Consider the following 72,089-nt stretch of genomic DNA (forward strand, 5'->3'; position numbering starts at 1 on the left):
TCAGCTGGAGCTATGTCAGCTGAAGTCCCTTGTCTTGGGTCAGACAGCTCAGAGAGGCTGATCTGTTGGACTCCGTAGCTCCCGTTCTCCAGCACTGTATTACTCATGTGAAATGAATTATCTTTTTAATTCCCAGGAAAGTAACATAAAAACTGGCTCTTAAACATCTATTGTTCTGGAACCAGGAATGGAATTAGTAGATGGTGTAGAAGACTAAAACTGCTGGTAGAAGAGAAGGGGAAGTATAAATGAATTTTCTAAAAATGAATTTTGAAAGTAACATACTGGTATATCACAGCATGGTGGCTGTATCTGAGGGCATAACTACATATTCTATACACATGTACATAACTGACATTTTGGTTAAAAACAAGAAAAGCTGCTCTGCAAGAAGTGAATTTAGATCAAAAAAAGAACTCCCTGGCTGATCTTCCGAGAAAGTTTTCCGGTCATTTTTAAAAACTTATATTTTATAATTGCAGTGATTTAATCTGTATTTAGTTTTTTCGGTGTGGCATTCAACCCAATGCCAAACCTAAAACACATTTTTTGGTCTACAACAGCAAGACCTGAGACTTACTCTCAGCTTCAAACGATGCTCACCGAATGCATGGTGGATTGGAAGGGGCAATTACAGCTGGAAGGGCCGTGACTCAGTGGCAGAGCTTCTGCTTTGCATGCAGAAGAACCCCGGTCCAATCTCTGGCATCTCCAGGTAGGGCTGGGAATGCTCCCTGTCTGAAACCCTGGGGAGCTGCTGCCAGTCAGAGTTGGCAATACTGAGCCAATGGCTTGACACAGTATAAGGCAGCTTCTTACGTTCCTATATTTCCTGGCCTCAGTCCCAGACATTTAACCTAAAATGTGAATTGAGTTCTATATGCACACAACTGTACACACCATTTGCTTTTAAGTGCAGTTGGGAACCTTGATGGTGCAAGTGGAAGAAGCTCCATGGAGTTGTAGGTGTGTAACATTCTGTTCACGCTTTCCACGAAATACACGGAGATCAAGGCAGGGCCACAGAACATTATGTCACTCCCCTTTCATACATTCACTGAATGTAGTTTGAGGGTTAGGATCAACAGGGCTCTTGTAACTACTAAATCTGAAGTACATTTATGTGAAAAGAAGCCCCTTGGGGTTTAATGGACCTTACTTCAAATGAGCATGCTTAGGACTGGGGTGTGTTTGAAAATTGTACAGGGGGGGAAAATCCTCCTCCGAACTCATTTTTGAGGTCTCATGGCTACAGATGCATGAATGACAGTGTAACCAACAGATTCTGTTTTCACCATGTTTGAAGGATTTGGTTACCAGCATGTCTCTGAAGAGCTCTCCCCAGAGATGTTTATGCAGCAAGTAAAATGTAATTAAGCTATGTCATACTGTCTTGCATATAAATAAGCTATCTGCAGTCATCCACGTGGCTAGAGTTTTGATTTTTCTATAAGCACAATGATGGTGGGACCTCTTCTACAACCACAAGTGTTCCCTAGCAGGCTATCAGTAATATCCTGTCATCCTCCAGGTGCAGTGTTCCTCTGCCCAATAGGGTTTTGTTTGTTTTTAGGAAAGGAGAGAGGGAAAGAAAGTGTTTTGTTTTACTTCCAGCCAACCTTTAATCTTATGAACCTCTAGCCTTGGAAACAACCCCCTGGTGCCAATATTCTACTGCAGGGGTGGAGAACCTATGGCTCTCCAGATGTGGTTGGACTACAACTCCTCTTGTCCCTGACCATTGGGCAAGCTGGCTAGGGTTGATGGGAGCTGTAGTCCAGAAACATCCGGAAGACCACAGGTTCCCCACATCTACCCTACTGTAACTAAGTACGTGGAACTGAAAAAATAGGTTTTCCTTCTCCACTTCCTCTGTTGGTTCCCTTGTGTCTTTTTAAAATGTTAGCTTCCTTGGGGCAGAGCTTGGAAAAGTTACTTTTTTGAACTACAACTCCCATCAGCCCCAGCCAGTATGGCCACTGGATTGGGCTGATGGGAGTTGTAGTTCAAAAAAGTAACTTTTCCAAGCTCTGCCTTGGGGTAGGGGCCTGCCAAACCTGTTCTTTGTAAAGCACAATATATGTAGAACAGCATAGCCAACGTGGTGCCCTCCAGACATTTTGGCCAATGGTTAGGGATGATGGGAGTTGTAGACCAAAACATCCGAAAGGCACCATGTTGATTGCCCTGGACATAGTAGAAGCTGCATATAATAATAATAATAATAATAATAATAATAATAATAATAATAATAATAATAATAATAATAATAATAATAATAATAATAATGGCAAAGTTTGCAGCAGGGAGAGTTATGTCTACAGGAGCTGCTCAATTATCATTTAACTCTGCTGAAAGAGATATGCAATCAAATCTGGACAAATTAGAAAGCATGGGCACAAGAATAGTTTTTTAATTAACTTAAGAAAGAAAGAATCAAGAGTGGACTTGTTAGCAAACAAGGAGGAATGAAAACTTGAGTGAAAAACAAGGAGTGAAAAAATATTTTGCTGGATAATTCTGAAGGAAAGAAAGACAGCCAGCATTTTAAAAATGCAACCATCAAGCTGATGACATTATTTACATTATGATGCTAGTAGTATTTATTCATGCCTGGCAAACAGTCCCTGACACACTAATAAGCGTTTTTTTCCTTGGGCCGGGATGGTTCCGACAACTCCCTTCCCTCCTCTTCTTCCTCTTCCACCTTCTTCGGGTTGATTAGGCTTGCCTCCTTCATAGCTCTATTTCCAGAAAGGCAGAAGAAAATCACTGTCACCTGCCACCCTCTTTTGAGAAGTGGCCCAGAGTGACAATCAGCTTGAGATGCTCCTCTCCCACCTACGGTGTGATCCTGTGCATGTTTCCTCTGAAGCAAAGTGCCACAGAAGGGAGTGTGGCTTACTACTCCCAGGGAAGTGCAGCACTGCCTTTTTTCGCCCTTCTGTTGAAAGTAGGCCCTTCTCTTTCAACGTGGAACTCAGCAGTTGCTGATGTTCTGCATCCTCTTTGGGGTTGTGCCCACACATGTTAAAGGTGCAGCCAGAGGCGAAATAGAGGGAAAGCCAGCCACAGTCCTAGCTTGCCCTGTGCGAAGAGAAAAACAGGATCTTTTGTACTCCTAAGAGCAGCTTAAAGTTTAGCAGTGCTGATACATAGCTTTACCTAGAATAGTTCAAAATGATGAGGTTTGGGTAGGGTTCCTCCCTACCATGTATGTATGGTGAGAGAGGGAGAGAGGGGGGGGAAGGGGGTTCATCCTGTTCTGCAGTACATCCAGCCCTATTCTATTCCATACCTCCCCCGCACCAATGCTAAGCATTGCAATTGCCTGGCATACAACTGCCCACCACTGTCTATGTAGCCTGAGTTGAATGTTGCAAAATAACTCAATTACTGCAATATTCTCTGACTTGCTGCCCCTTCTTGTCCTTCTCTCACCACTGTCGGAGGCAGTATGCCTCTGAATACCAGTTGCAGTGAATCACAGTCGGAGAGACTGCTGTGGCGCTCAGGTCCTGTTTGTGGGCTTTCCGTGGACATCTGGCTGTCCACTGTAAGAACCGGATACTGGGCTAGATGGACCTTAGTCCTGATCCATCAGAGCTTTTCTTATGTACATAAGAAAAACCCTGCTGGATCAGACCAAAGGTTTATCTAATTCAGTATCCTGTTTCTCATAGTGACCAGCCTCCAGGAGCCCCCCAAGCACAACATTGCCGCCCTGGGGTCCTAATGGGAGGAAGGATGGGATATAAATCTAATAAATAAATAAATATTACATAATAATAACATGAGGGTAATAGCTCTCTCCCACTGTTGGTTCCCAGCAACAGGTATGCAGCAACATCTGCCTCTGTACACAGAGGTTTTATAGAGCCATCATGACTAACAGTGACTAATAGATTTCCCCTCCATTAACTTGTCCAAACCTCTTTTGAAACCACCTAAACTGGACTGGGGGGCCATCACCTCATCCTGTGGCAGCAAATTCCATTGATCAATTGCCCAAAGAAGTTTGCTTGCTTGCTTGCTTCCTTCTTATATACTGCTTCTCATCCAAAAACAGATTGCAGAGCGGTTTACAAAGGAAATCCAACAACAAAATTAAATAATGCAGTATATGAAATGATAAAACAGACAGGAACATGGCAGATCATCAGTCCATCTAGGGGTCTTCTGGAGATGCTAGGGATTGAACCGGGACCTTCTTCATGCAAATCAGGTGCTCTGCCACTAAGCGACAGCCGTTTCTCTGGTAAAAGATCAAACTCCATAAAATAGATTCCCCTCACTCAACACATTTCCGCTCACTCAGTGCCCACACAAATTCCACACCCATTAACACACCCATGCCTCAACCAACCTATACCTGCTTTCTTGTCTTACTTTTGTTAGTTTTCCTGATCCTCATGTTGAGTGCTGTGGAAAACCCTGTGGCAGAGCATTCTGCCTTCAGAGTTGCAATTCTCTGAATGAAGATCATTCATATGCAAGGCATCCAAATGAGTATGGTGATTCACTGAAATGACATTTGGGATGCATCGCACAATACACTGTGATTCCTCAAAAGTCTGAGAAGGTGACTTTGGGACTTTTCCCTTGTGACATGTAAATTTGCCCCGTAACCACAACTGGCATTTCAGCTCAAACCAAGGAACAAGTGGGATGAAATGCCTGGCTGTGAACTTCCTGCCTTCTTCACTCACTTGAAGCAGTCTCTGGGTAGAGACACACTTACTGTTGTGCCAATTCCAGCGCATATCTACCTCTGTTTTTTGAAAACTGGCACACACTGCGCTAATCAAACTCTGTCCTTTTTTACTCTTAAAACCTCATCTGATTAACTCTGGGTTTTTTTTTTTTTTTTTTTAATTCAGCTTCAGGGAGTATTCACAATTGATTGGTAGATCGCCCCTTTGCCTTCCAGGTGTGGCTTTGCTGCAGGCTCAGGCAGAGACAGTGATTGGTCCAATGCTTTGCTGTGGGTGGTCCTGAAAAATCTGAAAGCAGCAGTGGGGAAGGGAGGTGTGGCCAGGAGAGGGCAGTGTCGCCTCAAAATGCAGCCAGAAAAACCATTCTGGCTGCTTTTGAAGGAACTAGTATACCCACAGCCTCTACCTGGGAAGGAGGATTTCCAGTGGCAGTAAGGATGTCAGTCTGAAAATGCATCAATGTTTCCCTCTTCATGTGCTGTTATAACCCTTAGATTGCAGGAGAAATTTTCAGTTGCAGCAACTAGGAATGCAGCTATACTTGCAGAATGCAAGCTATGTATTTACTGGTATGCATATGCTCGCAGAGAATATTTCTCTGTAATTGTTCTAATGAGCGAAGAATAAAATGGGGAGGGGGAGAAATATGTACATTAACTTGAGCTCCTTGGAAGGAAGGTGGGATATAAGTGCAATCAATCAATCAATCAATCAATCAATCAATCAATCAATCAATCAAAATAAACTAAAAAGATTAAGGGCTCATAATCCTCTGTCATAAGGCTATCTCATACAGGGCTCTATGCCTTTCCTTCTGGAGCATATCCTCTCTCTCTCTCTCCCTCTCCCTCTCTCTCCCCTGAGTATTTTTATTGAATTATTTGTATATAATACCTAAGCAACCAGGTATGCTTTCCACCCAGCCCAGAGGTCCAGCAGGCTATCTTTGGTCAAATGATCTGTTTGGATGTTGTTGTTTTTAAAATTGTAAAATATTCAGCATTAATAATTTGAGCTTCTTCTCCATTATCCATTGTTAAGTAATTGAGAGGCAATTGTGCCTAGCATGGCTCGGTTTCTTAGTTTTTTTCCCCAAAGAAGTGTATGGCGTGACATGGGGCTATGATGCTTTTGCCTATGCCTTCATAGATTTGGAAAATAAGTGCAGAGGGACATTTAAAGAAACTAGGACAGGGCAGAATGACCGCCTGCACTGCGCCAGATATATCCACCGACACTGCAATGTCCACTTGTGTGGAAGGGTATTACACAATGATCGCTGTAATGTGGAACTACAATCTCATTCTGTGTTCAGCTCATTGAGGAACAACACTGGCCCAGGTAGTGATCAAAGGCCAGAGTGTGGAGGCACATTTGAAGGTCTTACCTGCCTTTATAGCAGGGGTCTCCAACCCATTGCCTGCGGATGCCCCCGGCAGGTAGCCCAGAATCTGCGCTTTCATATTTTTAAAAAAGTAAACCTCTAGCCTTCCTAGAAAGAATGTTATGGAGCAAAATGTGCATGTATCCTACTCAGTGATTTATGTGAAACGAGCTAGCCTGGCTGATCCTGACTGTCAGTGTTATTAGCCAATGAGTCAGAGCTGTCATTGATAAGAGAGTTGTTTGGATATCAGGCAAAAGGAATTCCTGGGGTCCTAAAGAGCTGTTGTTTCCACCTCCCTTTTAGTACACTTTTCCTGCTTCTGTCTTTTTCCCCCTAGTCCTTGGAATCTCCATAGTTTGCCCTTTATCCCTAGCAATGAGGATGCATCTTTCCTGTGCTGGGTCACCTGAGATCAGGTAGTGCCTACAAAGTATTGTAAATACAACTACACAATGAGTGTGGGTGAATGTTAAAGAATCCCTCTCCAGCCCCGTAGCCAAGTTGGAGTAAATGGATGCACCGCCACCCTCAGAGCTGTGCTTCGCCCTTCCTATGATTTTTCTTTTTGAAAATTGCCTTTTAATTTGTTTCATGACAGACGGGAGAAGCTGAATTTCAAAAATGGCAGCTTGTTTTAAGGGCAGGAACAATTTAAGAATAGGACCCTCTGAAAAATTCAGTGAATAAGTCAGGGCGAGTACACAACAAAAGCCTCATCTGGAACAACCCCCCAAAGGTCTGGTCACTCAAGACTTTCCTTGACTGAGGGTGAATTTTTCGTGATAGCAATCACCCTATAATTACTTAAGTGATCCTGGAAAAACACCCTGCATAGTAATATGACCCTTAAAGATTTAATATTAGAACTTTGTATTATGGGCTACAATTGGACTTCACCCTTAGACTTTCCATTCCTCTGTGTTTCAGTGTCAGTTTCAGTTGCGTTCTCTATCCAGCCAGCAATAAAAGAAGCATGTTTGTTTGCCTGCAGTAAGAAGTACGTTTATTTATTTTGCAGTTATTATGATGAGTAGAGCAGGACTGGGTGCTTATTGCTAAAGGGTGAAATAAAGAGCTAACTTAAAGTGATCTGGAAAAAAAATTACCCGAAGTTATCCTTTGCTCTTTTAAAGTACTCACTATACTCACAATCATAGTGGCTATTTTTTTCTTCCTTTTCTTGAGTACTTGATGGCAAAGGATTAAAACAGACCTAAAGGCATGCAGACACTGCTATGCACACTAGTTAGCTGGTACAAGTGCTTTCCACAGTTAATTTCCAATCATAGCAACCAGTTAAAATATTTCCTTGATTGTCCAACAGGAAAGAAAATCTAAAGATCAGGAACAAGACTATAAGAAGAAGGGACCCTCAAGGAGAAGATAACAAACACACCCTAAAGTATTTATTTTCTTTCTGCCCTTCCCTAAACTTGTAGTATGGAGAAGTTTGTTTTTTGGATGGAATATAAAACTGAGATACCTAATCCAGCGTGAAAGCCAAACTCAGGATCGCACTGTCATTACCAAAGTAGTTCAGTTCATGAAGAATCAGAACACCGGGACAGACTACAGGTGAAAGAGGACTGTAGTTATAGGCAAAGTCAAGCTTCTGAGTATGGTATTCCTGGGAATCTCTCAAAAAAGGGTGAGACAATTCAACAGATTAAAATTCATTCATACCCAAAGAACAGTAAGGACCATAATTTCCGATAAGAATGGTTCCAGAAATATAAATGTATAGAGTATTCTAAGATCCACACTATTTTTTAACTTCTTAGTCATAGCATAAACTGTTTGTTTTACACCTTTTGGTATCTCTTTTTTCACTGCATCCTTAACATCATTTTTTCTTATGAAACAAAAAAATATGCCAGTCATTTAATTCTTAGTGTTCATATATGATAGAAAATATTATTATCATGTAGAATTCATTTGCTCTTCAGATGTTGGCTACCCACTTGAGTTTCTTTTGATCCGGTGAGACATATAATAGAAGCAATTTTCAAATTGTATCCTTGAACACCGATGTATGCAATGTGGTCTCAGATTACATAGAAACTTTCAGAATCCATTTCTCAGAGCAAGTGCATCAGTTACTAATGTAAAACCAACTAAAAAACTTCAGTGGCCCCTTTATTATGGCATCAGCTATCATGGACTGAAGCCCAAGTTGTTAGATGTATTCTATTCTTAGCTTTTACTGACATCTTGTGGCCATCTTGGGCAAAAAAAGGCAACACTAGTGTACATCCAGGGCTGTGGAGTTGGAGTCGGAGTCGTGGAATTGGAATCGGAGTCAGAAGCAATTTTGGGTGGAGTTGGAGTCGGTAGAAATGTACTGACTCCAACTCCGGCTTCAAAATAAAAACTTTCATAGGAATTTAGGAAAGTTTTCTTGTTCAGAAATTTTAATCAAATAAATATATTTTATGTTCTATCAATCTAGCCTGATGATTCACATGGTGGTGATGAAATGCCTTGTGCTACCATTTTACTACAGTAAATTTGTTATTACTAGTTTATATACATTTGCCATTTATGAAGGAGTCGGAGTCGGACAGTAGAAAAATAGAGGAGTCGGAGTCGGAGTTGAAGGTTTGGCGTAGTGACTCCACAGCCCTGGTATTGTCCCCCTGCAGATTGGGGAGGGGCCATGGCTCAATGGTAGGGTACATGCTTTGCATGCAGAAGGTCCCAGACTGAATTGCTCGCATCACCAGCTGAAAGGATAGCAAATCATAGGAAAGGCCTGAGACCTAGAAAGCCAATATCAATCACAGTAGACAAGATGGACCAGCATAAAGCAGCTTCGTAAGGCTGGTCAGAGTTGTGCACAGCAGCTCAGGGGACTATGGGTTGCAAAGTACCTACTCTGAATTCCCATAGATCCAATGTGAGAAGAGGAGGGAAGAAATGCTGTGGTGCCTCTTTAAAGAATGCACAGCATTGGGACAGATGTTTTTAAGCAGACGTTGGATGTCCAGCTATCAGGGATGCTGTACTAGTGGGATTCCTTCATCAGCAGGGGGTAGACTGGATGGCCTTTGAGGTCCCTTCCAACTCTAGGATTCTATTATTCTAACTCAATATGTATACTATTTCTGATCCTGTACAGACACTGAGTATAACACCAATGACACTCCTTTGTAGTGCCTCAGTGGCACATCAGCAAGCACCCATTATAAATCATTATGTTTTGTTTTTTGTTTGAAGCTAAATTATTTTCAAATGAGCAACTATTGTTGCTAATCAACTGTCCAAATGCTGAAGTTGAAAACAGTCAGAACTAAAAACGTCTGTAACTGGTATTTTCAGAGAAGTAGTTTGGTTTTGACATTTGTCCAAATTATTAGTACATAGTCATCACGTTGAAGTTGTCTCTATCTAGCCTAGTAAAGGCCTGCTTCTCTCTCATTCAGAACCTTTCCTCCTTTTGGACCCTCTTGGATTGCCAAATGTAGTTGTCATCACTGATTTCATTGCTGTGATTCTGGAATTATAATCCCTGAAATTGCTCTCCTTGGCTATTTCATTATCATAAAGGTAGGGTGAAAACAGACATATCTTGTCACTTCCAGATGGCCTTTTATTAAGCATTCTTCTTGATTTGCTTGATTTGCTCAGTGACGGAGGATCTGCCTGGCATGCCAAAAATTCCAGCTTCAATCTCCGGCATCTCCAGGTGGGGCTGGGAGAGACCCCTGCCTGAAAACCTGGAGAGCCACTCCAGTGGGTGCAGATAATACTGGGCTAGATGCATCAATGGTCTGATTTCATTCTAATTTCTTCATGAGGAGGTTCTGCGACGTTGTGTCAAGCAACTGTTACCCCATGCTTTCAAGAGCATTTCCCCATCACCTTCTTCATCACAAAAAGTTCCAGTTTGGGGGGGGGGAAGTAGGTTTGCTGTGCCAATCAGCTTTAATTGCACAACTTGGATTTGCCGGTATGTGATTGAATCGCACCCGAAAATAGCACCAGTTTGGAAGTGCCCCAACTCTGGTGAAAGTAATCTGAACACATAGGGTGATATTCACTGTTAGATCTACTTAGAGTAAACCCATTGAAGTTAATAGGCATGACTAACTTAGGTTCATTGATTTCAGTTGGCCTGCTCTGAGAGGACTTAGTTTCATTCAACCCTTATTCTCTGCCTTGAAAACAAATGCCGGAGAGTGCAGTAACCACTTGTTCCTTAAAACCATTTCCACCAGACTTGTTTTGCTTATGCCCAAATGTGGCTATTTGGTCAAAGTGTGGAGGGAAAAGTAAGGCAGTGTGTGCTGGCTCATCTCCCTCTTGATCTTCAGGTGTTGGCTGGATCTTCTGCAGAGTGCCTACTCCCTCATGATAAGCTACACTTAACGAGGCTGTGTACATGTTATATATTAAAAATGCAGGATACACAAATCATACAAACCTTCTATGTCTGTCGGCTTTGTCAGAGGACTCAGTCAATGAATGAAGGTTAGGAACATAGGAAGCTGCCTTATACTGAATCAGGCCATTGGTCCATCCAGCTGAGTATTGTCTGCAATGACTGGCAGTGGCTCTCCGGGGTTTCAGGCAGGAGTATCTTCCAACCTTACCTGTACATGCAAGAGATTGAACTCAGGATCTTCTGCATGCAAGGCAGATGCTCTGCCACTCAGCTACAGCCCTTCCTCAAAGGTTGAGGGGATGGAGCCAACCCAACAAGCATGATCCCTGTTGAATAACTCCATACTTGACCATTAACACAGAGTTTCTGTCTTATTGAAAGGCGAGAAGGACAGTATTGTTATGCACTGCAGAGCATCCTCCAATCCCCTGTAATGCTCAACCAGCCTCTGGAGGTGGTGGGTGTTATTAGTGCATCTGGAGGGTGTGCCTAAGTTTTTGGGCCTAGACTGCACAGCAACCTAGTCTAGTCCAGGGCAGGACCTGAAATGAAGCAGAGAGGTGAGTGAGCTGGCTCTCCAAGACCGAGGAAGCCTAATGAGACCTTCCTAACTTAACCCAGGCAATGGAGAGCTGGAATATTGTGTGTGTGCATGTCGGGGGGGGGAGGCATTTCTTCTTCTTTGTTGTTGTTATGTGCCTTCAAGTTGATTTTGACTTATGGCGACGCTATGAATCAGCAACCTCCAATAGCATCTGTTGTGAACTACCCTGTTCAGATCTTGTAAGTTCAGGTCTGTGGCTTCCTTGATGGAATCAATCCATCTCTTGTTTGGCCTGCCTCTTTTTCTACTCCCTTCTGTTTTTCCCAGCATTATTATCTTTTCTAATGAATCATGTCTTCTCATGATGTGTCCAAAGTATGATAACCTCAGTTTCATCATTTTAGCTTCTAGTGATAGTTCTGGTTTCATTTGTTCTAACACCCAATTATTTGTCTTTTTCGCAGTCCATGGTATGCACAAAGCTCTCCTCCAACACCACATTTCAAATGGGTTTGTTAAAAAAAACTTGAAATATATAGCCTTTCAAGCTGGTTCTATTTCAAAATGGTTTAGAAGAGTATAACGTGGCTAGACCCTAAGTTGCAACAGTTTTAGACCGCCACCCAACTGAGTGAATGATCATTATAAATAATTCACCTTATTTAACTTTTCTCATGCAAACTTATGTACTACTGAAATAGGGTGTGTGAGATTTGCTGGTCGAGCCATCAGAAACAGTGTTAGTTAGCTGGCCCAGGGCCTTTCTGTAGTACAGAGATTGTTTGCTTGTACAGTTGATTCTAGCACTTGTAGTTCAGAGAGAAGTATCGTTCCTATGTGACATGCTGTCAAGCGTTTCCTCATGAAAAGTGATGTTTATAGGTATTAATTTAATTTTTAAGATGAAACTTTTCTTAATTGCTTTCCTGACATGTCAAAGGAGACCAGGGTAGTTAGTTCTAAGAAGCAGTTGCCTCAGGAGAACTGAACTCACGGTTCATGAGCTTACTAAAATATTATACCCATACAAGGAAGCCTGTCCACACATGTACATTTTGTATGCTGCAGGACTCATCTTTGGTGCATCTACAGCTGTGTGTGAAAATTCATTATCAACTTTGACACATTTGCTGACACTGTACAGGCATTCAATGCTTCATCAGAGAAAAGCAAACTTAATAATCTTGGCTTTTGAAAGTAACATATCTGAAGGAATTTCAAGTGAACAGTGCTTCTACAGGTTTGCAAAGAAATCACAGTGCATTAGACTTTATTAACCATACAGATCATGGGGGTGCCACAGCATCTGATTGTCCTGATGCACAACCTATACTCTGGACAAGAGACTACTGTAAGGTCAGAATATGGAGAAACCAATTGGTTCCCAATCAGAAAGGGTGTGAGACAGGGGTGTAGTGTGTGCGATAGATCACCCTGTTTGTTTAATCTATATGCAGAATATAACATACAGAAAGCAGGACTGGACCAAGATGAAGTTGTGAAAATTGGAGGGAGAAATATTGATAATTTAAGATATGCAGACAATACCATACTACTAGCAGAAACCAGTTATGATTTGAAATGAATGCTGATGAAAGTTATGACAACAGAAGATTTATGTAACTTTAAAGTCGACAATGAGGACATTGAACTTGTAAAGGATTATCAAGTCATTAACCAAATGACTTGGCAAGTCATTAACCAAAAGGGAGAGAATAGTCAAGAAATTAGAGGAAGGCTAGGACTGGGGAGGGAGCTATGAGAGAACCAGAAAAGATTCTCAAATGCAAAGATGTATCACTGAACACTAACGTCAGGATCATTCAGACCATGGTATTCCCGATCTCTATGTATGGATGTGAAAGTTGGACAATGAAAAGAGTGGACAAGAGAAAAAAACTCATTTGAAATGTGGTGTTGGAGGAGAGCTTTGCAGATACCATGAACTGTGAAAAATAGAAATAATTGGATGTTAGAACAAATTAAACCGGAACTAGCACTAGAAGCTAAAATGATGAAACTGAGGTTATCATACTTTGGGCACATAATGAGAAGACATGATTCACTAGAAAAGACAATAATGCTGGGGAAACCAGAAGGGAGAAGAAAAAGAGGAAGGCCAAACAAGAGATGGATTGATTTCATAAAGGAAGCCACAGACCTGAACTTACAAGATCTGAACAGAGTGGTTTATAACAGATGCTATTGGAGGTCGCTACTTGATAGGGTTGCCATAAGTTGAAATCAACTTGAAGGGACATTAGAACAACATATCATTATGGTAGGATGATTTGTGCAATACACATTTACTTCCTATATACTGCTATTTAGTTTATACAACTGCTTTGCATGTGGAAAATATTGTATTTTAAATTGTTTTTTTTATTAACTTCACAAGTCATAGTTCCTAATTAAAATGCATAAATTGGGGTTTATTTTTGCCATTACCGATGAAAACATTCCCCTCCCAGAAACCTCTTTATAGTGAGCAATGCCCCAACCCTTCTGCCCCCCCCCCATTTTTGCGTCTGCCCACCCAACGAAAATTGTCTTGCTACACTACTGTGGTTAGGTACGTTTACGTCAATGTATTAGAATGGGCCTGTGGGCCTAACCATCCTAGATTGCAGCCTATAACTTTATTTTAACTCTTTGAACAGCAGTGATAAATTGTCTGTTGTTTGCTGGTGCCATCATTTCACTGACGCTAACAAGGGGGGGGAGGGATGAATCCCTCTCCTCAGCCCGTTTCAGACCCTAACACGTTTTTGGATGATTTGGCTTCCAACGGGTTTCTGCTTTTGGGGTGGCTGACAAATTCTTGGCCCACCAGGGGGAGCTCCCTAGCTTTCTCCCAAGCTGCTACTTGTTTGTTCCATGCTTTGTGGAGGCAGGCCGACCCAAGAGAAGCGAACGGGGGCAGTTGGGGGAGGTGCAGAGACCAGACCTGGCAAGGGTTTTCGTCGAATGGAAGCTGGGGGAGGGAGTACGAAGAGAGAGAACGAGCTTGCCTGGTAGACTGTTACTAGCTTGGACGCAGGGAGGGATGCAAACTGTGCTGAATTGGATGGAACGCTGCCCTTGTTTTGACTGCTGATGTAGATAGGGAGGGAGCCCTGGGCTGCGAGGGAGCGACTGGAGGGCAGGTTTCACGACCGCATCTCCGTTCGCTGTATTTCCTTTCCTCGGTAGGGGGAGCGTGGATGGAAGGAGGGGAAGGGGCATCAGAAGAAATCTCCTACCCCTTTTTGTGTCTCAGGTCTCCTTGTGTGACCCTCCTCAACAGTCTCACACCAGTTTTTAAACCCGAGGAAATCCGTGATGGCACAAGACGGTGTCACCGAATTGTGGTATGCCCAAGTGGAGACATCTGAAGTTTCTGAAGATGGAACAACAGGGAAGGAAGCGGGGGTGGTGGGGGTGCTCTCGTCTCCTAGGTTTCAATTTTGCCAGAACTAGCTGTTGCCTTGCTATTAAGTTAGACTTCCGAGTGTGGAGTTCAAGACTCATTCACTGCGCTAGTATGTGTGTGTTGTGTTGCTCCATGTTATGTGTCCAGGGATGTTTGTCATTTCTAATAAACTCTGTAACTGGATCTCTTATATTTCTTTGTTTTAAAAGTGTATATCTCTCCTTTTCTCTATAGGTTATACCTTATCTCAAAGCAGGTTCCAGCAAATAACAAGGGACAGTGGCTGAATACAGTAGGGCCCTACTCATACTGCGGTTTACGTTCCGGACCCCCACTGAAAAGCAAAAAACGCTGAAAAGCTGAACTCATTGAATCGAATGGCACGCGACACCCAAAAACCGCCGTAAAAGCGGAACAAGCGCCGTATGAGTGGGGCTTTAGTCTAATTGTGTCTAATTGAGACTGCTGCATTAGTGAAGTGCTGTAAAGTGAAGCACCGTAAAGCGGGGCCCTGCTGTACTTGTGCAAACACCAATCCAAAAAGTATGGTGGGACTCATGGGAGGTAGGGGGGACTTTAACAAAAACCGGCTCCTCCTCCAATTTTTAACCAAATTGTGCCTCATAGCTTTAAAAAAACTATGGGTGATACCCAATTATATCATAGTTGGAATGGGCCTATTGAAATTAATGGACTTAAGTTAGTCCATTGATTTCAGTTGGTCTACTCTGAGTATGACTAAGACTGCTACTGGATATCATCCAGTAGCTTAAGGGGAAGTGGGCCTCCTTTACTCCAGTCTGAGGGTATGGTAAACACGGATTTTGCATTAGCATTATCATTTCAGTGGTTTCCCACAAATTCTCCTTCAGATCAAGTTGGTGAAGAATCCATGGACCTTTTTCTGCTTTATATGCTATTTAGTATACACACACGTGTTTAAGTATCAGATTAACACTGATATTATATATCATATCAAGAATCAAATTAAGTAGACCTATAGTGTCTATATTATATATAAATATATAAATTTGAATAAATAAATATACATTTAATAAATAACTATATTACAGGTTCTCAAACTGTGGTCTGTGGACTATTGGTGGACTATGAGCTCAGTTTAGGTGGCTGCTGAAAGGTTGGTGAATAGTTGAGAGTATCTGTATTTGGCTTTTTCTGGTGATGGTGACTGAGGCCATTTTGACCAGGGCTGGATTATCAAGCAGGCTAGAAAGGCCCTGGCCTGGGGCCTGTGATTTTTGTAGAAAAGTACAGTCTAGTAATTTCTCTGTAAAACATGGTCTAAGGTGCAGAGTGGTAAGCGGCGGTAACGCAGCCGAAGCTCTGCTCACGAGTTCGATTCCAACGGAAGGAGGAAGTCGAATCTCCTGTAAAAGGGGTCGAGGTCCACTTAGCCTTCCATCCATCCGTGGTCGGTAAAATGAGTACCCAGCATATGCTGGGGGGTAAAGAAAGGCCGGGGAAGGAACTGGCAATCCCACCCCATATATACGGTCTGCCTAGGAAACGTCGCAAGACGTCACCCTAAGAGTTGGAAACGACTCGCACTATAAGTGCGGGGACACCTTTACCTTTAGTGATTTCTCTGTAAAACGTGGTCTAAGGCCTGTGATTTTCATAATAGAACATTAGTTTTGAATATGATGATGATATGGAAGAAAAAAAATGGAGTTTTGTATGTGCATTGATATGCAGGGGGTGGGGAAAGTTGCCTGCTGAGACCCTTGGTGATTTTCAAGTGGTCTGGAAAAAAACCTGCTGACTACATCTTAGGATCACTCAGTTGCAAAGACAGAAATTGCTCTTAAAAACAGAACTGAAAGGCAAGCAAGTCTCAGTCCTGCCAGTGAATATGACTAAATTGTACTGTACTCAGCTTATCACTAAAATGATATAAACTCTGTCAGGAGCTAAACGTTTTTGATTTGTAGAGGCTTGGAATGATACATACTGGAATGCGAGTTGCTGATAACTCCCAAATGTGCAAGCTATGGTGTCCTGTCTCAGCCTTCAGCCAGTTCCTATAAGCATACACTTCACTCAACCCAGCAATATTATGATTGATAAATGGATGGGTGTTGTTGAGGTATACCCCAAGTTAAAGAATATCACTCCTGCCCTTCTAATTCTATAGCAGATGTCATGCTGAAGCTCACAGATGAGCTAGTTCTGAAGATGAATGTAAGTATTGAAAACCATGATGATGTTATAGCTATAATGAAGACAAATGAGGTAAGTCTATCCTGAATTCGGTTCAGTTGCAACAATCTTCTTATAACATTGAATATTTGTTCCTGCTGTTTTTTGCCAGGTATTAGGCATAGATAGTATTGCACTCATATAGTTTGTGCTAGAATAGATGCAATGTCTTTGACTATAGGTAATTATTGTTGTGCTTGTTCTAGTGCATTTCTACCTCTGTTTTCTGAAAACAGGCAGCTTTTTACTCTGAAACCTAGTCGGATCATCCCGAGTGTTTTTTTTTTTAAAAAATCCGCTTCAGACAGATTTCACAACTAATTGGTAGATCAACCCTTTGCCCCTCCAAATGTGGCCAGTGGAAACACTTTGCTGTAGGTTCCAGCAGAGCTACTGATTGGCCCAAGACTGCTTGGGCGGTCCTGAAAGATCTGAAGTTAGCAGCGGGGAACGAAGGTGTGTCACGCTGAGGGCAGAGTCACTTCAGAATGCAGCCAGAAAAATCATACTTGCTTTTGAAGTGACTAGTATGCCCACAGCCTATGCATCTACCACATAGATGATGCATCCATAGGTGGGTCCCATTTCATCTCCTGCTATTCCTTTGTTTCCATTCCACTCAGTTCTGTGTCATTATTGCACCACATCTGGAGATGATGGCTCCTGGCACTGTCCATTATACCATCTTCATGATATCTGAGTAACACAAGCAGTATCTCTTCAACCAAAACACATAGTTGTAGATGTAGCAGCTGACTGATTCAGTTTACTGATGAAATATCAAAAACATTTTTTAGTTGGCTAGTCTGTACCAAGCTATCGTTTCAGGATTGTGCACTGACCAAAATAACCAGCATCCTGTTTTTATGACTTTGAGTTTGTTTTCCTTTCCAGTGACATTAAAAACCTGAGGTTGGAGAACATGAGAAGAAACCCTGCGTGAATTACAATCCCTGTGTCTACCTCTACCAGGGTGACTTTTCATGTCACAAGGGGCAAAGCAGGAAACACAAGTAAGTTGTGCTTCCTCCTTGTGCACTCGTGCTGTAATACCTGAAGTGAAATGTAAGAGCATAAGAAGAGCTCTGCTGGATCAGGCCAGAGACCCATCTAGTCCAGCATCCTGTTCCCATAGTGGCCAACCAGATGCCTCTGGGAAGCTTGCGAACAGGATGTGAGCCCAACATTCACCCCACTTGGGCTCCCAGCAAATGGCATTCAGAGACACACTCCCTCTGACAGTAACCATCTTTACTAGTAGCCATTGATAAGCTTAACCTTGGAATAATATTTTAAAGCCATCCAGGTTGGTCGCCATTATTACATCTTGTGGGAGCAAATGGTACTCAGAGGGATGCTGCCTCCAATAGGCTAGGTAGAACATAGTCACCATGGTTCTTGGCACTGGTAGCCTTTTCCTCCGTGAATTTGTCTAATCCTTTTTAAAGCCATCCAAGTTGGTGGCCATCGCTACATCTTATGAGCATGAACTCCATAGTTTAACTATGTGCTGTGTGAAGTACTTTCATTTGTCTGTCTGAATCTTCCAACATTCAGCGTCATTGGATGTCCACGAGTTCTAGTTTTGTGAGAGGAGAAAAATGTCTCCCTGTCCACTTTCTCCGCACCATGGATAATTTTATACACCTTTATCGTGTCTCCCCTTATTCGCTTTTTCTCTAAACTGCCTGCCTGTCTGTCTCCCTCTAAACTAAAAAGCTCCAGATGTTGTTACCTTTCCTCATAGATGAGTTGCTATAACCCAGCCTTTCCCAACCTTTGGGTCCCCATATACTGCTGAACTCCCAACTCCCATCAGCCCCAGCCAACATGGCCAATAGTCAAGAATTATGGGAACTGTAGTCCAGCAACATCTGGGGACCCAATGGCTGTACTCCCTCTGAAAGAGCATGTTCGTAGTCTGGGGGCGCTCCTGAATCCATCTTTGTTGCTAGAGGCCCAGATCACCTCAGTGGCTTGGCATGCCTTTTACTACCTTTGGCTGGTAAAACAGCTGTGGCCATTTCTGGACTGGGATAGCCTGACCACTGGTGTCCATGCACTGGTAACCTCCAGGATGGATTACTGTAATGCACTGCATATGGGGCTGCCCTTGAGATTGGTCCGGAAGCTTCAGCTGGTGCAAACTGTGGCAGTGCAACTGCTCCTGGGGCAGGTATCACCAACATGTCACCCCACCGCTGAAAGAATTGCACTGGTTGCCCATTAGCTACCGGGCCAAGTTCAAGGTTCTGGTTTTGGTGTACAAAGCTCTATATAGCTTGGGACCTGGATACCTGAATGATCATCTTATCCCTTATATGCCTAGTAAATCACTGCTCTTTGCCGGTGAGGGCCCCTTGCAGACACTATCTTATCAAGAGGTCCATTCCACGCAACATAGGAAGCGGACCATTAGTGTAGTCGTACCTCCCCTTTGGAATTCCCTCCCCTTAAATATTAGTTAGGCGCCATCTCTGTTATCTTTTTGGCACCTACTGAAGACCTTCCTCTTTCAACAAGCCTTTTAAGTAGAGACCTTATCCCAGTCTGTGTCTGTGTTGGAATTGCTTTTTAAGATGTTTTTAAAGCTTTTTTTAAAAAAGATGTTTCTAAAGATGTTTTGTTTTAATATATTTGAAAGTGTGCTTTTAAGATGTTTTAAAGTGTTTTTGTTTGCTGCCCTGGTTTCCTACTGGGAAGAAGGCCGGGATATACATTTAATAAATAAATAAAAATCAGAACTGGCATAGAACTGATTAATCTTCTAGTTCACACTTATGTGCCATATTCTTTTATAAATATGCCTCTTTTTATTAAATGTATCAAATGGTCAATTCTAGGATAAGTGACTTTTTTCAAATGGTAGATGGTGGTACAACTTTTAGGTCCCAGAAAACTATTCAAAAGTAACCATCCTGAGATGAGGGTGACAAACAATATACTGGGGACTACAGACTCATTTTGATCTCATTTAGCATTGTGGTTTCAGATAGTTTTTTTTATTTTTGAGAAAATTCATCATTGCTCATACTGTGGCAACATTCTTGTATGAATAAGATGCACAGAGAACATTCAGGAATAAAAGTGAATTCTCAGCCTGTTAAGGCCCAGCCATGTTTTGCTACTGAGGATATTCTTATTAGAAGGATACTTTCTTCCAGTTTTTGTTTTTGTTTTAAATAAGCCCAATCCAAACGCTTATTAATCTACACTACACACCTCCCTTTGAGTAGAACCATCGCTTCCAAAAGGGATGTTCACATGTTTCATTCAATTAGTGTAGACAAACGGCTGAGCTGTACATTTGCTCATTACTCACCTGCAACATTCATTGATTGTACAGCCTGCCTACCTATAGTTGAACTGTACACATCAACAAGTGTACACTCTTTCACACAAACAAATGTACATAAGGCAGCTTGTACCAGTGTTCAGCACATCATGTGACTAAGCATAGTGTGTTATTCCTCAAAGGCAAGATGGGGATTTTGGAAGGACCATGGGTGAAGGAAAGACATAACTGAGGGAAACGTGGTTTGGCCTCTCAGTATGGTTTTCACTTACAAACAAATCACAGCAGGAAAAAAGATCAAGGGGGAAAAACAGTCACTAAAACCACCACTGCCAAACACAAACAAGGATCAAATCTAATTTTAAAAGTATGGTAAACACAGGAACTAGCAATACAGTCCCTGCACAGCAATGAAGCATGTAGCATTTAAAACTTTTTATTTTAAAAGGTGGGAGTTAACAAGACTTAATTTTTTTCTTACATCTCAGTTGCTCTCTGCTTGAAGACTAACTTTTGTGTGAGCCTGTGCCCAATTATTGTTACATTCAAGAACTGTAGAATTTATAGTCACCATTCTGGATTTTGCAGACCTTGCCCAATGTACTCTCTTTCCACTCTAATAATGAATAAAATCCAGATCACCTAAACTTTCATAAAACAATTGCACCACTTGACTTTGTAAAGCCCAGTCTCTCAACACCCATTTTGGTACACCTTCCTTTACTTGCTTTCTAGAAATCAGGAAGCTAATCGGTCTGGAGTTCCTTAGCCTGAGAGTTAAATAGCCAAAAATGTATTAAGATAAAAAAAAAAAGTTAGAAAAAGAGTGGGGCAGGAGAAGGGGTCAATACTTTTAAAAGAAGTAGATTTTTTCTCTACTGATATTATCGAATCAAGAGGTCAACAGAAACACAAAGATGAGTGCATGAGCAGAGTAATCTAGTGGTATAGATTAGGCTACTAACAATTTTCTGTCTCTTTTTTTTTTTTAGCACCGTTAATATATAAGTTTAGATCTATATTAGCACCTTGTCCCCGGTAAAACAACCAAAAACCCCAAACTGTTAAAAAAGGAAAGAAAACACGGGAGTTGTAGGTAACAGAAGCAGAAGCTGCTGAATTTAGATCACAAGATCCTTGTCAATATCCTCTGCAAAAGAAGAAGACAGGCATGGCGTTAGAACGTTTGCTAATTTGTGGGTGAATCTAGTCAGTCTCAGTGTGATTCTTTGACCTTTTCTAGTCATTACATTTGCTATAGCTTAGCGATGGATGGTGAGGGGGCGAAGACAGTGGTACCCTCCCAGCAGTGGCGTTGCAATCATCAGGACAAGGATGGGGCAAGGTTGTGGAAGCTCCAAAACTCACCGCTGCCACCAGCCCAGAGATGCCTGGCCTCACTACCTTGCCCCATCCCTGTCATGAAGAGTGCTGCGCCAGTGGCGGGAGGGCATCCCTGCCTCTGCCCCCACCCCCTCATGAGCCATCACTGAGTTATAGCCAGTGGCTAATAGCTTCCAGGTTAGATATAGCTTTCTTCAGGATATGTCCATACTGACAGCAGAATGCTGACTTGGATAGTCTGAAAGTATATATAATCTAGTCCCACTACTAAAGCTCAGCGGGATTCGCCAGCCTGGCAATCAAATGTAAGTTGCTTTTAGTTCTTTGGACAAAGAATGGGATACAAGTGAAATAAAATAGTGTCAAATAGTTCAAGAGTGCTCACTAAACCCAATGCTCATGAAGTGTGTCCCCAGTTGTACTAGTTTATGAAGTTGCTCAGGTTTCTGGGAGTGAATCCCATTGAGCTCAGTGGGATTTACTCCTGAGGAGTCATGCACAGATTGCACTATAGGCATTGCTACTGCCTTTTAGGCTTTTCTTCCTAACACACCTCTCTAGTGTTCTTGGGCAGCTGGAATCATCAGGAGATATTGGGAATTAGGGCTACCCTTTCATCTAGCCACTATTGCTTAGTACTGATGTGTGATACTTACTCTCCTTAATGCCAAAGCAACTGGCCCATTCACTGAGAGCGATGTACTTGTCGTTGTCTAGATCACATGTCTCAAAGAAGCGAGTGGTGCAGTGCTCCATGGGAATGAGGGGAGCTCTCAGTGGGGCCAGCTCAGTGTGGGACAGGAACCTGGAAGGAGCATGAAGGTGGTCACAACAACACCCAAAATATGCCATAGGCTGTGGCTTCTACTAGCATAGAAGAAAGGGCAGACAATGATCTTCTCCCTCTGAGCTTCTACCTACTCATAGTCTTCCTTCATAGTTTTGGGCTATTTTCCATGTCCATTCAATAGGAAGAGTTTTATGTTCTGGGCCTATTGTGCAATTAAGACAATGACCACATGTCTGTGGGCTTAACTTAGCGCTGGGCCAATCCATGCTAGCAGTTTGAGCCACTAGTCTCCTCTTATTGTGCCTGATAGCAAATGTTTCCTTTTGCCTTGGGCATATATTACCCAAGAAGCATGCGTGCCAGTTTCCTATATCTGCAATCTGTGCCAGTCTAGTAATGCAGGAAAGGAACGAATTGGAAGGGGGGCTAATGTATGAAATTCCCATGTGCTCCATTTTTCTCATTTCATACATTACTAGAGCATCATGGGATGCAGCCATGGAAAGCAGCACATCATTAGGAGGAGTGTACGAACCAAGTATTAGTGAGAAATACCCAAGATTATCCATTCTATGGGACAGATCTCTCATCCTGTGGGGCAGTCTATCTAAGAAACTGGACAGTGGCTTTCCCTGCAAAGCATACCATTATCCAAATCTGAAGTACATTATTGTGATGGCAGCTTAGCACTCAGAATGATCCCAACCTCAACCCTCCAAGAGCTGACGCAGCATAAAGGTGTGCTCTTTATCCTCTCATACCAGAACCTTTAGCAGACACCCCCTTCACTCAGGGCCAGATTATCCATTAAGCTTAGTAGGCTGAAGCCTAGGGGCCTGGAGCTCTTGGGGGCCCGTGCATAAGCTATATATATATATATATATATATATATATATATATATATATATATATTCATTATGTACAAAAAGAAAATGTTTGCACTTTGCAATCCCATTCATAACGTTCTAAACGGATGGCTTAAAAGACATAATGCACATCAGCCAAATAAAAACAGTCCATTAAACATTTTATTTTCCATAATTTTACTGCGCCTGCGCTCTGCGCTGATATTTAGTATTGATCGCTGTTTTTAATCGCGGTTTGTGGCGTGCATACTGTATGTATAGACAGGGCCAGTTCTAAAGGGCAGCCAGGTGGGGCACTGGCCCGAGTGCCCCTGGAGCTAGAGGGCCCTCCGCTCTCCTGCCGCAATCCGTGGAAGCAGGACAGGAGCAGTGGATCGCAGTACAAGAGCTTCCGAACTGCCCGCCATCCCCCCGCTTCACTTACCGTTTTCTCCGCTGTTTTTTGCAGTTTGCCATCAATCAAGATGGCGGGCAAGGTTTCCCTAAGGGGCTGAAGCCTCTGCTGCCATCTTGGTTGATGGCACGCATGCGTGCTACACGCACGCATTGCTGCCAACAACCAAGATGGCGGCAGAGGCTTCAGCCCCTTAGGGAAACCTCAGCTGCCATCTTGATTGATGGCAAACCTGCGCACATAGTGCGCGCAGCCGCAAAAAAAGTGGAAAGGTAGGTGAAGCAGGGGGGATGGGATGGGACGGGACGGCGGGTGGCTCAGAATCAGCCTAGAGGCCCTCCTCAGCTTAATCCGGTCCTGCCTTCACTGTATCTGTAATCATAAGGTTTTTGTTTTGCTTTAGTTTAGGTATCCCAAGAATCTGAAAGATGTACTATTTGCCATGCTGATAGCCAAACCCTTGATTTGTAGCACAGTTGTATCTGTCATAGTCAGCAGCTTGCCACCATCCTTACCACCCCCTACCAAAGTACAGAGCTGAGTCACTTACCGGCTATTTTACATCTAAGATGCATAAGGGACTTGACTCATATATCCTAGGCTTTATCTTACTTGAACCCTTGCTTGATGAGGGCTAATGACAGGTATAAAATGATTAATTTTGCTTGTGACCTAATACGAATGTGACTTGTCTATGCTAGTGTTTATCAAAAGCCAGGGGAACAAGTCCCTTCTCTTTCTAAATCTGCAGGTACGTACCCATCAACGGGATGTTGGTCCAGCTGACCAAATTGCCAGTGCACTGGGAAAATGTACATGTTGTAGTTCTTCTCGAAATCACGGGCCAGCAGTTCCACAGTGTGGTCACCGGCTTCCAGGCGCTTCTCGTTCTCGTGGATCTTTTTCACCTGTTTGTCAAGATACAATTCGCATTTTTTTAAAATTAGCCTGAAACTGCAATTGGAGCCTTTCTCCTGGGGTGAGGTGGGGGATACCCTGTGTTTCATCCTGGAACAGGAAAGGAAGAGCTACAGGACAATGCTATAGAAATTACTGTCAGATATATACATTAGGGGGGGGGGTGAGACATGCTGTCCAAGAGAAGTTCCCATCTGGTGGAACAAATCTGCATGTGAATGTAATGCAAGACAAGGACTTCACAGCTGGTGATATAGGAGACAGGCTGTATGAAATGTATGCTGTGCTCCGTGATTGAATAGCTAAGGTCATGTTGTTTGTTACATGGCAGATAACCCAGGTTTGCCAGAAATGTGTTCTAGGCATGGATCTCTTACAGATCTAATCCTGGCTCGAATGGATGTACTGGTGTAACACATGTTTTCAAATATTTTTGTTGCATTCTTATATGTTTATAAGCTGTTTGTAAGCCGCCCTGGGTTCCTACTGGGAGGAAGGGCGGGATATAAATAAATAAATAAATAAAATGTTTGGCCATACACTTTAAAAAAATCTTAGATAAAATGTTATTTGGATGGGTGGGCTTCCAGTAATCAGTAGCGTGTGCCTTTCAGGGATGGAGTGGTAGATCCTTAACCCTGAACAATCAAAATGCAGACAGACTGCACTTTGGTGTATGTCATAAGCTGCGGCAACGTGTTTACGTGGTCCTGTTGCTCACCCTGAGTTTCTGCTTCTCAGTTAGCAGGTTGTTGTCTTCATCACGCTCATACAGGGTGACCAGTACATTCTTCAGCCAGTCACGCATACGCAGAGGAAATTCACTCAGCTCAGCATCAAGGCAGGGAGGAATGACTGAAATCCAACCAGAGACCCATCAATACAGTCACAATAAAAGACAAGCTGTATTTATTGTATTCAACCATAGGCCCATTTCAGCTGAACATTGTTCTCACTGAATAATGGCATGGGAAATTATTAGATGATAATACACAGATAAGAGACCATGGCATCACATGTACAGTGAAGAGAGCCATTTCATTCAAAAATTTTCTACATTTCATTTTTTACTGACAATGCAAAAAGGCCCATTCTGCAAGTTTCTATGGGAATGCCTAGTTTCCCACATAGAAACCTCCCCAAAATCTCTTCAGGGCAACATTCTCTTTCTGCACCCTGCCATCAGAAGAGACTTTAATATTAACTTGAGCCAATTAACAGCTTATTGATTAATCCATTTGTTTGTTTTTTAACTTTTTACTTTCCATGTTTATAATTTAATACAAAAAAGGAAAAGTATAAGCTTGTTTTTCACAAGCAGCAGACCAGAATGCAACATTCCAGGTGAAAGCGGAAGTATCAAAAGTCTCTTGATCTGTGAGAGAGCACTTGAATTCCATTCCTTTGAATAAACATGTAATGGACATCAAAACACACACATATCCAGCTCTGGTGATGGGAGAAAAACATTGATTTAACTATCAATCACCCATCTGTGAGATCAGTGCTTAAACATCTGCTTTTAAAAAAAAAACGATCTCGGATTTACTTGAGTAGTGGCATATTTGTTAAAATGTTAGCTATCACTCTGCTACAGCCTGGAAGGTCTTAAAATTATTTCTTTATATTGGTTACAGAGGCTGCTTCTTGTCTTAAAATCAGAGGCCACTTGAAGCTGAAAATAAAAATATCCTGCCAACACCTAACACACTTAAGCCACCTTGACCATACGTTCTGTCTTCTGACCTAATCTAACTCCATCCCATCTGATCAGAACTTTGGCTGGTGATATGTTTATGATTTATTCAACATGTTTTCCTGCCACGCTTAAATTTCTGAGGCCCTTCTCCAGGTTCCCCCTCCAAGGGAGGCTTGAAGGGTGGTGACAAGGGAAAGAGCCTTTTCAGCTGTGGCTCCCCATCTGTGGAATACGCTCCCCGGTGAGGTCTGCCTGGCGCCTTCACTGACATATTTTCGGTATCAGGCATTTGATAGCCTAAGATGATGTTTGTATTAGGGTGCTGCCAAAGCTTTTTGTGGCTGTATGGGGGTGGTGGTTGTTTTATTACTGTGTTTTATGGTATGTTATTTTATTTTGGTTTTCAACTATGTTGTAAGTCGCTTGGAGACCTTTGGGTCACAAGTGATTAATAAATCTAAATCATCATCATCATCTTGTTAGTCACACAGGATAGCCATAGTGGAACACTGGAAAGCAGGAAATCATCATAGCCACTGCAGCAACTGTGCATGCCTTGAACCAAAGCAAGGGCAGCACTTGCTAAATAGAAGCAGTCCCATACCACTCCAGGCCAGGTTGCTGGTTTGTGTTAGACATAGGAGGCAGCTGAAGAGAAAAGGGCTCTTGAATGACCATTTTGTCACTTATTTGCCACATGGGATCAAGACCCTTACGTAAGAAACATCATAAAATCCATTGAAAGCCTAAAGGGGAACTGTTTAGCACAGTGAATAAAACTTTATACATAGGATCACAGTTGCTTTAAAATTAGGGACCATATGAAGCTGAAAACATCCTGCCAACACCTAGGACTGAAAAGGCATCTTGATCATGCATTCTATGCTCGTCTGACCTGAAGAACTGACCATATCCCTTTTTCACATGGGCTATCGGCAAAATCTTTCATTCAAAAATAAGCTGCAATTATGAAGCCTACAATGAAATATGAAAACCTTATAAAACCTATGGAAGCTGAGCTAGACAGAGATCAATGTTGCACCTTCAAACATGTTACTGTAGCTGAACAGCAAGCAGAGATTATCTATTTTACTTCTTCAGATGTTGGTGATTGACTGGAGCTTAACCCACTGTTCGCTGACAGTGGCTTAGTTCACATGTAATGCTAAGCCAATGGTTAGTGTAAACAAGCTAACATGCAGTGCTCCTCCCCAGGTCTTCCAGCTGCTGCACTATCCAGGGTTTGTCTTAGTGGGCTTCCGGGTTGTCTAGCTCCAAACAAACCATGAGCTAGAACCAAGGTTTGTTGTTGGTTTGTTACTTGTGGTTTGTTTGGTGAAGACAAACCATGAGCCCGGGTTCAGATGTAACGTTTAGTGAAACTATGACTTAGCCCCAGGTAGTGGGGTAGAAGTAGGCCTGGGGCGAGGAGTGCTACAGCCATGGTCTTCAGTCTAGGAACTCGCATGTTTGGTCCTTTGTGCTAAGCCATTATTAGCATTGCTAATAGCATTGCTGTCCTCCAGTGATGCCCTCTGGCACTGAGTGTTATATGTGAACTGGGGCACTGAATACAATGGTTGAGAGTGTTGAGATGTTGTATGACATAAGTGAAATGGATGACTTTTCTCTGCAGATTTCCTAAGAATCTGATTTCTGACTATTATGAATTCAAAGGCTGAGGAAAGATTTCTGTATTGTTACAGGATGGCCTAAGTATTCTTCAAACGTACGTGTGTGTGTGTGTGTGTGTGTGTGTGTGTGTGTGTGTGTGTGTGTGTGTGTGAGAGAGAGAGAGAGAGAGAGAGAGAGAGAGAGAGAGAGAGAGAGAGAATGGGGCTTCACATACCAGAAGGCTTTATTCCAGTGCCATGGACAGTCTGCAGTTTACCCATTATCCAAGTTTGCTCCTTGTGACCCACATTTATTACAGAAATCTCCATTTTTTTTCATGGCAGCATAAAGCAGTATAAACTCGCATTTTTCCTATTCCTTTGATTATATGGATGTCAGAGCCAGATTCTGAAAAGATGGTTGAATACTGCCCAGGATTAGCCAATGTGGTGCCCTGAAGATCCTGTTGGATTACAACTGCCAATAGCCCCAGGCAGCATGGTCAATGGTTAGGGATGGAAGGCATCACATTGGCTACCCCCTGATAAAGGCCATTGTTGATTTGTTGCTTTATAATTGGATTGGTCTGAAGCTTCAGGATGAAAACTTACGTTTGCAAGGCCCAATGTAGTCCAGGTGGAGCTTGTGTCCTTTCTTGGTTCCCTCCAAAGTGCATTTGGTGGCAAAGAAGTGGCAGGAGGTGTCATAGGTCTTGTTGTCAGTAGCACACACCTTTGTGAAAAGAGTAGTTGCATTAGAAAGAGGAAGTCCTTAAGTGTAGCATGGATCTATCTTTCTTTACCCAGCACAGGCAGCATCAGTGATTCGCCAGACCTACACAAGCCCAAATGCCTGTCATGCCTGAATTAGATCTCTACTTACTAGCTTTCATTCAGCCCATAACTCCACTTTGGGTTCATTCAAGGACTGAACTGCCACTCTGGGTTTGATGGAAATGAAAAGTACAGCTGAGCGTCAGCGTAACTATGTCACTGCACTCCCAGCAGGTAACCTGTCTTTCCTAGCAGTTGCATAAAGAGGTCACAGATCACCAGGGTCAAGATGGAACGTTATAGTACCCAACAGGACAAAGCCCAGGGAATGGCACTGCTGTCCTCCAGTGTTGCCCTCTGGCACTGAGCCATCAGGCAGGGGAAGAACCACTGCCAGGCAGAGCCTCCCACTCCATGTGTTTTAGGCAGTTCCATCACAACCCACTGACAGGTTCAGAAGAATGAACAACAATTACACTCCCTCTGAACAGTGCCTTCGTGGCCACTCTCCTATGATTGCTCCCATGTCTTTCCCTGTAACATCTGCAATTTCCACTCACATGGCCAAGTTGGATCACATGACCATATAACAAACATGTAGCACACCCCTACTGGGGCAGGCATTAGTAGCAGGGTACATGTGATCCACCCAAACCAGAAGTTACAGACATTACCAGGAGCAACCTCAGATATGCATTAACCACTTTGCTCCATCTAAAATATAAATGGGGCTATAAGCAGTCACTGTTCCCAAGACCTCCACTTTTGTCTATTTGCCTCATTGGCCTGACTTCACTCATCTGCTCTGCTCACCTTCTCAAACACTGCAGTGCTGGCTGGGCAGCTGGAAGGATCCTGGCACACACACATAGGGGTGTTGTTTTCGTCCAGTTCACAGACTTTGCCATGCTTGCAGTGATAGTTCTGGCAAGGGTCTAAGCAAGACCAGAAAAGTAATTTTAGAAGCCAAAACAGTGTCAGTGTTGCCTCATAAAAACCCAGAGAACTAGCTGTGGAGAGATATACTCAGCCTTTTCACAAAGAGTAATGTCTGAGCCATCCGGCTCAATGTTTGCCTAGCCCATCAAATGTAGGATGTGCTAACAGTCTTTTTTTAATGGAGCAAGACATAGTTAAGTCCAATAGTTTACATTTGTCACTGACTAGGGCAACATGGAAATGACTAGAAGTGTTTAACTGAAGTTTGGCTGTTAAGTTGCAAGTGGCAGCATTCTCTTCTGCAAGAGTGACGCCTCATTGCAGGAGTGAGGGACCTATGGCCCTCCAGATATTGCTGAACTACCACTCCCATCAGTCCCTAGCTAGCATGGCCAATGACCAAGGATGATGGGAGCTGTAGTTCAGCAATATCTGGAGGGCCAACGGTTCCCCACATCTGTTTTATTGCTACCATCATGTAACTAATGTACTTCAAATCTTTCTCACTAAATCAGCAAATGAAGCCTGAAAAACAGATATCTGCTTAACTACCAAACTGCATGGCTGAAAGGGGTAGGGACTGGTCTCAGAGGAAGCACGCTGCTCAAGGGCAATACCCTTCCCTCTGTTGTCCTTTAAACAGATACCACTTGCAATGTCAAGCATCCTACAAAGAGGGTTGTGCTATAGGGACCGGATGGCAGGGTGTAAGACTGAGGCTGACAGCCCAGGGTGACCTGTATAAATGCCATAGATAATGACAGATGCCAATGCAGCAAGCAATAGCACCTGGCATGGACATATCAGGGCTGATGCCAGTCCTCTTCCTTTAATTTTTTTGTACCTGTATGAAATATGCATTCTTATATACATGTATTACATATACATATACAACATTGCATGTATGCATGTAAAACGTGCTGGGTGTGAAACTGCTTACTTTCAGCAACAACCTCTTCCACATCCACAGTGGGCTCCTCAAACTCTCCAACCTCTACCTGAACAGGGTTGATTCCCACAGGTTCCTGAGGAGAGAGGTGGAATGAGGTCAGTTAATGTTGTGCTCTGATGGATGACTGGCTTACACAAAATGGACACCATCCCCACTGGAACAGACCATTTAAAGAGACTCACAGCATTTGTAAGTGCCCAGGAAGCCAAGGGTCAGGGAAATGTCTCCAATGTTAATTATGAATGAAGTTAATTTCCTTTCATATAAGCAGGGCCTGCTCAAGGTATTTCATAAATATGCTTATAGTGATCTCATTCTCCAACTATGGATCCTTATGTAGCCAAAATGGCACAAGAGGCTTGGGGAAACCCCATGGTTTGGAGAAGTAAAAAAAAAAACACCTAGGGAATGAACCCTACAAGTATGGCGGGGGGAGCAACCCAATAAGGCCTAAGCATGTTCAATAGACACTGCTGACTGTGGGAGGGGTACAGAAAACTAGGAAGGAGGAGGAATGGAATGGAGTTTCCTAGGACAGGCTATGGCTTGCTGACTGGCCAGCTGGAATCCTGATCAAGAGCACTCCACACTGTAACTAAATTACAGGTCCAACTCTGGGGATTAATTGTGTTCATCTCTCAAGAATTCTCCCAACTGCAGCTCCCCTTCTCTTCTGACCATCCTTATGTTTCAAGCAAGCAGTGTCTGCAAACTCTTAATTCATAATCATGTGAAGAAAAATACTGATCTTGAGAAACTGTGATTTGAACCAACGTCTCCGGAAGGATAACTGTTAGTTGGCTGTAGTAAAAACAGAGAAGAGTCTTGTGGTACTAAAGAGTAACCAATATATTATGGCATAAGCCAATTGTAGCCCACTGAGCATTTATGCCATAATACATTTGTTAGGTTGCTTCCTTCCGGACCAGCTGTTTGTTGAGCATTCATTCTCATTTGTTTGTGCAAAGCTTGCATGGAGGTTATACAATGCCCACTGTTTATTGAGCATCCATCCTGATATGTTTGTGTGGAGGTTAGATGACTTCCTGTCAATTACCTGTTAACCCCACCCTTTTCAGTACATCTGCTTCCACAAAGCACTTTCAAGAGAAAGGAATGGAAATCAATGCTAAGACACTTCTTACCTCTGTTGTAGGATCTTCTATTACTTCCATCTCCTCTGGCAGAGCATCCTGCTGCATGGAAGGAAGAAGGAAGTCAGTTGTGGACCAGTCTCCAGCACTAGCAGTTCTTTCTACAGCGTTTCCCTTAACTTCATGCCTAAAGCTCCACTCTCCACATGCATGTGCAGACCTCCACTTGGTACCCATCCAAGGGCTGCAGCCAGCAGGAAGACAGTCCGTGGAGCTCCTTATCTCACCACCTTGCTTTGGAATGCGGCCTTTCCATATCTCATTCGTTACTAAGACTGCACAGCCAGAGTTGAAGGCACTCCAGTTTCCTTGGCCTGGCGTTATAGCAAACAACGTGAATGATGCTGCCTACTGCCTGCCTGACAATCAGGCCCTTCTGTTCTGCCACCTTTATTTCCTGACAGAGTCTCAGTGACTTAATGGGCAGAAATTCAGCAGTGTTTTTTTCCCCTCAGTAGGGTGGCAAGGAAATCTGCATCTGTTAACTTTCTGCTTCTTCTACAGTTGCTAAACGCACAGCGTGTTTTTATGGTGTTTACAAAACACCTGATAATGTATTTGAGCAGTAGGGCATGAATAAATAGATAGAGCCTCTGTTGGGAAATAAGGTAGGTTAGGAGTGCATTTGCTGACTTTCTGGTTATTGTGCAGCTGCTAAAAGAGAATCCCTTTGCTAGGTGGTCAAGTGGGAATTGTGGGCCTGCACTAATGACTGTCTGTCTGTTGTGCAGCCATGATTAGGAATCGAAGTGCTATGTAAGAAAATGTGCAATCTCTGTGGTATACAGCAAGTGCCTCAGCCTCCACCTCACTGCTGTTTGCATTGCTTTGGTGCTAATCTAAGCTGCCTGCAATGGTGTAGGTTAGGACCATTTCACACATAGCATTATTCCTGTATGCGAGGGGAGGGGGTAGTGTGGAAGCTGAATCAATCTGCACCATCATGAATGTAAACTATGCAAGTGTCTTTTTTTGCAGCATATATTTGGAAGCCATAGAGCATGGTGTACATTGGAGCCTGTGGAGCAGATGCACACACAACAAGGCGCACAGTGACATGTGTGGAGTGACCCCCAGGACTCCAGTCCTTGCACTTAGTTGTGAGTGAGCCTCACTGAATGCAGTGCTTATCTTGATGGCATTTTTTTCTTAGAAATTCAAGAAGGTTCATGAATTCCTGTTGCTCACTTGGGCACCACCCAACAGACTTTGCCAGCAGCTCTTACAGCCCTCGTCTCTCTAAGGCACGGTTTTGCCAACGACTTTGCAGGGGGGATGGGACCTCATGCTTGAATATGAGAAAGATGATTCTGACATGCGTGTGTGTCCATGTATGTTCTTATTGGAACAATTATGTGGCTTTCCTGTAATCCTCCTACATGTTTATCTGATTGTAAAATGGTGCCATCGTCACCAACTAAGGTAGCAAAAATGTTTGCATATGATATGGAGGCCACAGGGCCCCAAAGAATGGAGGGGGCAGATGAAGCTGCAGACAGGTGAAAGGTGGCCAATGGAAGGAGATGTGGAAGAAGCGGAGGTCTAGGGGAGGAAGGCTGCAGGGACCAAGGAAAAGAAAGGTGGTCCAAGCGAGATGCAAACAAGACAGGAAAGGCTGGGCTGGCACATGTCCACCCACTCACCTATAGCCTCTTATTTCCAGATTTAAAAAAAGGAAACAAAATAAAAGCCTAGAATCTGATGGGCATCTTGCTAGTTTGAATCATCTTTTCCTGGTATGGAGAATGGAGATGAAAATATCTCTGGCACCCTGCAAGTTGAAACGAAGCAACTCTGTTGTGTACTTGAGCCCTGAAATGGCCACCTTTCTCATGCCCAACCCAATGGAAATCCTACAGCAGGACTATAGTGCATTCTAGGAAAGATATACTTTTTGGTCTAAGTAAAATACTCACTGGTGCTGCCAAGGCCTTGCCTGCCAGGCAGAGGAAGAAGAAAATCCAAGCCCGCATCTTTCTGTGAAGTCTGAATACAGAAAAGAGGAAAAAGAGAAAAAGTTTGACTTACATTCGGGGGGGGGGGAATTGTGTATTGCATTGTACCATATTCATTTTTATGATCATCATGGATTTTATTGCATGGAGTCAGATTATTATTGTCATTTATTACATTTTATTCCACCCTTCCTCCAAGGAATTGAGGGTATCATGATTGATTCTCCCACAGCTGTATCCTCACAATAACCTTATGAGCTAGGTTAAGCTGACAGTGAGTGGCCCAAATGAGGATTTGAGCCCTGTGCTTGGTACAACATTCTCAGTAAGCACTGTACCACATTGGTTCTCGTTACTCCAACACTGGAGGCATTCAAGAGGCAGCTGGACAGCCATCTGTTGGGAATGCTTTGATTTGGATTCCTGCATTGAGCAGGGGGTTGGACTTGATGGCCTTATAGGCCCCTTCCAACTCTACTATTCTATGATTTTATGACTTTTTATGAGAGTTGGATTGGCTGTTTCCTCTTACAGTAAAGACAAGTAAGGATAGAGTAAGTCACACTGCTGGTGCTGATGATCTCTAGGGATGCCTCAAAAATAAAAAGAAATGAGAATAAAGTAATTAAAATGACTTGAAAACGCTGGAATCTTCTGCCAAATAATTCCTGCATAATCTCGACTGACATTAGCTGGTGGCAAGATTGTACCTGAACCTGAAGCTTCCTCCCTTTGAGACTATACTTATATTTTTTTCATTTCATTGAGTCACTGTACTAAGGATGAAATCCCTAAGCACCCTTGTAGCAAGTAAGTTTCATTGACCTTGGTAGCCTTGTGGAACTTGTTGTAAGGCTACATCCTTTCCTTCAGTTGATTCTCTTGTCTGCTCACCAACAGCGCCTCCAGAATCACCAATTATGCCGCCTGACAAGATCAGCCTCACAAGACCTTCTCTCAGTCCCACCGGTTAAAACAGCCAGGCTGGTGCGGACCAGAGAGAGGGCATTCTCGATTGTGGCCCCCACCCTCTGGAATTCCCTCCCTTTTGATCTCCAACATGCTCCCTCCCTGATAAGTTTTCGCCAAGCCTTAAAGACCTGGCTATTCAGGCGGGCCTATAAGATTGGGGTGGATTAGTTTTATAATGTTTTAATTGAAGGCTGGTTTTAAATTGATTATGATTGTTGTTTTGATATGTATATTATGTTTAATATTGTTGTACGTCGCCTAGAGTGTCCGTTAACCCGGACAGATAGGCGACTCAAAAATAAAATTTTATTATTATTATTTATTAACAAAAGCTAGCAAGCCTTTAATTTTGACCCATAGCAGGCAGACTGTGGCAGGAGAGGTGGTAGAGAACAGGAGGGCATAGCCACTGTCTCCAGGCTAGAACCTGGCAACCACAAGTTTTAATGTTGCAGAAAGAGTCAGACACTCTGCACAGCAGCAGAGGATAATAAAAAGCCTCAGTGGGGTTTCTCCTATTGGCTACATCGGTAAGTGTATTTTACATTGGATTTAATGCATACATTAGCATAAGAGATATTGAGAAAAGAATTTAAGGTCTTTGGAATTTAAAAACAAAAGACCAAAAGTTTTACAGATAGCAAAATAGTGCAGAGCTTAATCCTGGAGAGGGGGAAATAATGTACAAGGTTTGAAGGAAACTATTCTCTCCCCCTCCATCCCGCCACTCCATGACTTCTGCTTCATGGAAGTTAACATTTTCACTAGTCTCCTTTAAAAAATCCTGCTGCCCAGTGACTGTGCCTTTATCACAGGACAGGAGAGCAGTGGCTGCTAGCAAAGACAGCCTGAGAAGTATAAACTTGACTGTACAGTACTTGCAAATGATTTCAGGGGCAGAAGAAGAGGATGCATAGGGATGAGAGACCAATGTGTGCATCTGGATTTGTATTGGGTAGCGCAGGGGTAGCCAATATGACGCCTTCTAGGGGTTGTTCAACTACACTATCCCCAGCCATCATGACAGTTAGAGTCTAACATCTGGAGGGCACCACATTGGCTACCATTGGGGTAGTGCATTGGCTTCTGTAAGAAGTGAAGGCATGCTTTATCTGTCACATAGTTCAGCCATACATCTTCGGAACAAAGGGTGGAGCTCTCATATCTGAGATCCGTACATACATTTGTTTGCCTTAATCCCTGCATGAAATTTCCTTCATTGATTTGTAAAGTAGTCCATAACTGACTAGAAACCATAAAGCCCCCTTTTGTTCTCAGGAGAATCCTAATCAAAGTATCTGTTCATCAGCAAACCAGCAAGAAATTAGATATGGACAGAGTTTGGTTTTTTTTAAAGAATGAGAGTTGAACCAATACAATACTCTAATGCTAAACCCCAGTAAAGTTTCTGTTGAGCAACCATTTTAACTTTGCATTAATGCAGAAAATAGGCACAGTGGTAGAAATGGCAACTTGGCAACAGAGTGTCAAACCTTGCCTTTATCCAGCCAAGATGTTCTTATTAATATACTTCAGAATTATACAATGCAGGTGGGATGCTGATTTGAAATTCTTGGCCTCCGCCATCCCTATTAAAAATGTAACTTTTGCATTTTCCCTTGTGGTCAGATGTGCAAGCTATCCCCATTTCAGGAGCTTGCATATCTGACCATTGTGGGAGATACAAAGCTCAATTTCAGTTATTACAAATAAGTATAGGAAAGCGAAAGTTGGGAGCTATATGTGGTTCCTATTTTCTGCATTATTTTGCTGGTGTAAAAATGTATCTTTTCAACTCATGCCACTGAATTCAGGCGTGCCCATCCTTGCCCAACCAAGGCTTTGCCAAAAAGCTTTGAGGAAACAAACTAAGGAAATCCTGAGTGATTAAATTCTTTGCTTATCTATAGTCTGGCATATAGCAGAGGCTATGGCTATACAATCCTCACCTCCAGGCCTATAAATCGGCTGAGAATCTTCAGGCCTTGACTCATTCTCCTCTTGGTAGAGTGATACAGAGGGACAACACCCCCACATGGAGCTATCTTGTCTGCTCCAGAGATCCAATTTGAATATCTGTGTCAATGTAAACTAATGTAAACTGTGAAGAAATGGGAATGCCTGTTGTGTCTAGCATGCAGGCAAGAATCTAAATGTGTTGACTGTAAAATGATAAATGAACTCTTCAGGGAACAGTTTTGCTAATCTGAAAACCCGCTCACAGAGGACTAATGGGTGAAAGGCCACCACCTAGGAACCTAGGCCAACCAATGTAACATGAGATTGCCAAAAGCCTTTTCAAGGCTATTCATTAATCACTTCCTGCTTTTAAGAAGGAAAGGAAATCCATGAAAATGTGGAATTAGTATTCAAAATAAGACTATGAAACTAATGTGTACAGAATAATAGGACGATCTTTCGGAAATGGCCTTCCTCACTGGTGGCAGGTTCATGTGGCAGATGTAATACAAAATATAAAAACAAAGTTGAAAGTGAATTTTTCATCTGTAGCGCAAGCCTGGCTTTGCCAATGAAATGAAAGACATGCATGACAGTGAATCTCCTCAAAAGCTGGCTCAACTGTCAGTTTTAACTCTGATGCTTCAAAATGTCTTAAAAAATGTAAATGTACTGCCTTCAAATCGATTCCGACTTATGACGACCCTATGAATAGGGTTTTGATGAGGCTGAGAGGTAGTGACTGGCCCAAGGTCACCCAGTTTCATGGCTGTGTGGAGATCTGAACTGTGGTCTCCCAGATTGTAGTCCAACAACTTAACCACTACGCCACACTGGCTCTTGGGCACCCATATTACATTCTTAAAGCACTGGATGAATGTGTGTCACCCTGTTAATTAAGCAAAAGCAAACTGTTTCTTTAAAGTGCATTGCTACTCTGGGGAGCGGAGAGGGGTTTGGGATGACAACGTAAGCACCAGCCAAATAGGGTCATGATGCAAATTTTCAAACCCCAAAGAGAAAAGATTCATTTGAATGGAATACAGCCTTTCCCAACCTTTGGGTCCCCAGATGTTGCTGGACTACAATTCCCATCATTCCTGACCATTGGCCATGCGGGCTTGGTCTGATGGGAGTTGTAGTCCAATAACATCTGGGGATCCAAAGGTGGTGGTGGTGGTTGTTGTTATGTGCCTTCAGGTCGATTACAACTTATGGCGACCCCATGAATCAGAGACCTCCAAGATCATCTGTCACGAACCACCCCATTCAGATCTTGTAAGTTCAGGTCTGTGGCTTCCTTTATGGAATCAATCCATCTCTTGTTTGGCCTTCCTCTTTTTCTACTCCCTTCTGTTTTTCCCAGTATTATTGTCTTTTCTAGTGAATCATGTCTTCTCATGATGTGTCCAAAGTATGATAACCTGTTTCATCATTTTAGCTTCTAGTGACAGTTCTGGTTTAATTTGTTCTAACACCCAATTATTTTTCTTTTTCACAGTCCATGGTATGCGCAAAGCTCTCCTCCAGCACCATGTTTCAAATGAGTTGATTTTTCTCTTATCCTCCTTTTTCACTGTCCAACTTTCACATCCCTACATAGAGATCGGGAATACCATGGTCTGAATGATCCTGACTTTGGTGTTCAGGGATACATCATTGCATTTGAGGACCTTTTCTAGTTCTCTCACAGCTGCCCTCCCCAGTCCTACAGCAAGGTACTTCCAGAATGGCCCCCACCGCTCTAAAAATGTTATGTCTTTATCCTGAACTTCTCTGATGCAAACTGCGAGGACAAGATATTTTTGGCTCTCTAGTTACACGGAAGCTCCACAATCCAAAGAATGTTGATGAGCAACATACAGGGTAAATTACTCACTCTTTTATATTCTAAGTGAAAACTTCCATCCTAAAATGTTGTGCTCCAAAACTAAGTTGAATACTGGAGTACCAAACAAATCACAGGACAGACACTAAATGTCTCTCCATTAGGAGCAAGATTTTGGTATATTGGAAAAGTTATTTTCTTGGAATAGCTGATATTTAAGAAAACAGGAAAAAATATTTGAGTTCCAAGCACTACATATTTACGTTGAAGATCATTTCATCTCAGGGGTGAGTTGGGGTGAACTTGATACACTCACACTGCAATCCTCTGCATATTTACTTGAAAATGAGTCCCACTAAGTTCAATGGAACTTACGCACAACTTGCAGCCTTGTTCATCTAACAGTGAAATCTCTCAAAACAAAAAAGTCACCCAAAATTTAACATGCAGAAGATTAAATTGTGAACTCCAACTTAGTATTTTCAAAATTTGAACTTTGCAAAGTATTTTATTTATTTATTTATTTATTTATTGCACTTGTATACCGCCCCATAGCCGAAGCTCTCTGGGCGGTTTACAGCAATCAAAAACATTAAAACAAATACACAATTTAAAAACACATTTTAAAAACAATTTAAAACACAATTTTAAAATTCAAAACAATAGTAGTTGCCTATCTACAGTACACACATATTTCATACCTATATGTAATCTGAAACAAAATGTGGCTGAATTTCCCCTGTCCCACAATACATGTCAGGTCTGTTATGAACGCATTTCCTAGCATTTCTAGGATGGAGTGCAGTATTATTTATTTAGCTCACTTTGCACTCAAAATGTGGAATCACCTTCAGAAATTGTCTGTGCACAACATAAAGGTTAGATGTCTTTGAAATGTCCAGCTTGGCCTTTATGTGTGCTAAATGTAGCAGGCTTTAGTAAAATTTACACTGTGACTTACTAAAAATGTCCATGCCACAGCCTCCATATCAGGAGACTATTCAAACAGATTTGACTTGTTTTGCACAATATATTTTTGTGCATGCTGTTATAACCATGGTAAGAAAAATATAACCGCTCATGTAGATTTTAACAGGATTTGAATGGAAAACATGCAAGATGGTTTCCAGAAAAATATACACACGACTGAAATTTCATCATTACCAACCCTTTCTGATGAGTAGATATAGAGTAAGGCAGGGTAGCCAACATAGGGCCCTTTAGCTGCTTCAGCTCCCATCATTCCTGACCATTGGCCATGCTGGCTGGGGCAGATGAGAGTCACCGTCCAACATCTGGAGGGCACCACGTTGGCTACGTAGGGGATCTGTTTCCATTGACTTGGCTTCTATCTAATGCAGACAGCCTTTTCCTCTACCCCCACCTCTTATCCTGCTGTTCAGTACACCAAGTCCCTTCCACTTGCCTTTATTTGCTCTGGAGGCTGCTGAAAGCATACCCCATCATTGCCAAGACCTAAAGCTGAGGTCAACAGCTTCCCTTTCAAGGGGCATATTTGGGGTGGAAAAGTACAGCTGAATCTGGCTGTTTCCCTCTTCCCTGGCTGATAAGAGCTTTGCCTAGCAGGACTTAACTTGCCTTGGTTTCTAGGTCCATTTACCACCAAGGTACGTTAACTTTGCTGAGGTTCAGCAGCAGCAAGTGGAATGTCAAGGGGGTGCTTTTAGAAAACAACACCCCTCAAATCACCCCGGTCGGTACTGGGCTAGGATCTCAGCAGTGTTCCCTGCCCCAGAGAATATCTGATTTCGAAGCCTGGGGCTGCACTGCAGTATATGAGTCCATTGTCATCAGGCCAGCAAACACTGAGAACCGCCACTGTTGTGCTTGGAGGTAGAAGGGACATGGATAAACTCCCTGAGCAAACAAGTTTTACATAAACGTCTGTTGCCAGAGACAGGAAACAAGTTTATTTGAAAAACAAAAATGTAAAGAAAAGCCTCATTAAGAGACTTTTTTCCCCAAGAGGTTGAATAGAAGCTTTGGCTGAAGCCTTCCAGGTACATGCTTGATGTGTTGCAATAAATATGTCAAATGCCTAGTGTGATGCAGTGAGGACAGGCCTCATAGCCATCATGCTGCTATCTGTGGAAAAATAAAATGACTTGGCATGCTGCTGGAGCTTAATTTGAGCCAGGCAGGGCTGATGTGGGCTTAGCCCAAGAACATGTTTTTCAAGGCCAAGACTCAAGCCTGGGATCTACAAAGTGGATTAATACATTTGTATTCATATTCTTGCAAGTGCAAGTGCAATCCCCCTTCTCCAACTGTATTGTTTCACAGGAGTAGATCAGAAAAGACTCAAAGGTTAGGTACCCAAAGAAATATAACTTCCAATATCAATCAAGTGGCATGATCACTATCCCAGTTGAACTACAAAAGAATCAGATTCAGTGTTTAGCTTTAGCCAGAGCATGCCGTATGGTCTGGGGTTGGTATGCGGTTCAGGAAATGGTGTTGGTATCTGATCAACTGGGGTGTTTTGTCTTTGCATCTTGTAAGGGGAAAAAACTGTTTCTAAGCATGCACAGAGTCTCTTTTTACCAATAACAAATAAATCACAGCTACCCACCTCCACCACTATCCCTGCCATGTAGAAGCTTTGTCTTTTGACCAATGGTGTAATGAAGGGGGAATAAAGGGGATTGCAGCTCCAGGAGTTTTTTCAGAGCAAGAGCAATGATGTCATCTGCTGGAATGCCAGGGTAAATTGACAGACTCTCCTTGCTCTGGCCAGTGTGTGAGGAGATAACAATGCTTTCAAGTTTGTGACTTGGTAGAATAGAGGAAGACAGAGAAGGAGGAAAATAATCAAGCAGAGGATGAAAACTTCTTTCCTTTGATGGGGTTCCTACTTCATGCCAGTAGTTTAAATGGTAGCACTTCTTTGCAAGATTGTTTGCACCCTGGTGTAGCAAGGTCAACATAACTGCTACTGACTGCATAAGATCAACTTGCAAAACACATTGCATTTCAGTTCTCTTTTGTTAAAGCCAAATGTGTTTAAAAGTTGAACCTATGCAGTCAGAAGCAAACACCACTTCAATGGAGGCTTCTCCCAGGAAGCTATGCAGAGGACTGCACTCAGCCATGTTGATCCTAATACTCCTACACTTGGAGGAGGGAGGTGTGCATGTGCGCACACACTTTCTTAAATTAACACAGCTGCCTGCATTTTTCAGCTCTCCTTGGGGATGTGGCTATGGAAAATGTCATGATGAGCTCCTGCTTGTCAATATTTACCATTACACTGACACAGAATTCCTAGGGAAAACGTCTTGTAAAAGGGAAAGGACTCGTTGCTATACAAATATCCCTTGGGTGTTAAATGCGACTCTGCCCTGCCTTGTGGTCTATGGTCTGCAAGAAACAGCATAGTATCTAATCCCCACTCTAAATCAAAATCCTTGTGCACTTATTATACCCGGAATGAGCTTGAAATTGGGAGCTGCTATAAAACTATGGAAGGTTTACACCACCACAGTTATTTGGAAGGCTGCTTTAGCAGGCTATCCTCCTCTGGTAAGCTACAGGGCAAGCTCTGCTATGCCACACGGAGGCAAATCTCATTCTCCTTATCTTTAAAGCTCTTCATGATCTGGACCCACCCAATTTTTGTCTTTATTTCCCCAGTATATTCCTTGCCCATGACCCTTGACCTTCCAAGTCTACCACCTCAGTGATCCTAAGGCAGGGTTAACCAACCTGGTTCCTTTCAGATGTTGTTGGACTGCAATTCTCATCAGCCCCAGCCAATATGGCCAATGGTCAAGTCTGATGGGAACTGTAATTTAGCAATATCAGGAGGACACCACTTTGCTACCCCTGCCTTAAGATTTTATGCTCTGCTAATTGACTCCACCATTTCCTCTTGCTGTCTTTAATGCCTGAAACTCCATTGTAGAACACATACATCATGCCATCTTTTTCTTTTTTGGGGGGGGAAGGGGGAATATATTATTCTGTAAACAGCACACGATCATGATGGTAATTAATAGCATGATCTGGGTCACATAAAAGTAAGCTAAAAAGAATGTTATTAACCTATTTGTGCATCTTCCATGGGCAATATAGGTGGCGGTGCAGGTGTCAGGAATAGCTGTCTTTTATCACCATATCTCATGCACCTCTTCACAGAGGCTGTACTCTCTCTTTCAGTAAGGTCAGCATTGTTTTCTTCCTCTGGGCAGCATGAACTGCTTTCTCTCCCTTTCCCCAGGGAAGACTAATGTTCATTTCCCAGCCTTTGAAATGACGGTAAGCTCCATCTTCTCAGCTGTCCCTTTTGTTCACGCTCCATCTCGTCTAAAGCTATTTCTTTCCCTTGCATATTTAGGTATCTTCTTTCATATATGTTCACTTTGTAGGGTTGAGGACACAGTTGAATCAAAACCATGTTTTTAGTATACAGAAAAGGCATTGAGGAAGGTTGGATTCCAGGCTGTGCTCAGCTGCAGATTGACAGGGAAGTTTTGGTTAAGTCATTTACCCTTTTGATGCCCTTTGCTCTGCCCTGATTCCTAGGCAATATCTCTAGAAAGCTACTTTGGGAAGCAGGGTGTGGGGTCATGGGCCAAGGCCATAGCCTACACCCCTTTTCTCACAACCTTCATACCAGTCTTTCAACTCTGGGTTGACACAGTGGGGGTATTAGCCCAGGGCTGCCAGTCGCCAATTAATGTACCTCCTAAAAGCCATAAATTGACTTGAAGGCATATAACAACAACAGTGTGCATAATCATCAATATGCTCACTTAACTAGGCCTTTTCTTTCTGGGAAGAGTTGTGCAACAGCTGTGCATGTATTAGCAATTATACTAATACAGCTGTCAGGGCACAGTAGTAATAATCACATGCATCATTTATAGAGGAATATATCCAATTGCGTCCTCTACTCAGAGACAGCTCATTGCTCCAGCAGAAGCTTCTGTGATGGGGGAGTAACATAGTTTTCACTAATTCCCACTTTCTCCTGCGGCCTTCTATAGTATCTACCATACTGTTCCTGAGAGTTGCCTCAATGCTCTGGGGCAGATTTGAGAGGAAGCTGGGGGCTGCAGAGGGAAGGGAGAATTTGAAAAAATTGCTTCCCCCAAAAAAGCCTTCCATAAAAAGGAGGACACAATTGGAAACAATCCATTGATTGCACCACATATACTAGCTCAGTAATCACTACAATCAGAAGTAGTCAACGTGGTGCCCTCCAGATGTTGTTGGATTACAACTCCCATCATCCCTGACCTGCACATCTGTTTATATTGTTCATTTTCCAACTACACTTAAGAACTCAAAGACTCCAGCTCCATTTCCTCCTATGTATTTCCATTTTGTGGTTTTCACAGAAGCAAGAAAAATGTCTCAAACTTTGGTAGCTTTTACAACTGTCACCTGGAAATTTCAAAACAGTCTATATGACAGAAGCTCTAGTTTGTTAATTTGCATCAGAGCTTGGAAAAATTACTTTTTTGAACTACAACTCCCATCAGTTCAATCCAGTGGCCATGCTGGCTGAGGGTGATGGGAGTTGTAGTTTAAAAAAGTAACTTTTCCAAGCTCTGATTTGCATACATATGATATATTCTGCTACCATGGAAGAAAGATAAAAGGATGCAGTTAACCCTGGAATCTAATCCCTGGTTGTGGTCATGAAAGACAATCCCACATTTTCTCTAACCTGAAATGTTTCCTTTGTGTGATATGCCAACTCAATGGACTGAGGATTTGTTCATAAGCTAAAGAAGCTTGGGGTTGGTTGGCATCCTTAAAGTGTGAGTGTTGAGAGGGTGGACATCCTAAAAGGTGGGACAGAAATCCATTAAATAATCAAATGAATAACAACAAAAGATGTTTGAGAGGTAACAGTGAAATCCTAACCACATCTACTCAGAAGTACTGAATTCAGCAGGGCTTAGTCCCAGGTATGTGGGAACTATAGTATACCCTTCACAGAGCTATAGTTCGTAGCACCCTTAACAAACTACAGTTCCCAGGATTCTTTGGGGTAGGGGAATGTGCTTTAAATGTATGGTGTGTGCGCAGCCTAAAATAACTTTAAAGTGAAGCTTGTTTGAAATCCTTCATTGTGTTTACCTTCAGGAAAACTCTATGATCGCATCACAATTTTATTTTCATTTTTAATCTGAGAAGTAGCAGCTTACATGACTAAAATCAAGTAGCTTCATACTTCGGTGGTTGTGCTGGCAAAGTTTACAAAGACATAATACTACGGGCAAAAAGAACCTTCCAAAATGTTGTAATTGAGTTTCCATTTCTGACTCTGCTTTGTGCTCTTAGGCATGCACATGTTGTAAGTCCTCCCTTCCCCGCCTGCAAATGGCGATAGACTTCAGTTTCCCCTCTCTAAGAAATGGCTAATATTAACCTGTTCTGTGTGAAGCAGAGAGCTGGACAGGGGGAGTGTGTCCCTGTTGGTTTTACTGGATCTCTCAGCTGCTTTCGATACCATCGACCATGGTATCCTTCTGGGCCGCCTCGCTGGGATGGGACTTGGAGGCACGGTAATACGGTGGCTCCGGTCCTTCCTGGAGGAACGAACCCAGAAGGTGGTTATGGGGGACTCCTGTTCGACCACCTGGCCATTGACCTATGGGGTCCCACAGGGTTCAGTTTTGTCCCCCATGTTATTTAATATCTACATGAAACCGCTGGGAGAGGTTATCCGGAGTTTTGGGGTTCGGTGCCACCAATATGCAGATGACACCCAACTCTATCTCTCCTTTCCACCTGATGAAACCAAGGAAGGCGTCCAGGTTCTCAACCAATGCCTGGTATCAGTGATGGACTGGATGGGAGCGAACAAGCTGAAATGAAATCCTGACAAGACAGAGGTGCTCCTCGTCAGTCGGAAGGCGGAGCAGGGAATAGGGATTCAACTTGTGCTGGATGGGGTTACACTCCCCCTGAAATCACAGGTTCGCAGTTTGGGAGTGCTCCTGGACTCGGCTCTGACTCTGGAGGCACAGGTCTCGGCTGTGGCTAGGAGTGCTTTCGCTCAATTAAGATTGGTGCGCCAACTGCGCCCGTTCCTTGACCAGTCAGACTTGATCACGGTGACACATGCCTTAATTACATCCCGATTAGACTACTGTAACGCGCTCTACGTGGGGCTGCCCCTGAAGACTGCTCGGAAACTGAAATTGGTACAAAGAGCTGCAGCCAGGATGTTAACTGGGGCGGGATATAGAGAACATACAACCTCGCTGTTGTATCAGCTCCACTGGTTGCCCATTTGTTTCCGGGCACAATTCAAGGTGCTGGTTTTGACCTATAAAGCCTTATACGGCTTAGGTCCAGGCTATCTGTCAGAGCGCCTCTCCCTCTATGAACCTGCTCGGACTTTAAGATCCTCCAGCGAGATTCTACTTATTACCCCTTCCTTCCTGCAAGTTCATCTTGCAGAGACACAGAATAGGGCTTTTTCGGTGGCCGCCCCTAGACTGTGGAACTCTCTCCCTATTGAGGTCCGGTTGGCTTCCTCATTATCAAATTTTCGTGCACAGGTGAAGACTGTTCTATTTAGATGGGCTTTTAACCAATGTAGTTAGTTTTAACCTATGTTTATTTAATTCCATTTTAAATTGCTTAAACTGAATATCATGTTTATTAATTATTGCTGTTTTAATGTTTTAATGTAAGCCGCCCTGAGTTCCTCGGAAAAAGGGCGGGGTATAAATATTTTAAATAAATAATAAATTAAATAAAAGTATCATCATTTTAAGAGTTTATTCAGGAGTCTACCCAATCATTCAGCTCCCCGGTGTCAGATATGTGACTTTATCTGGAGGAAAAATGATACCAGGAGAGCCCGGTCAAAATATCCACTGGTTAAGGGCAGAGGAAAGTAGCAGGCAATTTTCAAGGTACAGATAAGGGGGGGGAGTATTATATAACCATAACATTGGGGATATGATCTAACTATTTATTGCTATTCCTTGGCTACACAAGCTAATGCTTTTCAGTTTGGTTTAGCAAATAGTTCCTGAAACAAAAGATCTCTGACACCATTAAGATATTTAATAAGCTGGGGCATAATTCTCACTGGGGTGATGAACCTGAGCCAGGCTATTCCAGACAGTAGGTGGGAGCTCCATATTTTGGGGATCTGAAGCAAACCAGCCAGCATCAGTAGGTCCACTTAAAATGTATGGGCTGAGGAGTGGGTTAGCTGGATTTCTGTGAGGACCGGACACAGGTTCACTTCTCTCCCTGATGCCCCCCCTCGCCAATCTATAGGTCTGCTTTCCCAATGACAGAGATGTCTGGGTAGCAACGAAGGGGCTAGAGCACAAACCTCTTGCATTTGTTTCGGCTCAGACTGCACCAACTTTCTTGCCTGCATTTGTGGGAGCCAAAAGGAGCACAGGGGAACTGTGTTCTGCTCCCTCCAAATATCCCTCCCACAAGGAAATAAGAAATTGCCCCAGGCGTCTCTGCATCATGGGTTCTTGGGAGTTGTCCTGCTCTCAATGGGACACTTGTGCCTAGAAATGGATGGACCTGTCTAAATTCAGCCCATATCAATTCCACATGTGGCTGATTGATAGCCCCATTTACAAATGAAGACTTTAGGGTTGGTTTGTTTCAATCAGCATGAAATTCTTTGGAAAAATCCATTCTTACATTTGATGATGTGGTCTGAGGGCTGTATTTTAACCTCCCCCTCTTTTTAAAAATAGGTTATAAACCTTAGGGGTGGTGAGAAAGTGCAGCCGCTTCTGTGCACATTGAAAATGTGGCCAAAAATGCTCCTGGGAGCAACAATGCATGATGCTATACTGTTCCTTCTCATGAGACATGGCACAGAAAATATGATGGCTCCAATGTGCTACCTTGTAGACTACCTTTGGACCCTCTTGTTGAATTTGGAAGGAGTGCAGATTCCAAGGCAAATCACATCCGACCCACACACTAATGTGAGAGATGCAGTGAGCTTACTTAGAAATGTGGAATTCTGCACACACACCCTGCCCCCTGCAAAAAAAATAAAATAAATAAGCATCTCTAGGTGTGTGGACTTTTGAGAGTTAGGCCCAATTGCTGTGGGCAGTGGCAGCAGACTTGCTCCTCTCCAGTCAGTGGTGCCCTCCGCTAGTCCATGATCAAATGCTCCTTGATACAAAAGCAATTTCCTGTAAATGTCGGAGAGAAGGCTCAGCTATAGCACTTTACTCTGACACGCTTAGCTTTCTATGTGAAGGTCATTTTTTATATTGAGGAGCAAAATAAAGCGTTAAAGCTTAGGCATGGAGTATGAGAATTAGGCCTGAGACATCTAGCACTGGGTAAGGCTTTGCCTATAATTTTCCAGTTAAATTGGGTCATGATATGTCATGGATTCTGTGGCACCTTGAAAGCAAACCCAGCGGTTCAACGTTCACGTTTTCCCCTCCCAGCACTCTGCCCCAAGAGAAAAGTGGCCGGAAGTTTGGACTGGACTGGATGGAAGCCCAGATGGTTACCACTTCTGAAACTCCTACAATTCACAAATGCGCACACGCACACATATATATACACAATGCAAAAAGACATCAGCAACTTTCTTAGTTATAAAGAATGCCTAAACTACCACCTACTACACAGTCAAAGCTAATTAAAGGCCGGCTTAATCATAGTCCTTTGTTTTAAGATATAAACAACTGGCATAAATATAGCTGGTATAAATAACTGTGTGTGCTTAAGTGTTGTAATTTTGCTATATAGTTTAACAGTGGCTATTTTAGAGTTGGGACTTTGGAAGATGTACATCTTAATCCGGAGTGGCAGAAAACTGTAATTAATGGCAAAGATACTTCGTTAGAGTTCAGGGGACATTTTTATTTATTTTTACTTCACAATATACAGTTCTGGAATATTGTGGAGCTCAAATGTTGAACACAGATTCAGGGATGGAGCTTGATCCTTGACATAAATCAGCATCTGGATTTAATGATACTGAGTAATCCGAAATATTTTACTGACTTCAAGAAGTGCATGGCATAAGATCCCCTTTGCTATCCAGAATGCACCCCGGAATAATAGATGGAAATGTCAGTGAAGGGCAAGAGACTGCATAGTAGGGCAATTCAGAACTAAGCCAGCAGCATGTCAAAAATAAACCTTTGAACTTTTCCACGTCGAAATTTCTGGAAAAATCAAAGGTTCCAGCTGAACACATCGTTCCCTTTCCACATCTTAGGCCATAAAGGGCCTGCATCTTTTGAACCGAAAGACCCTGAAAGGGTTGCCATGGAAGCCGACATTCCATTGTGGGGAAGTCATACAAGAGAAGAGGGTTTTTTCCCCTCAGTAGGTGGGGCTTGGCAAAAGTTTGAAAAGTTGATATCTCTCCCTCTCCTGCTCCCCCCATCTCCTGCCTCTGCCTATGTGGCACACAATGGCTCTGTCTGAACTGTTTCAGAGAACTGTGCATGCACCGACTTTAATCCCCTCCACGCAGAAAAATCTCTCCCATCGTCCGCTTCAAAAAAGGAGAACAGAATGCAGAGTAACAGCGCTCTTTTCTCTTCGCCCCAATTCGAAGTTCACCAGGCACTTAGGTTTCAGTGTGAATTTTGAAGTTAACTGCTTTTTTCTTGGCAAACGTTTTGGAATAAAATACTAGAGGGAACAGCAACAATTAAAAAAGCAATTGAACTGAGCGGGGGAGGCAGCTGCTGCTTTGAAAGGCAGTAAAATGCTTTTGAACATCCACTCTTAATTTGAATAAATTCACAGTATCCTGACTTGAAATTAATCTGCACTGTTGTCAGTCTTGCCAACTCTGACTAAAAACGTTGAGAAAAATAATGACAGGGGAGGAGACCATTTACTTTGCAAACAGCAACTTTTTCTTCTTCTGATGGACTTTTTTCTGGAAAGAAAAATATTGTCAGGCTAAACTTGCCACGATGTTTTCTTGGCAAGTTTAGTTCCCCAAAAGCTTTGTAGCCTGGAGTTCCCAATGACAGGGTGCAATGCTTTGTGCTAAGTCTAATTCATTGGGAGGGGGATTCCATTGTGAAATCCTAGTAATAAGAGTAACAACTTGCTTAAAAATTACAGTGGTCTCCTTCAAATACATCAACATGGTGAGCACAGAAAAGTACTGAAATAAGCAGCAAAATCTGGATCTTCTGACATGTCGTTGAACCAAGCCTATTAACATGCTTCAGCTATAAAGGGAAAACAGGTCTTGAGCTGCAGAACAAAAGTAAGGCACAGCAAGCAAAATGCAAGAAAATGCAAAAATATTCCCACATGTCAATACACCCCCTCCACCACCACCCTTGATTTGCAATCCAGACGCCAACGGTAGGTCTTAGGCAAAATGTGACATGTTTGTTTAGTAATAAGAGCGCAATGAGAAAGAGCAGAGAATGGAAAAGAAGGGTTTAATGCCATACCTCAAGGAGAGGGCAGTGGAGCTGAGAAAACTTCAGCCTCTCTCAAGGATCTGAAGGAATCTAAATGTCTCAGAAGGAGGAGGCAACAGGAAACCGTTCAGAGGCTTGATGGGCTGGGTTTCTGCTTGACTGTCTGTCTTTCTCCTCCTCTCTTTTCCAATTCTGTTGGTTTCTCTCTGATTACAGTTGGCTGGCTTTCATCTCCTCTCCCCCACCTCATTCCCTTCTTTGGGAGTCCCAAAATATCCTCTGAGGCTGCAGGCAAAAGCTAAATGATAGACCAGAGCAATCAAGTAATGCCAGAGGAAGACAGTGTCTTTAGATAGGGGAGAGCATCATAGCTGAGTCCCACATTTGTGGCAGGATTTTCAGGATTCCAGTGAGACACTTTTGTTCTCTTGGGTTTCCCCAAAATATTGTCAGCTTTGGGAAATGATGGCACAGTTCTTCCTGTTCATCCAAACCTTGCAAACCAATAGAGATGGTTGCATGCTGATGTACAAATGACTGAGTGGAGGATCCGGATGTAACCATTATAGGAAAAGGACTGAAATTGTGCCATTAAAAGTAGCAACTCTTAAGGTAAGCAGTTTGGAAGCACACCACAGTTTTTATTTGCATTTGTAGACATCTTTTAGTGTGTGTCTGGCACAGATTTCCCCTACACTGATATGATCTCTGTATGAAAAAAGATATATGGTTGTTTATCATGAGGCACATAAACGCTTGGTCAGAAAGCCAAAGTGTACACATTGGCTTTTTAACCAGTGTGGCAACATGAATAGTGATGACTCCACTTCTCAAGTCAGTGTATATGTTTTTTCAGGGTGAAACACATATACTAACCTGAAAAGAGCAGCCCAGCATCACGTTCCCTCTTCCCCATCCACAACATGTAGCTCAACTTTCCTTGCATCCCAGTGTTATTACACTGAACGTTTCCATGTCCCTACTCCCTGCTCAACTTCAGCCTATGATGTGCTTAGCACGCAAGGTAAGCCCCACTACAAAGTGTAGCAGGGGAAACCACTTGACTCAGGACTGCTGTTTTTGACAGGAGCTCCCGGGGATTTTGCATTGTGTCCTCTCACTCACAGAACAAGGAAAGAATCTGAAGTGGCCTTAGAACTGTATAGGAAAGCAGAATACCCAATGTTAGGGACGAAGGGATCCATTTGACCTAGTAAAGCTATTCTGGACACATTCACGTATTGCAGAGAGGGTGGCAGCAATCCAATACAGCTCAAGCCCATTGATTCTATTGGGCTTCAGCACAATAATTCTGTGTTGGATTTCCACCAGTTATGGGGTGAGCGACCTCATATCTGTCTAGTATGAGCTAGAGTTCATACATTTAGCTGAGTAAAATGCAATTTAACTGTGAGTGGTAGCTCTCCAACTTTCTGGTGGAGAACTTCAGAAGGGCCTTGCTGGATCAGGCTGTCTAATCCAGCATTCTGTTCTCGCAATGGCCAATCACATGCCTCTGGGAAGCCTGCAAACAGTGCAAGAGCAATCTCCCCACTTGATATTCCCAGCAAATGGTATTCAGGAATACCTCTTTCTTCTGTTCCCTCGTGCTAGTATGATTTAAGGCAGCCTTTCCCAACCGGTGTGCCTCCAGATGTTGTTGGACCACAACTCCCATCAGCCTCAGCCAGCATTGCCAATGGCTGAGGCTGATGGGAGTTGTGGTCCAACAACATCTGGAGGCACACCGGTTGGGAAAGGCTGATTTAAGGAGTTAACCAACCATCTCTTCTGAGTATTCCTACATTCAGAAATCTCACGTGATGCAATGCCAGTGAGTTTTGTCCCCCCCCTCCACTATATTAAACTTCCCTTTCTGTAGTTATTTACCATATTGCCAGGATCAAGGCAAAAGCAAAGGGAGGTGTGGGGCGGGGGAAATAATGCAGGCACCATTATTAATAATAGAAAGATGCTCGTTATAAGTGATCTGACTCAAACACTTGCTCCAGTAGTAGAAATCTGTATAGATTAGTCCTGACTGCAGTAGCAGTAATTACAGCTTACATATGCATAAATGGAAAGTTTTGCCTTTCAGGAATATCTTCGGTTACAATTTTTTTTGGTGTGACATAAAAGGTTGGTTAGTGACTGAGCAGCAAAAGCTATGCCTGAGTAGCTGGAATACACAATGATAGACAATGGGGTATCAGTTGATTACTCAGGATACATATTCCGGAGGCTGGGACTGGTGACTTGCTAGGTTCTAGCAGTTAATTTCTGGCTGCTGTGTCCATTTTTATAACCCATAGGTTACTCCATAGGAATGATGGTGGATCACGCACTCCATCCCCTAACATTGAATGGCATTTAAGAAATCCAAAGCAGGAGGCATCATTGTCCTTGAACAAGTCATTCGTAATGCAACCAGTCATATTCCTCAAGGTCTTCCAGGCTGCCAAAGAACTTCAAAAGAAAAATCCCTTTTAGGGCTCTTTTTTCCCCAAGGATCCATGACTTTTTTTTACTCTTTTAAACAAAGACTTCATTTTAAAGAGTGAGAAGCAGTTAACTTTGAAAACCAAGGAGTCTTTTAAAGAGTGTTGTTGGGAGGAGAAGATTGGTCCATCCATTACTGAAGCAGAGTGGAACTGTTGTTTTTCCAGGGGGTCCATGTCATGTTGTATGTGTCAATCTGAAAGAGAATTTGTTCAAATTAATGGATTGTTGGTGTTTGACACTAAAGAAAAAGAAGAAAGAAAATAAAATAAGGTTTTAGAAACGAGAAATGTTCATTGGAGCAGCATGCTGTCCCAATTGCTCATAATTTGTTCTCGTATGCAAACACTTTGCATTCAAATAAAAAGGGGTATTCTGAGAATGACTGAATATGATTCACTATTAGTACCTCATAGCCATAGGGGTGGCTAACCTGTGGCCCTCCAGATGTTGCTGGAGTCCAACTCCCCTCAGCCAGCATGACCAATTGTCAGGGATGATGGGAACTATAGCCCCTCAACTTCCGGTGGGCTGTAGGTTCCCCACCCCTGACCTAAAACAAGGTAGTTAGAATTTAAATATTTAAATGTACCTAAATGTTTTGTACAATGGGCTCTTATTTACACCATGCGGCCAAACTTGTTATAGCTAAGAACTGGGAAAATCCTTAAATTCCAATGTTTGAAGCAGTGCCTGGTTTGGGCTTCAACGTGCACACAGAATGCCACATGATGTGGCAGTGGATTCCTTGCACCAGGATCGCGTGCTGCCATGTGTGAGCTGTAACATCCTTGTGCAGCCCATCATACTGCTCTATTGATGAATGAGACATGGGGGCATGATATGCCCATGTGCTGTCTGGTTTAGGTGAGCAAAGCCCTCTCCATGCTGGAGTGTATTAACTTCACCTGTCCTTTTCCTAGTCCCCAATTGCTGCATGTTTTGAGAATAGCAGGAAGTCAAATACCCAAGGAAGTTATATTTGGACCAGGACAGGTCGATTCTATATGTGTCTACTCAGAAGTGAGGGTCGTTGAGTTCAGGGGGACTCATTCCCAGGTAAGTGTGCATAAGCTTGAAGCCTAAGCGTTTCTCTCTTTTTAAACTGTCCCTGTCCTTATGCCTTTCAACAGCAGCCAGCTATTTAGAAACTGAGCAGATCCTTTCCTGGTATGGCAGGGATGAGGAACCAGTGGGCCTCCAGATGTTGTTGAATAACATCTCCCATAATCCCTGACCACTGATCATGCTGGCTGCAGCTGATGGGTGCTGGGGTCCAAAAATGTTCCCCAGCCCTGCTGGTGTGGAGAGAAGAGATTTTAAAAGCTTTACCTGGTATCTTTCTGCCCATTGGTTAAAGGCACAGGAGCAGAGCCAGTTAAAAAAAGGTGGCAGCCGTACTAGATACAAAGCTATTCCCATTCCTGCATTTCAGCCGCTTTGCCCCAGCAGGGCTGAATGTTTTCTACAGTTGATTAGTTATGCCTTTCTGCCTCAATGCATTGAAATGGTACAGCTGCTGGGACTTGTCCTGGTAATACAAAAACATCTGGAAAAGTTTAAAGAGTGGAACCACCTCTCTTTATACTTGCAACGTGGCAGCTGCTTAATGTTCTGCATTCTGGCCTGAAGTGAAACTTTCCCTTAAAGAGCACCAAATGACAGAGCCAGCAAAGTAATTATAACTGTAACTTCTTTACATACGTGGCAGCTGAGCGCAGAGCATTGACAAAAGCAAAAAGGAGCAGGCTGCATCCCCCAATTGCATCAGAAAAATGGGAGACCAAATTGAACTGGGACTCTAAACCCTTTGCAAGTTCCAGCGGACACATGCCAATGCCATTAGAAAAGATGCTGCACTGTCTCAACAGAGAGTGCACTGCAGCACCAAAGCCTAGACCGTCCCCCAGCCCCTCCATTCCTCTTGCATAAGGCTTCTTAGGCACAGAGTTAAGCTTGGCGTTCATGTCTTGGGAGGAACTGCCTGGCTTATTTATTATTTATTTATTAATTATTTCATTTGTATCCCGCCCTTCCTCCCAGCAGGAGCCCAGGGCGGCAAACAAAGCACCAAAAACACTTTAAAACATCATAAAAACAGATCTTAAAATACATTAAAACAAAACAGCAAAAATGAGGTGTGATGTGGGATTGGCTATTGTCTTAGCTCTTAATAGATGGGGAAATTCTGTATGGCTCAGACCTAATAAGGGATTCTTATGAATAATCTGAGTGTCCTTCCCATATAAAACAGATCATGATCCCCTCCCCAATGATAACATGTGCTTCACTTACAGATGTAACTACCTATACTGGAAAGTAGTAACTGTTTTCTACGACAGCAACAACTGGGGCTTTTGTTTTCACAAAGGGTGCCTAACTTGTACCAGTGAGCAGAATCACAGTGGGGTTCATGCAGTGCTTGCACTGCAATCCTATATAGGTCGACTCAGATGTAAGCCCCATTAAGTTTAATGGGGCTTATTCCCAGGTTAACGTATATAGGATAGGACAGAAATCCTCAAATTATATGCACTGGAGAGTTGAGCCCTGCCTCCATGTTGTCCAGGAAGCCTTTAATCCTAATGCAAGGGATCTGGTTGCTGCAGGTGCTCAATAACAATGAAGAAAAATAACTCTGCACCTGCTCAGAATCTACTATCATATCGTTTGTTCTGATCTAATCTCATCATCAGAAATGGTTCCATTGCTAAACCCTGATGAGACTTAGGAGCATGATAGTATATGTTCATATATGGAATATCGTTAAACTTGCATGTTTTAATTGTCTCATCATTCCCCAGTTACAAAAACGGTCAGAATTTCAACATTTGGGACATGCCAGCAAGGCAGTGAGATCCAAGCAAAAGTAGATACTACTGATGCTAGATAAGTCCCAATAGGCAGAAATGCAACCAATCCTGGCAACCAGTACACATAATGGGGGGGGGAGAAATGGCCACCTAGTGAGCATGAATAGGTTCACTATTATGTCATTTATACATTATTATGCTTTATATGTGAGCAGGGCAGTGACGTGAATGACGGGCCCAGCACGTCTCATTTTAGATATAGACAGAAACAAGTTTTAGATATAGACAGAAACAAGTTCCCCATAACTGGGGAAGTTTCCATCAGTCTGTCAAAACTTTGTAGGACTGAAAGGAGGAATCTAGAACTGCATGACTTAATAGTGAATCATGCTTTCTAAGAGAAAACCTCAGACACAGATTACTGTGCGCTGTGAGATAGTTCACTTACTATATTTCCCATGCCACATAAAAGGAAAATGTGGATGTGCATTAAACTTCTGTTCTTGAAGAGGTTTTTGGGGGGAGGGGGCATCTAACTTTCAAGAAGTACATTTTCTGGTAACCAGGCAGGGCTGTTGGCAGGAAATTATGCCTCTAGAAGAGAGACGTCTTCTCAGCCACCAGATGGAGATCAATGTCTGAAAGCATATTCCCCTAACACTAAAAAATAAACCAAATTCCACTACCTGGTAGAGGTGGTTAGTCACAAGCACAGTGGTCCAACAGCTGTCTTAAAACAACAACAGAACATATAATACAGATCCAACATCAATGGCTCCACTCTGAGTAAAGCTTAGTTGGACAAAACCCAAAGAGAGAATGTCCTATAAGATTCAGACTAACTACTTCCTAGGTTCATCCTATGTCCATATTTAAGCAGTTCTGGCTCTACCCTGATAGATCTCGTTCCACTGTCTTAAGGGTGGAAAGACTGCCCCATCCCAGAGTCTCCAAAAATAGAAATTATGGTTGAGGTGGGGCAGTCTTTACATTTGGGAATACAGAAAAGCAGCAAGAAAAGTGGGTTAGGTTGTGCACTTGCATGGACATTAAAAGGATGTGCAATTTGAGACCTACAACAGAAAAATTACAATCTGCCAATATTAAATACAGTACTGTTGGGAGTTTCCATTTTGCCTTTGTGTTGAAATAGGTGGCATGTTACACACAACTACTACAAAAAAAGAGGCTTGCCACATCCTCCGCTTATTAAACTCTGCTGCCCTGGGCTCCTACTGGGAGGTAGGGCAGGATATAAATCAAATAATAAATAAATAAACTTAGAGATTCCATGGGTATTGAACAGTTGGACAAAGAAGAAGAATCCTTGGATTTTCAAGACTCTGAAAAGTGGAACACAGTCTCCTCCAGAAAAAGGCATCCTAGATTCAATAAAGAATCAGAACCACTCCACATTCAGCATCCTCTGTGATCCAACCCTTTCTATCAGAGAGGGAAATGACGTTAATGGTTAAATCTAATTTTCTGTCATAATGAGATCACTATATATGATATTCTATTTAAGCAAATTTCAATACTATTTTATATTTCAAAAATTGGGTTGTTAAATCATTATATCATAATACTATAAGTCACATTCTTAAACATGACTTCATTCTCAAATAAGACCTTTTGGGGTATAAGATATTCTGGGTTTTTTTTCTTTAAAAAGTCTAAATATAATAAGTGGTGGGACCAGGAAAGGTCAACACTAATTTGTTGTTTTATTCCCCAGATGGCCTACCTATGCAGGATAACACTCTCAGAATTGTGTTACAGGGCCCCACCATTGGGAGGGGATCATGTGAGAAGTTGGTTTTATTATACAGCCACGAGAGTGGCTGTATACTATAGCCGGCAGCATGGGTTTTAAATACCCATTGGCCGCCCCGCCCCCTCCTTGCGTGCCGCGTTGGCACATCAGTGCCACACGTGCATGCACCCTCCGGGATGGCGGCCCAGGCTTTGCCTGCGGCCGCAAAACTCACCCCTTTCCTCAGTAAGTACAAGGCATGGAGCGGGAATGTTAAATTGAAAATATCCCTCCATGCCATTCTGATGCTTCCCATAAGCTCATTTCAAAATAAAACCTTACCAAACTTACAGTCCTGAACTCAGAAATGCTTGCTTAACAACCCTCTCAATTTTCATGGTGATACACAAAACAGCCAGAAAGAATAGAGAGTTAAAAGTCTTAAAAGAGAGGGGGGAAATCCCAGGGCCCTTTTGGACTTCTTTCTCTCCGAGTTCTCATAATCTGTTGAAATTAAAAATCAGCCATGTTCACAGAGTACCTGTAATCCTAATACTGACCTTGCCCCATACTCTGACCTTCATCTTCTACAGTTTAAAAGTTTAAAAAATGTCTGACTGATTTTTAATTAATTTAAGAAATTTTGGCTTGAAGCCAATGACAATGTGGGGCACGCTCAGTAAGAACCAACTGTCAGTGTTCTAAAAGCCAGACTCACAGCTGCTGGGCTTGGCTAATCAGGGGGCCACACCCACGCCAGACTTTGATTTCACTTGAGACAGTCATGGCTTCCCTCAAAGAATCGTGGGAAGTGTAGTTTGTGAAAGGTGCTGACAGGAGACTCCTATCCCCCTGAGATAATGGTTTAACAAGTCAGCTACTCTGATTGAAGGTCTGTGAGGGGAACAGGGCGTCTCCTAGCAACTCTCAGCACCCTTCACTAACTACACTTCCCAGGATTCTTTGAGAGAAGCCATGACTATCCAAAGTGAAATAAAGGCCTGGTGTGAATGTGGCCAGGGACAGCTTAGTTTTAAATTTGGGTTGGATGCTACATGTGCCTTCCATAGAATAAAAAGGTGGGGAAACATTGAAAAGCAATGATACTGTTCACAATGTTGTCCTTTTTGAAAGGAAACGGGCTTCCCTTCTGCCCAGTGCCCACCCACCCAATCTCTTCCCCTCCCCCCTCCCTGCCCCTCCCCCAGGTCAGTGGACTATGACCTGGGAGACCAGGCTTCGAATCCCCACACAGCCATGAAGCGCACTGGGTGACCTTGGGCCAGTCACTGCCTCTCAGCCTCAGAGGAAGACAATGGTAAAACCACCTCTGAATACCGTTTACCATGAAAACCCTATTCATAGGGTCGCCATAAGTCGGGTCAACTTGAAGGCAGTCCATTTCCATTTTCAAACATGATTGCACAGAAAGTATGCAAATGACCAAACCCACCCTTCCTTCTCCTCCCTCCTATCCGTGACCACTTGCCCCTTCCCTCCCCCTTCCTTTGCCCCTCCCTCCCCCTCCCCTTCCAATTCCATCCATTCCATTCCACCACTCACCATATGCTCAGAGGCACATGTTACCAAATTCTTCCAAGCTACACAGCAAGTGGATTGGACTGTGAAAGACCAACCCAAATTGTGTTTGCATTTTGACAAATTTGTAGGGCAGTCCAATATCTCAGAGAGGAGGTCAGGTCTCCTGCTCCCCTGGTGCATTCACTATAGCTGCCCAATTTCCCTGCTTTTTAAAGTTTGATTGAAATATCTATGGGCTATTAGTGAATTAGTTCTAATTCTTACAGTTTTAATAATTATTGCTGTTTCTCTCTGGCACATGTTTGGCAAACTGGAATTAATGATACTGTGGGACACATGCTACGTTGGCTAAATCTCTGGACTGACAATTTTTCTATCACTCTTAATCTGGTTATGGAAGGTAATGTAAAGATTTACACTTTGAATGTGTAATCCGGTTGTAGGCAATCCGGTTAAAAAAAGAAGGGTCTCTAATTTTATTTTAAAGGATAAGCCTCACATTATTTTTATTCAAGAAACTCACTCTGGTAAAGAGGTTTCATGACTTTTGCCTCATAATTATTACAGAGAGGAATACTCATCTCATAGCTCCTCTAAAAGCAGAGGAGTGGCTATATTAATAGCATGATCTCTTCCTTTAAACATATTCAGACTTACAAAGACATGGAAAGTCAATTAATATTTGTTAAAGGAAGTTTGGGTACTCAAAAACTAACTTTAGCATCCTTATACGCTCCCAACAAAAAACAATTACACTTTCTTACTTCTTCTCTAACAAAATTGCATAAGTTTGCAGAAGGTGAATTGGTAATTGGAGGATATTTTATCCATAATGGGATAAATCAGTAGATATTGCTTTACTTACATCTGCCCAATCTACTACTAAATTCAACTTTCAGGATATTATATCTAAATTCAATTTAGTGGCTGTTTGGAGAACACTACATAAATTAGAGAGGGACTATACATTTTACTCATTCAGATATAAATGTTATTACAGGCTAGATTACCTCCTTATATCCAGCACCCTGCAGATCACACTACAAGAATCTCAAATTGGTTCATTTTTGGTTTCTGATCATACCTCAGTATGGGCAATGCTATCTTTGAGAGATAAAGAAAAAATAACAACAACTTGGCAATTTGATCATTCTTTGCTTACCAATTAATTAGCCACAGAGGCTATTCAAATGACCATTAAAGATTACTTCACACATAATGTAGGGATAGGAATCAAAGAAAATATCATTTGGGATGCAATTAAAGTGGTAATGCAGGGATGTTGTATTACAGAAAAAAATAAATTGCAAAGGCAAACATCTACCCTAAAAAACAATCTTTATGAAGAATTACTGAAATTAGAACACCAACACAAACAATCAGGCTTCCCTAACATTAGACATAAATTGGACTCTGTGAGAAAAAAAATAGAAGCTTTGGAAAATTCGAAGATCTCAAAATCTATTGTTTATATTAAAAAAATTTTTATGAAAAAGGTAATCAAAATTCTACACTTTTAGTTAATCTATTGTGACACAAACTTTCTTCCAACAGAATATGGTGAATTCAACAACTCATTTAAAAGTGGCCAACTCATTTACAAAACCCAAAAAATTAATTCTGCATTTATGTCTTACTATCAAAAATTATACCAAGCCCCAGAGCCCAAGAAAATAAATATATCATCCTTCGTCCAAAATCTTAAACATACAAAGTTAGATCAAGACCAACAGTTTGTTTTAAACAGGAAGTTTACTGAGAATGAAATTAAAGAAGTTATTAAGAAACTTAAATATAATAAAGCCCCTAGACCAGATGGCTTTTCCACAGACTTCTACAAGAAATTTAACACACAATTGGTTCCTCACCAAACATGACTATTTAATGCAATTTGGGAAGGTAAAGAGATTCCATCAACTTGGAAAACATCACGTACAGTTTTAAGTCCCAAACCAGGAAAAAATCCTCTGATATGAACAATTACAGGCCAATTAATCTGCTGAATCAAGATCAAAAGATTTTCACTTCGATCCTAGCTAACAGACAGCCTCATCATGCCCACAATCATTAACCCAGATCAAACTGGCTTTATTAAAGGTAGATGTGTTTCAGACCCTGTCAGACGCCTATTAAATATCATTTGGCACAGCAGAAAATATCACAAACCATTAGCAATCTTCAAGCTGCATGCTTTGAAAGCATTTGATTCATTACATTGGGACTTTCTTCTTCAGGTTTTGCAACATTATGAGTTTGGAACTACCTTTATTAAAATTATTCAAAACCTGTATAAGCAAGGCTTAGCTAGTATCAGAATTAATGCATTTGAATCTGGATTTATAAAGATTGAAAAGGGAACAAAACAAGGATGTCCTCTCTCACAGCTTTTATTTGCTTTAAACATGGAACCTTTGGCACAAGCGGTGAGAGAGGACCCTACCATTAAAGGTTATAACATAAATGGAACTACTCATAAGATGGGCTTCTACTGGGAGGAAGAGGGGGATATAAATAAAATAATAAACAAACAAATAAGATTAGCCTATATGTTGATGATGTGGCCCATCTTCTATCAGACCCAACAACATCTTTAAATGGTCTGAAAAATTTGCTTCAAATATATAAAGAAATGTCTGGATTCACAATTAATTATACCAAATCTGAATCCCTATTTGTAAACTTAGGTCCCACTATACAAAAACTAATTAAAGCTACTTTCTGTTTGTGCCAAATCATTTAAATATCTTGATGGCATTTTACCAAAAAATATTAATAAATTGTTTTATTTGAACTATAACCCTATTATCAGGAAACTCAGAAACAGTCTAAAAACTTGGAAAAATAAATTCTGCGTGGGCAGGATAGCTGCAACACAAATGATGTTGCTTCCTCATTTTTTATTTCTGTTTCACATTTTACCTATCCCTATACCTAGAGGTATGATGAAATCCTGGCAACAGATTAACAATAAATTTATCTTTAAATAGAAAAAATCTAGATTAGCTCACTCTCTAATATATAGAAAAACAAATTTAGGGGGATGGGGCATTCCAAATTTATCATACTACTATAAAGCCTTTCAAATTTGTCAAATGATGTATTAAATTAGAAATATAAATGAGAAACATTGGGTTGAGATGGAAACTAAAATTGCTTCGGATGTGTCTTTAAAGACGTTATCCTTTTTCTCTATAAAACCCCAATGTATCAATAATATCATTAATCCTTTTACTACATGTATGTTTCAGATCTGGAAATTATGGCAACATAAACTGGTTCCCATAATTTCACCCTAATGCCCATCACTTTTCACCCCAAATTCCATACTCCTGATAGAGAGTTTCAACTAAAGGGCTGGAGTAATAAAGGATTACACATATTATGTGACTTCTATGTAAACTCCCTTCTGCTTTCAGCTGAACAATTAAAACTTAAATTAGAAGGAATAAAATTGGATTGGTTAACGCTTGTTCAAATCCTCAGTTTTATTTCCATTAAATTATGTTACAGAACAATCGACAAGACCTACCACACAATTTGAACAACTACTTCCAGATACACATAAGGGAGAAAACGGTATGGTTTCTAAAATTTACTCCATTCTGCTTAATACATCTTTAAAATCTACTCTCTCACTTAAAGATCAATGGGAAATGGACTTAGGTTCTGAAATACAACCCAGAGATTGAAACAGGCTTTGGGAATTGCGTCCATTCAGGACTGTTTCCAGTTATGTTAAAGAACACTCATTAAAACTGGTACACCGTTCATATCACACGCCTGTCGAAATTTCACGCATGTTCTCAACAGCCTCTCCACCTTGTTGGAAGGGCTGTGGGAAGATGAGAACCTACTTTCATTTGTGGTGGGAATGCGAAAGAATATGGGACTTCTGGTCATTGATTTATGATGAAATGTTATTAATATCTCAGGAACACTTTGCATTTTCCCCAGAATAGTTACTATTAAACATTTTTGATGATGAACATTTGAAACTGCTCTCTAAATAACTCATTATCTACATGACCCTAGCAGTAAAATTGACAATTGCATCGCAATGGAAAACAGCAAATAGTCTTTCAATAGAACATTGGTATCATTTCCTCTGGAATATTTCTATATTGGAAAAGCTTACACATGAACTGAAATTAAGACAAGGAAAAGAGACACCAGACTTCTTCTGTATGGTTTGGCATTCATTTATTGAATGTACGTCTGAAGATACATTTGTCCATCCATCCATGGAAGCCTGGCAGATTTGGAAACATACATAGTTGTAGCAGTTGGCCTACAGAAAGTTAATGTGAACTATTTTCCTATCAATTAGATTGCACATTGGTTTTGTTATTGGTTAAATGCCTTGAGAGATTTTGTTCCCTTCTTCTTTTGATTTTGTTAAATTTTGTTTGTATTGGATTGTATCAGCATCTGATTGATGTGAATAAGAAGCTTTACGTAGTATGAGGAAAAGATACCTACAAAGAAAACAAATAGAAAGTGTATATAAAAAAAGCATGATTTTGAATTTTGTTTCTGTCTTCCAAGGTATTAACTGTCCCTCCCAATTTTGTATCATCTGCAAATTTGATGAGCATTCCCTGCACCTCCTCATGCAAGTCATTAATGAAAACGTTGAAGAACACTGGGCCTGGGACTGAGCCCTGCGGGTATCCCACTTGTTACCTCCTCCCAGTTTGAGAAGGAACCATTGATAAGCACTCTTTGAGTACAATTCTGTAGCCAACTGTGGGACCTGAAAATACAAGGCCAGGAAATAATGTTTTTCAGATTTGGAAGCAAACCACTCTACAGTCAACACTACAATTATGTGAACTTTTAAAACATGCAGATCTGCATAAAATTGGAAACAGATGTTGCATGACATATGAGTGCACACATGCATAAATCTATATCTATATTTATGATTTTTAAAAGTGTTTTAGTGCTTTGTTTGCTGCCCTGGGCTCCTGCTGGGATACAAATTAAATAAATAAATAAATAAATAAATATCCTCCTGACAGCCAAACAGACACTCTGAAGGGCTCACAGCATTATAGTGTTGGAATCAGAGCTTGGAAGATTACTTTAAAAAAGTAATAAATTACAGTTATAGTTACATGGCCCCCAAAAGTAGTAATTACCGTTACAATTACAATGGCTCTGAAAGTAACTGATTACTTTACTGTTACTCAAATGTAATTGCTACAATTACATTTTAGTTACTTTTAAAAAAAAATGCCTACAAGGTGCTGGCCTTGGCTGCTGCAAATAAGCACGCACACACAGAGGGTAGTAGAATTTTTTCCCCATAAGATTAACAGAATGGCATAACAGAATCTGGCATCCCCTCACCCCACCCCCAGCAATGATGATACCCCAACACACATATTTGTTGTATATATATATTGCCTCCAGCTCTTTTCTCCTTCCACTCCTGTCAATTTTTAAACAATTGTTTTCTCCACCCCATCTCACTCTCCACCTTCTCCCTCGTCGCCTCCTAAGCACCCACAGAGCATGAAGGAAGAACAACACTGCACAGAAGCCCAATTTGAAGCACATGATTTTTATTCACAAATCAGAGGAGCAGAAGACGCCCCCTGCTCTTCCCCCAAGTAATGCACAAAAGTATTGCTGGAAACATTACAATTACTCCTCAAAAGTAATGAAGTTACTACTCGTTCTATTACCAGCAAAATGTAATGAAGTTACTTACTGGTTACTCAAAAAAGGAATAAATTACAAGTAATTTGTTACTTGTAACTAGTTACTTCCAAGCTCTGGTTGAAATGGGGGTTCCCCCCCTGTATTGCTGACATTCCATAATGTCATAGCAGTTTACTTAGATGGGAAGAACACAGAAAAAGCAAGAGGCTGCTATGTGGAAGCACATAGGTGGTGTTGGCAGGATGTATGGGAGAGGATTGGTGTTGAAGGAAGGATGAAAAGGAGGAGGAGGCTGGAGCCATTCCAAAACTGCTGGTGCTGGTGCTCAGAATGACCAAGACTACAGCCATAGGCTCAGGCAAGCTGGATTACTTGAGTGATCCTCCCAGTTGACAAGCGACTCCCATGACATTCCGTGGCCACAAAATATTTGCTGGAATTCTGCGACGTCAAATTCTATGAAAATATTTGTGATTACAGATTTGCAAACTCCACAGGACCTTTCATATGAAATGTGCATTCAACTTATTTTACCAATGGCTCTTGGGGGGCTTGGATATTATATGACTACTGTTCCTGCTTTACAGGTGGGAAGGGAAAGTGAGATTAAGTGTCAGGTCCAAGGCCAGGTCTGCTCAACAATGTGAAGCCCACAGGCAGCTGGGCCCCCTATTTGTACTCCTGGGTGAATTCCAAATAGCCATTGCAACAGCCCACTGCCACCTCTCCATGGAAACATCTAAAACCCACCAGGCTGGCTGCATTGTTCCTCGTCTTCGAAGCTTCAGGAGGGCATGATGGAGTAGGACATGTTTTTTCAGGGACTTCCTCACCGCGTAAACTACTGGGAGAGTAGAAGCCTCGTGTGCTGCTGTCACTTAGCACAGTCAGAAGGAGTAGAAATTGGGGTGGGTGGGAAAAAGTAGAAAAGAACCTGACAGCGCAATCCTATACATGTCTATTCAGAAGGAAGCCCCATTGATGTCAAAGGGGAAAGTGGATATAGGAGGGAAAGGGGGGGACAGAGGGATTGGGGTATGGAATTTTGCAAAAGAGGAGGGAACAGTAATGTGGCTGCACAGAGAGATCCAAGGAGCTACTATGGGATCAGGGCCGCTGTCATGCAGTAGGGGAAACGAGAGCAGGAGAGATGAGGATGAGGGGTGGGGAACATTGACCTTCCAGGGGCTGTTGGATTACAGCTCCCATCATCATCCCTCATGTGCCTTCAGACCAGGCTATGGTCTGAAGGCTCATGAGGCCAGCTCCCTGCTGAAGCTAAGCAGGGTCAGGTCTGGTCAGTGCCTGGATGGGAGACCGCCTGGGAACCATATGTAAGCCGCCTTGGGTTTCAATCATGAAAAGAAAGGCGGGGTATAAATGTAACAAATAAATAAATAAATCTCCAACCAAGACGGCCAATAGTCAGGGATGACGGGAGTTGGAGCCCAGGAACATCTGGAGGGCCACAGGGTTGGCCCTACTGGAGGAGAGAGGGAATTTGGGCTCTCCTCAAGAAAGAAGAATGTCTCGGGCCAGCAGCATACAAGACAGAAAGAAAATGAGAGAGTGGTTTAGAAATGGGACAGCTGAGAAACATCTGGCTGGGAAAAATAAAGTAGGATTGTAACTCAGAGCTAGAACTGCAGATCTATAGTAGTGGTGGTGGTGGTGGGGTGTGTGTGTGCATGAGAGAGAGCGAGAAAGCGAGAGAGAGCTCAGAGTGCCCTATGGAAAGGAGACAGAAAAGGAGGGGTGGTTACAAGACACTGGTGCAGAAAGAAAAGATGGCGTGAATGTTGGGGGTTCAGAGAGAAAAAGAAGGTTATATCAGATAGTGTGTTGAAACCCTAAATTAAACACAAGATCAAACTGATGTAATATCATTATGGTTTCTTCCGGTCTCTAAGTATCTCCCTTTTGCTTTCAAAAAGAATGTCACCAGTCTTATAAATAAGTCTAGTGGTATCCTGTGTGGGGAAAAGTGTTTACAAGGAAAGCTACTGCACCACCCACGGAAAGAGCAGGAACGCACTCTGACAAAACAAGCTTTAAATAGGCCCTTCATAACTTTGTATGCTAGCGATGAAAGAAATTTTGTTTAGAAAACATCTTCAAGTGTGTGGCACCTCGATCCAGAGATGAATACACAATTGTAGTGGGGAGCAGGGCAAATAAGGGTGGTAAAAAGATGAAAAGGATAAAAACCCAACAAAGGAGGACAGCCACACTTTTATTTGTCTCTAGTGGGCATCTGCTATCATTGGGGGGGAGGGTTGCCTTTAAGTTGATTCCGACTTATGGTGACCCTATGAATAGGGTTTTCATGGTAAGTGGTATTCAGAGGTGGTTTATCATTGCCTCCCTCTGAGGCTGAGAGGCAGTGACTGGTCCAAGGTCACCCAGTGAGTTTCATGGCTATGTGGGGATTCGAACCCTTGTCTCCCAGGTCATAGTCCAACACACTAACCACTATGCCACAATGGCTCTCCTGCTATCATTAGTATCTATTCAAACTCCTTTGTGTCCGCATTCTAGTCTGTATTGTCTTGTAATCAGTTGGCGACTGCCTTACTGAACTCTGCCTGCTGATGTTTGTATGTTTCAGCTCCTTTTTCTCCTCCTTGTACATCTGCTAGCTGTAGAAAACATGGCACATGTGCTTGGCTTCAAATGGGTGTGGTGGTGCTGCACTGGGTGGGGCAAGTGTGAAGATCAGCTCCACTCAGGAAGGAAGGCCACATCCACTTGGAATCTCTCAGTAGAGCTCTTAGAAACAGCCAGTATTAGTATTTGTCAGCAACTGTGACAAGTTTTCAGTTTGAGGAGTTAATGCCAACTCTTCCCCAGATGCAGATAGAGCTACAAAGGCCACATTCAAGAGTTAGGTTCACATAAATCCTTTGACTTTCAGGAGATTTACATTTGCTTAGCTATGTGCTGAATTGTGGGCCACAATTAGTTTATTATTTTTAGGCTTGCCAGGCTCAGGGCCTGAGACTGACCCTGTATCTTTAGGAGAAGAGAAAGTCAGCCAAGTGCAGGGGGTCTTGCAACATTGTAATGAGAAAAACCACAAGGTGGGATTTTTTTAGGTTTTTTGTGAGGATAAAAAGGGGAGGAGAGAACCAAGTAAAAACAAGTCTCACCCCTTATATACGAAACTGACCATGGCACTGAGAAGGAAGGACTCCTGCCATACTGTCTTATCTGGTGGCACTTATCCTGTGTGATTCCCTCCTGTTACATATCAGACAGGCACCTTCTCTGTTGTCTTTTCGGCTCCTGTTGAAGACCTTCCTCTTTCAACAAGCCTTTGAAGTAAAAAACCTTATCCCAGTCTGTGTCTGTGTTGGATTTGAGAGATGTTTTTATATATGAAATTGTTTTAATTGATTTTATATATGAAGTTGTTTTATATACAACGTTTTCTTTGTTAAATTGCTTCCAGAGGTTTTATAGGAAGGTATTCATAAATGAAATAAATCATTGTATACTACCTTGCAGGAAAGGTGGGCTATTGATGTCACAATACATATTTATTTATTTATTTATGTATCCTCCGTGGCGCAGAGTGGTAAGTGGCGGTAACGCAGTCAAATCTCTGCTCACGGCCAGAGTTCGATTCCAACGGAAGGAGGAAGTCGAATCTCCGGTAAAAGGGGTCGAGGTCCACTCAGCCTTCCATCCATCCGTGATCAGTAAAATGAGTGCCCGGCATATGCTGGGGGGTAAAGAAAGGCCAGGGAAGGAACTGGCAATCCCACCCCATATATACGGTCTGCCTAGTAAAACGTCGCAAGACGTCACCCTAAGAGTCGGAAACGACTCTCACTACAAGTGTGGGGACACCTTTACCTTTATTTATTTAAGTCATTTATATCAAGCTGAATCATTCACATTTCCATGCAGTGTATATCTTTCCACCACATCCATAACTGGCTCCTTCGTTTTGCCTCCCATGTTCACCTGTCCCCTGAGCTGTATGGCCATGCCTTCTTTTACTTATGTGACCTGCCTTCAAAGCTATGGAGAAAGACTTCCCCTTTCAAAACAGACACAAAGGTGGGAGAATGGTGTTTCTGTCCAGCACAAATTAGGCTTCTCAGTCTGTAGTTTTCCAAGGAAACTTTATAAAGCAGAGGATTCTGATGAAGTGGATCTGTGTTTACTCTTACTTTTGCTTGCTCAAAAAATGCTGCACCACTCCAGCCTGTCCAATCTGAGCAATTAAAGACAGAAAGTTACTGGCTCAAGAATGTGTGTGTGTGTTATGTTCCTTCAAGTCGATTACGACTTATGGTGACCCTATGAATCAGTGACCTCCAATAGCATCTGTTGTAAACCACCCTGTTCAGATCTTGTAAGTTCAGATATGTGGCTTCCTTTGTGGAATCAATCCATCTCTTGTTTGGCCTTCCTCTTTTTCTACTCCCTTCTGTTTTTCTCAGCATTTTTGCCTTTTCTAGTGAATCATGTCTTCTCGTTATGTGTCCAAAGTATGATAACCTCAGTTTCATCATTTTAGCTTCTACTGATAGTTCTGGTTTAATTTGTTCTAACATTTGTCTTTTTCACAGTCCATGGTGTCTGCAAAGCTCTCTTCCAACACCACATTTCAAATGTTGATTTTTCTCTTATCCACTTTTTTCACTATCCAGCTTTCACATCCATACACAGAGATCAGGAATACCATGGTCTGAATGATCCTTGTGTTCAGTGACACATCTTTGCATTTGAGGATCTTTTCTAGTTCTCTCATAGCTGCCTTCCCCAGTCCTAGCCTTCTTCTGATTTCTTGACTATTATCTCCATTTTGCTTAACGACTGTGCCAAGATATTGATAATCCTTGACAAGTTCAATGTCCTCATTATCAACATTGAAGTTACATAAATCTTCTGTTGTCATTACTCTTCTTGGCGTTCAGCTGTAGTCCTGCTTTTTGCTTTCCTCTTTAACTTTCATCAGCATTTGTTTAAAATCATTACTGGTTTCTGCTAGTAGTATGGTATCATCTACATATCTTAAATTATTGATATTTCTCCCTCCAATTTTCAGATCTCCTTCATCTTGGTCCAATCCCACTTTCTGTATATGTTCTGCATATAGATTAAAGAAATAGTGTCATAAAATACACCTGTCTCACATCCTTTCTGACTGGGAACCAGTCGGTTTCTCCATATTCTGTCCTTACAGTAGCCTCTTGTCCAGAGTCTAGGTTGCGTATCAGAACAAACAGATGCTGTGGCACCCCATTTCTTTTAAAGCATTCTATAGTTTTTCATGATCTAGACAATCAAACGCTTTGCTGTAATCTATGTAACAGTGTGATTTTCTTCTGAAATTCCTTGGTCCATTCTAGTATCCAATGTATGTTTGCAATATGATCTCTGGTGCCTCTTCCCTTTCTAAATCCAACTTGGACATCTGGCATATCTCATTCCATATATGGTAAGAGCCTTTGTTGTAGAATCTTGAGCATTACTTTACTTGCATGGGATATTAAGGCAATAGTTCGATAATTACAGCATTCCTTGGGATCCCCTTTCTTTGGAATTGGGATGCATATGGAACGCTTCCAGTCTGTGGACCATTGTTTTCTTTTTCATATTTGTTGACAAATTTTTGTCAATATTTGGACAGATTCCATCTCAGTACCTTGTAGCAACTCTATGGGTATGCCACTTATTCCTGGTGATTTGTTTCTTCCAAGTATTTTAAGAGCAGCTTTCACCTCACATTCTAAAATTTCTGGTTCTTCATCATACAGTTCCTCCATGAATGAATCTGTCATCCTTGCATCTCTTTTATAGTGTATTGCTTCAGTGTATTGCTTCCATCTTCCTTTTATTTTATCTTGGTCAGTCAATGTCTTCCCCTGTTGATTATTCAACATCCCTACTCTTTGTTTGAATTTCTCTTTCATTTATCTAATCTTTTGGAATAGGACTCTTGTTCTACCTTTTTTATTATCCTCTTCTATTTCTGTACAATAATTAATGTAGTAGTTCTCTTTGTCCCTATGTACTAGTCGCTTTTGATTGCATTTAGGGTTCTAACTGTGTTTCTCCTTTTGCTTTTGCTTTCCTGTCTTTAACCATTTTAAGAGTTTCTTCAGTCATCCATGGAGGTCTTTCTCTCTTTTTAATTAGAGGTATTGTCTTTTTGCATTCTTCCCTGCTAATGTCTCTGACTTCACTCCATAGTTCTCCTGGTTCTCTATCAGCTAGGTTTAAAGCCTCAAATCTGTTCCTTAATTGATCTTTAAAATCTTCTGGGATGTTATTTAAATTGTATTTTGGCATTATGATTGCTTTGTTCTTCTTTGTTAGCTTTACTCTGATTTTCGATATTACCAGTTCATGATCTGTACCCTAGTCTGCTCCTGGTCTTGTTTTTGCAGAAAGTATGGAACTTCTCCATCTTCTGCTACCAATTATATAATCAATTTGATTCCTATATTGCCCATTTGATGATGTCCACATGTAGTCATCTTTTTGCTTGCTTGAAGAATGTGTTTGCAAGAAACAAACTATTGGCTTCACAGAATTCAATGTCTCTCTCCTGCTTCATTTCTGTCTTCTAAGCCCCATTTCCCCACAATTTCTAGTTTTTCTTTGTTCCCTACTTTTGCATTCCAGTCCCCCATGATTATCGGAGCATCCTGTTTTGGTGTGTGATCAATTTTTCCCTGTACTTCTGCATAAAATCTTTCCATTTCCTCTTCTTCTGTGTTTGCCGTTGGACTTGGATGATGGTTATGTTGATAGTTTTCCCCTTCAATCTCATTGATATCACTTGCTCATACCTTGTGTTATAGCTCCTAATTGCATTTGCTACATCACTTCTCACTATTAAAGCAACCCCATTTCTTCTTAATTTGTCATTTCCTGCATAAAATATTTTGTAGTTGCCTGATTGAAAGTGTCCCATACCTGTCCATTTTAGTTCACTCACACCAAGTATTGTAATACTGATACGTTCCATTTCTTGCTTAACAATTTATAACTTTCCCTGGTTCATGCTTTTCACATTCCATGTTCCTATTGTGTATGTTGTACAATTCCAGACTCTCCTTTCACATCTGTGTGCTTCAGCCTCTGGGCTTCCTTTTGACTTTGACCCAGTGGTGTCATTAGTCACAGCACTACTTGTACTTGTCCGTTTTTCTTCCCCAGTAGATTGGTGAGTGCCATCTGATGTGGGGGCCTCATCTTCCAGCACTATCTCATGTTGCATTTTGGATACTCTATTCATAGGGTGTTCGTGGTAAAAGGTATTCAGAGGTGGTTTACCATTGCCTTCCTCTGAGTTTGGATACATCTTAGTCTGGTGCCTCAGCTTTGACTATTCCACCTTGTAGACCCTGCTAGGAGTCCAGCCTTTTGGTCTAGACTCCTAACAGCATTCTCTCAGCTTCCTTGATACTCTTGAACCCCCTCACCTCATTAAGGTGTGCATCCTATAACGGGGCTCAAGAATGGGGGGAAATCTGTTTTGTTGATGAATACGAAGATTGGGGTGGGGTTGGACAGGGACTGACCAGAAAAAAATATCATGGCATGGAAATAATGTTATCATCTGCTAATTGCTGCTGATCAATTGGCTGTTTAAGACAAGAGGAGCAAAGGCCAGATAAAAAGGTGGCAACCCTAGGAGACAGGAAGGGGTGAAAGTGTTTTATCCTCATCCTCTCTTTATCCTCTCTTCCTTCCTCTGTCGCTCCCAATTTAGCAGAGCTAGAAAAAGTACCTCCAGTTTCACCATAAAGGACAGGACAGGACAAGTCAGGGATCAAACCAAATAAAGAAATGCAATTTATCTGTAATAGTCTCTAAGAAGGGGGGGAAGGGGAGCTTCCAAATGAAATTCTTGCTGGAGAGAAGGAAAAATATTTCATCCCTTCTACATCTGTTTCAGCCCAAGAGTTATCTTGCATCTGGAATGAAAAGCAGCTCACTCTGTTCACAAGCTGACGTGTCAAGGAACTGGCTGACTGTCTTTTTTCTTGGGATTTCAGAAAAGTCGGTTTAATTCTGTTCATTTCTGTCCAAAGTGAATTATTTTTAAAAAGAGAGACCCTGAACATTCAAGTACATTGTGGGACCCATCTCATTTTGTTTATTTTATGGTGTGATGCCACCAAACAAAGTAGATTCTTTCATCATCAAAAAAGCTTTGAGCGGTGAGCGTATTCATTCTGCAGCAGTCAGTCAATGGCTAGAGGGTAAATGGCGTAAGACTTCCTGCAAAAAATGTGCGCTAGAGCACAGAACTGTTCCTACTGTGTGGTGGTGAAGGTGGCAA

At 42.1% G+C, this 72,089-nt stretch overlaps 1 protein-coding gene across 2 annotated transcripts; it reads right to left on the bottom strand.

Moving 5' to 3' along the window:
- Positions 1 to 20,316: 20,316 nt before the first annotated feature.
- Positions 20,317 to 49,740, bottom strand: SPARC (secreted protein acidic and cysteine rich). Of its 2 annotated transcripts, none has more exons than XM_061617427.1 (10): positions 49,538 to 49,740; positions 33,317 to 33,386; positions 31,392 to 31,439; positions 30,235 to 30,319; positions 29,169 to 29,290; positions 28,194 to 28,314; positions 24,991 to 25,124; positions 24,111 to 24,259; positions 21,958 to 22,106; positions 20,317 to 21,107 (listed from the first exon to the last, which is right to left on the bottom strand). In XM_061617427.1, exons 2-10 carry the CDS (start codon positions 33,371 to 33,373, stop codon positions 21,079 to 21,081), a joined length of 894 nt encoding a protein of 297 aa, XP_061473411.1. In that variant the 5' UTR covers positions 33,374 to 33,386; positions 49,538 to 49,740; the 3' UTR covers positions 20,317 to 21,078. The 2 variants fall into 2 exon arrangements, with proteins under 2 accessions (XP_061473411.1, XP_061473410.1); XM_061617426.1 differs by having other exon boundaries at positions 31,392 to 31,442; positions 49,538 to 49,738.
- Between the last annotated feature and the right edge of the window lie 22,349 nt (positions 49,741 to 72,089).

This window comes from Rhineura floridana, chromosome 3 (assembly GCF_030035675.1).
Source record: "Rhineura floridana isolate rRhiFlo1 chromosome 3, rRhiFlo1.hap2, whole genome shotgun sequence".
NCBI classification, from domain to species: domain Eukaryota; kingdom Metazoa; phylum Chordata; class Lepidosauria; order Squamata; family Rhineuridae; genus Rhineura; species Rhineura floridana.

Excerpts from the sequence above, each read along its gene's own strand:
- SPARC (XM_061617426.1), bottom strand. The coding sequence starts at position 33,373 with ATGCGGGCTTGGATTTTCTTCTTCCTCTGCCTGGCAGGCAAGGCCTTG. Across the intron at positions 31,443-33,316 it reads GCAAGGCCTTGGCAGCACCA|CAGGATGCTCTGCCAGAGGA; the intron begins GTGAGTATTTTA and ends CCTTCCATGCAG. Across the intron at positions 22,107-24,110 it reads GACCAACATCCCGTTGATGG|GTTCCTGTCCCACACTGAGC; the intron begins GTACGTACCTGC and ends TGCTCCTTCCAG.